The 60,948-nt window shown below is 32.8% G+C and overlaps 2 protein-coding genes, 10 non-coding genes and 3 pseudogenes across 13 annotated transcripts; 2 read left to right on the forward strand and 13 right to left on the reverse strand.

The window, feature by feature from the left end:
- Positions 1-390: 390 nt before the first annotated feature.
- LOC137833742 (U1 spliceosomal RNA) lies at positions 391-549 on the reverse strand. The gene has a single exon (XR_011084808.1). It is a non-coding gene; the product is annotated as a U1 spliceosomal RNA (small nuclear RNA).
- Positions 550-1,874: 1,325 nt separating this feature from the next.
- On the reverse strand, positions 1,875-2,026 carry LOC137833753 (U1 spliceosomal RNA; annotated as a pseudogene).
- Positions 2,027-5,741: 3,715 nt separating this feature from the next.
- On the reverse strand, positions 5,742-5,902 carry LOC137833723 (U1 spliceosomal RNA). The gene has a single exon (XR_011084792.1). It is a non-coding gene; the product is annotated as a U1 spliceosomal RNA (small nuclear RNA).
- Positions 5,903-21,418: 15,516 nt separating this feature from the next.
- Positions 21,419-25,815, forward strand: LOC137831106 (squalene epoxidase 3-like). 2 transcript variants are annotated; one of them, XM_068638643.1, is made up of 8 exons: positions 21,419-21,727; positions 21,890-22,001; positions 22,887-23,061; positions 23,215-23,386; positions 23,557-23,772; positions 23,928-24,203; positions 24,709-24,987; positions 25,416-25,815. In XM_068638643.1, the coding sequence occupies exons 1-8, from the start codon at positions 21,425-21,427 to the stop codon at positions 25,425-25,427; spliced, it is 1,545 nt and encodes a 514-aa protein (XP_068494744.1). In that variant the 5' UTR covers positions 21,419-21,424; the 3' UTR covers positions 25,428-25,815. The 2 variants fall into 2 exon arrangements, with proteins under 2 accessions (XP_068494744.1, XP_068494743.1); XM_068638642.1 differs by having other exon boundaries at positions 21,421-21,727; positions 25,315-25,815.
- Positions 25,816-26,520: 705 nt separating this feature from the next.
- On the forward strand, positions 26,521-26,883 carry LOC137833375 (pentatricopeptide repeat-containing protein At3g49710-like). Its single transcript, XM_068641727.1, has one exon. It carries the CDS (start codon positions 26,521-26,523, stop codon positions 26,881-26,883), a length of 363 nt encoding a protein of 120 aa, XP_068497828.1.
- A 15,880-nt stretch (positions 26,884-42,763) lies between these two features.
- On the reverse strand, positions 42,764-42,923 carry LOC137833727 (U1 spliceosomal RNA). The gene has a single exon (XR_011084795.1). It is a non-coding gene; the product is annotated as a U1 spliceosomal RNA (small nuclear RNA).
- Positions 42,924-44,263: 1,340 nt separating this feature from the next.
- On the reverse strand, positions 44,264-44,424 carry LOC137833730 (U1 spliceosomal RNA). Its single transcript, XR_011084798.1, has one exon. It is a non-coding gene; the product is annotated as a U1 spliceosomal RNA (small nuclear RNA).
- A 431-nt stretch (positions 44,425-44,855) lies between these two features.
- On the reverse strand, positions 44,856-45,016 carry LOC137833737 (U1 spliceosomal RNA). Its single transcript, XR_011084805.1, has one exon. It is a non-coding gene; the product is annotated as a U1 spliceosomal RNA (small nuclear RNA).
- A 431-nt stretch (positions 45,017-45,447) lies between these two features.
- Positions 45,448-45,608, reverse strand: LOC137833746 (U1 spliceosomal RNA). Its single transcript, XR_011084811.1, has one exon. It is a non-coding gene; the product is annotated as a U1 spliceosomal RNA (small nuclear RNA).
- A 425-nt stretch (positions 45,609-46,033) lies between these two features.
- Positions 46,034-46,194, reverse strand: LOC137833732 (U1 spliceosomal RNA). Its single transcript, XR_011084800.1, has one exon. It is a non-coding gene; the product is annotated as a U1 spliceosomal RNA (small nuclear RNA).
- A 5,949-nt stretch (positions 46,195-52,143) lies between these two features.
- LOC137833754 (U1 spliceosomal RNA) lies at positions 52,144-52,294 on the reverse strand (annotated as a pseudogene).
- Positions 52,295-54,375: 2,081 nt separating this feature from the next.
- Positions 54,376-54,536, reverse strand: LOC137833720 (U1 spliceosomal RNA). Its single transcript, XR_011084789.1, has one exon. It is a non-coding gene; the product is annotated as a U1 spliceosomal RNA (small nuclear RNA).
- Positions 54,537-55,594: 1,058 nt separating this feature from the next.
- Positions 55,595-55,745, reverse strand: LOC137833745 (U1 spliceosomal RNA; annotated as a pseudogene).
- Positions 55,746-57,314: 1,569 nt separating this feature from the next.
- On the reverse strand, positions 57,315-57,475 carry LOC137833726 (U1 spliceosomal RNA). The gene has a single exon (XR_011084794.1). It is a non-coding gene; the product is annotated as a U1 spliceosomal RNA (small nuclear RNA).
- A 2,989-nt stretch (positions 57,476-60,464) lies between these two features.
- On the reverse strand, positions 60,465-60,624 carry LOC137833734 (U1 spliceosomal RNA). Its single transcript, XR_011084802.1, has one exon. It is a non-coding gene; the product is annotated as a U1 spliceosomal RNA (small nuclear RNA).
- Positions 60,625-60,948: the final 324 nt, after the last annotated feature.

Consider the following 60,948-nt stretch of genomic DNA (forward strand, 5'->3'; position numbering starts at 1 on the left):
AGAATCGCTTAGAACATGAGTAGTTCTAAGCTTTTTGTTTAATCATTTAAAATGACGAGTCTATTGAATAATTTTACAAGTAAATTTAACATGCAATTTTAATTTATTAAATAATAAAATTAAAAATTTATCCAACTTTTATTTCAAAATCATTTTATATGAGATTGAAATATTTTCTACTACTGAGAGAGTCCACTTGATTTATTCTTTTGTAATATTCTTGTTGTTTATTGTGTGGTAGTATTTGACCTCTTTTACAAAACTAGTACAATCTTCATCAAAATTTAGTTCAAATATGTATAACTAGTAACTACTAAAGACATAAAATACATATAATAAATAAAATAAATATATTATAAAATGTGCATTCAAAGATTCATGATTATTACTATAGGGCTGCGCGAACGCAAACCCTCTCTACCACAAATTATGACATAAGATTTGCCACTTGGACAAACCTTAGAGCAACACCCCTCCCAGGTGCAATGAAAGTCACTACCCTACACCATGAGTCTCTTGATCACTCATTGGTGTCGTCTAGGTAAGCATGTTGCCCCTCACAACCACTTTTCTTTTGTAGTCCAAGTTCCTCACTTCTTACTACTCTTTCAACGATGTGAGACTTGAAATACTTTTTTTGTATCTTAAAAAATAGAGCTTAATCATTATCCCCTTAAGATGCCTATCTTATTCTACCTTTACCACCAAGTGCATTAAGATACTTGCTTTCTGCTCAGAATAATACATTACTTGAAAATATCAACTTGTAACAAAAAATATAGAGAAAAGTAATAATAATGGCTTGCACTTGGTGTCACATAATGATTGTTCATTTAGGAAACATCAACAACAAAGTGCAATCTTATTGTGGGATTACAAACTCCAAAACTAAAGTATTTGAAAGAAAAATGACTGAATTTGTAGTAAAATACTTGATTAATTAATAGAGCATTGTGAAATGAAAATATGAAAGATATATCCATATGTTGTAATAATGTTGTATTCTTCCTTAGAAGCAGTTCTATTCCCTCAAACCAACATAAACAACACATAAAAGTGACAATGTCTCTCTCATTTTCCTAAATTTGAAGGCCACATTTCTAGTTAAATTCAGAATAAGTAAACCAGGTTTTGGTTCAAAAAAGTTGGACTTGCATGTGCTACATGAGAGAAAGAAAACACTTTTTCCGTATTGAATGCATTTATTATTTAAAAACTAAATCAATGTTGAAGACAAAACTATCAAAGCTGACAAGTAAATAATGGAAACAGATAAATATAAAATATAAAATATTCATAACTTGTGAATTTCAATTATAGGTGACCTATATAAGGTCTTTGGTGCTCCACCTAACCAAACCAGAAAGGAACTCTACCAATCAACGTATATTAAAAGAAATATTCTTCATAACTCTAGCTAAAACAAACTAAACACCTCCTTCACACATATACACACTAAACGAGTGAGATCCTAAATATGCAATGGTCAACTACACATCATGTGCACTTTGTCGTGTTTATAATAATAAAAAAAGGTCTTTGTTCTATACTCTACTATTTAAAGTTTACATATATAGGAAGAGATAAAGAACAATAATAAATATGGCTTACTAAAATAATTTTCCTATCAATAAATATCCTATATATATTTCATTAAAAACTGATAACATATGTTAATTTTGTATTTTTCAAAAGGATAAAATTACAGTAATCGTGAAACAATGATAGTTTAATATGTAGACCTAAAAGAAGGCTAAATAAAGTATAAGGAATACATGTATTATAGACAATACAATATCATAAAAAAAGAAAATAAAAATGATGTTTTACTTATATAGTACAAAATCAAGATAAGAAATTTAAAAAACTATACAAAAGGAGTTGCGCGAACGCAAGCCCCACTACCACAAATTATGACGTATGCTCTGCCATTTTTGACAGACCAAGCAATACCCCTCCAATGTGCAATGGAAGTTACTGCCTTAGACCATGGGCCTTCATGATCAACCATAGACCCCGTAAGTATGGAAAATAATCGTACACACTTTCATTTTATATTTTGTAGTTCTCATTAGTTAATCTATACTGAGCAATGCGGGATTATCACATTTGTATACTCTGCACGTGTTTTAACTTAATCATTTTCCTCTACAAATGATTCTCTTCATCAACATTTGTTTGTTTGCATGAGTATGAAGCCCCTTTGATTTCTATAAAGAATAACAAATATTACCAAAACAAATAAGTAAATTGTCATTTCCAAACAAAGTAATAAATGTTGAGTTGCTAAGAAACAAAAAGTAATTGGTAAGATGCTATATAATTTCAAAATTTTGATATGGTAATTTATTGACATTGTCTCATAGAGCCAAAGAGTAATCGAGTAATGTATCTAAACCTTGATGCTTGCATGGTTTCACAGACTGTGAAAATCAAAAGTATTTGAGAGGCTAAAAGTAAGGTACTTTGTGAGAGGAATTGTGTTATTATGTGAAATTTTACTTTCTTTCTACTTGTAGTAAAACAAATCTAGATCTTCTAAAGTGAAAAATTAAACTTAGAGTAAAATAAGTAATCGTAATCATTGATATTGCATACACATATAGATATTTATCATCAATGATTAAAATGGCTTATTTTATTTTACTTACTTTAGATGAATCAGATCCTAGTAAAATATTTTGATCACAAAAGTTATGTGATTGAAACACTATTTTCATTATGTTGGACATATATGGTGATCTATATACTAAAAATAATGTAGCAATTAGTGAAATTCGACGCATGTTAGTCCTATGGGTTATCTCCAATATGTTGTATACATTATAACTTCTTTTAGATTTGTGAACTAGTACTTTTGATGTCATTGTTGATAGGAGTGGCCAATGCATTATCATGGCTAATGAAAATCTCTGCCAATGATCAATATTCATTAATAATGGTAAGAAAAAAAATTGTGTGTTCTTTTTCCTCCCTAAGCTCTTATACACAGGTAAAAGCATGCAATCCAACACATAATACTGGTAGTTTTGCATTTTGAGAATCATGTTAGAAAAGATGAAAAGTTTTACATTTTTGTGTTGTATATTTATAAATTTCAAAAAATCAAGTGCACATGACCCAGAGTGAAGGTGGAAAATGAGATTTTGCTTATATTTTTTATTTTGAAATTGGAACACTGCTACTGTTGTACTGTCAAGTTATTCTTTCAGAACGTCTCCGTATATTTTTTTTTTAATTCTTATGTGAAAATTTTGGATAGTGTTGATTACTTTTCATTTAGTTTGATGTTTGTCTTGTTGGTTGGTCAATTATCCAATTTGAAAAGATATAAAAAAGTGGAAGCTTATATTAGTTTTGTACTCATGGAACTTAAATGAGTTGTACAAATTGATTAAATAAATGAGTTGTACAAATTGATTAAAAGTGTTGTTGCTTGATTTATGGAAGACTAAAAAGATTATGGAAAAAATAAATTTGTTGAATTTAGTGTTGATGAATTGCCACCAAAGAATCTCAAATATAATTCATAGTGCTATGATAACCATGTATTAGTTATACTTTTGCTTATTTGATGAAATTATTAACTTCTTTTTCAATACAGAATTAAGATAAAGATAAAAATAATGTGATCCTTATTTTTAATTTTTATTTACTTTAAATATTTTTCTTTATATTTTATATTGTGATCTTTATTTTTTTATATTTTCGATTAATATGACTTATTGACAAACTTGTGTTTTCCAGGTTATTTCATTTCTTTTTTAATATAAAGATAGTATTGTTCTTTTGCTATTTTTGTTATTTGTTTAAGAAATTATTATTATTATTATTATTATTATTATTATTATTATTATTATATATATATATTTTTTTTTTGGTGTTACCTATTGCTGTACTTAACTCATACTCAATATAATTATATTTTATCGTGTGTATTAGATAAAATATTATTTTTCTTACTTATACCATGAATATTAAAATTTAGTTGTTTTTAACTTTATATGATAAATTTGTAGTACAACTTTCTATACCTGATTTCATTTCCTTCCTCGGGCACTGTGTGGTGTTCTTAAGATACAACCTTGTGCTCTGCAGCACCCTCTAACCCTCTATAAAGCACCAATTTTGATGCTCACAACATTAATTGCACATAATTTTTTAATACAAGAACAATTCGAAAGGAAAAAAAAAAAATATTTCAAGGATTCATAGATTGGGAGAAGAATTATATTGTAGTATTTGTACAGTTTAATGCACAATACTTACTACCATCATTAATATTATATTAGTATACATTATAATCTAGTTTAAACAAAAAAATATATAAAATAATAAATTGTTTAAGGTTGCTTATAATTTCTTCTATCAGAATGAAATAAGTTACTTGAAAATTATATTAAAGACTTTAAAGATAAATCCAGTCTATGTTGAAAGACTTTAAAGATTGGATGTGATATAAATACATAGAGGTAAGATTTAAAGATATTGGATATTTTATGAATACTTTTATATATATATATATATATTATTATTATAGTGTGTTGTGTTGATTACGATCAATTTGTGAGTTTTTCTTTTATGAATATTTAGATATATTAAAATATTAAAAGTACGAGCAATTCTTCATTGAGTGTTCACCTGGTTTATTCTTTTGTAGTATCAAATAACATCAAATAACATACTAAATAAAACAATTAATTATGTAGTGTGCATTCAAATATTTATGATTCTGACTATGTCACTACCATACACCATAATTTTTTTTTTATCACTCATTAATGTCTTCCAGGTAAGTATGTTGTCCATTTACACACATTTCTATTTTGTAGTCCAAGCTCTTCACTTCTTACTAGCCTTTCACCAATGTGGGACTTAGAATACTTCTTTTGTATCTTAAAAAACAAAGCTTAATTATTATTCCCTTAAGATGACTCTCTTCATCTATCTTGGCCACCAAGTGCATTAAGATATTTGCTTTCTGCCCGGAATAATAAATTATTTGAAAATACCAACTTGTAAAAAAATAGAGAAAAGTACTAATGGCTTGCACTTGGTGTCATTGAATGATTGTTAATTTACGACACATCACAACCGTAGAGTGCAATCTTATTGTGGGATTACAGATTCAAAAGCTAGAATTTGTAGTAAGATAATAATTAATTAACAGAGCAATATGAAATGAAAATATGAGAGGTATATCCTTATATTGTAATAATGTTGTCTTCTTCCTTAGAAGCAAACCTATTCCCTCAAACTAACATAAACAACACATAAAAGTGACAATGTCTCTCTCATTTTTCCTGATTTTGAAGGTCATATTTCTAGTTAAATTTAGAATAACTGAATAAGGTTTTGGTTCAAAAAGTTGGACCAACATGTGCTACATGAGAGAAAGAAAACATTTTTTTCATATTGAATACAATTATTATTTAAAAACTAAATCACTATGGAGAATAAAACTATATCAAACCTCACAAGTAAATAATGGAAAAACACACACATATATATATATATATATTTCATTAAAAACTAATAACATGTGTTAATTTTTCTAAAGGATAAAATTATAGTAATCTTAAAACAATGATAGTTTAATATATAGACCTAAAGACGGTTAAATAAACAATAAGAATGTAATATATGTATTATAGACAATACAATATCATAAAAAAAGAAAATAAAAATGATGTTTTAGTTACATAGTACAAAATCAAGATGTGAAATTTAAAAATTGTACAAAAGGAGCTGCGCGAACGCAAGCCCCACTACCACAAATTATGATGTAGGCTCTGCCATTTTTGACAGACCTTAAAGCATTACCCCTCCAATGTGCAATGGAAGTTACTGCCTTAGGCCATGGGCCTTCATGATCAACCATAGACCCCGTCCAGGTAAGTATGAAAAATAATCATACGCACTTTCATTTTATATTCTTTGGTTCTCATTAGTTAATCTATATTGAACAATGTGGGATTAACACATTTGTATACTCTGCACATGTCTTAACTTAATCATTTTTCTCTACAAATGATTCTCTTCATCGACATCTGTTAGTTTGCATGAGTACGAAGCTTATTTAATTTTTATAAAGAATAACAAATAAATAAATCAGGAAATTGTTATGTCTAAACAAAGTAATAAATGTTGAGTTGCTGAGAAACAAGAAGTAATTGGTAAGATGATATATAATTTCTTAATTTTGATATGGTAAATTATTGACATTGTCTCACAAAGTCAAAAGGTATTGTATACTGTTGCATGCATGGTTCCATAGATTGTGAAAACCAGAAGTATTTGAGAGGCTAAAAGCAAGTTACTAGTAGTAACTAGTTTTAGATATCAAGAGTTACCGTGACAGGAATTGTGGTACGTTGAGAAGTTTTACTTTTTTTCTACTTGTTGTAAAATAGATCTAGATCCTATAAAGTAAGCAATTGAACTTAGAAAGTAAAATAAGTAATCGTAATCATTGATATTGCATACACATAGATATTTCTCATTATTGATTGAAATGACTTATTTTATTTTACTCACTTTAGATGAATCAAATCCTAGTAAAATATTTTGATCTCAATAATTGTGTGATTGAAGCACTATTCCATTACGTTGACAGCAATAGTTATCTCCAATGTGTTGTATACATTATAAATTCTTAGATTTGTGCATCAATTCTTTTGATGTGATTGTTGATAACACTGAGGAATGCATTATCTTGGCTAATGAAAATCTCTACCAAGGATCAATATTCATTAATAATGGTACTTGACTTATGCAATGCACAATACTTGTTTAAATATAACAAAATTTAAATTACAACATTAGAAAAAAATAATTAATTTTTTTTTTCTAAAATCATAACTGCCATTACAAAACACAATATAAGTCAAGCAAATAATAAGAAATGAAAATAGTTAGAGAAAATAAAAATTGAACGTGAGAATGATAATTGGAGTTAATAGATATGAAATTGACAAAAGCTAAAAATGAATTTATTATTTTCTAATCATATTTATTATACATCATATTTAATTTATTTTCTATATACCCAAATGAGTATGTGCAAATATATGAGACATTTAAATAAAATAAAAGAAAAAAAAATGCATAAAATTGAAAATTTAACCAAAACTACATGTTTTTCCTCGAATGCCAGGAATATAGAATTGATTTTGAGTTTATTCATTTTAAATATTTGTTTACTGCATGAAAAAATGTATAAAAAATGTCTGAGTTTACACAAGTAATAATAATAATAATAATATATTCAGAAATTTACACAAGTGAAAAATAGAATAATTGTAAAATCGTAAATAAAGTAAAATCAAATATATAAAGAAAGAGTGATTAAGATAGATATAACGCGTATCAAAAGAGACATAAAATAAAGCTGGAATATTATGAAAAAAATTAGGAAATAAAAATATAAAATAAGAGATGTATAAAAAATAATAATTCAAAATCTTTGGCTTACCCTCTTTCTTATTTTCCTAACTAATTTTAATCTCACAAAGAAAATTATATTTTAATATTTATATTCTTCAAAATGAATAATATTTAGTTTTATATTGAAAATTAAATAGATAAAAAACATTTAAAATTGGTTTAAACTATTTTTTTTTTTATTTCTATTTTTAAAAAACCAAAGATTTTATTTGAAGTTAAGAATTTACTTTTCAGGATATTAAGATTTTAATAATTTTTTTCTAACTTCACACTAAATTAATTTTTTTAACAAATTCTGGAAAAAATTGTTGACACTGTTCTTTAGTTTTTAATTATAATAACAACAAAATTATTAATAAACAATGCTGATAAAAAAATTTATCTTATTTTCCACTATTTTCATTCTCTTTACACACTTATGATAATTTTTCTTACCTCAAACTCTTTGGATGATGATAATAAAACATTAAAAAAGTTATTAGATAAAAATTAATTTTAAAGATTAAAAATAATTAATAACTATATTGACTAAATTAAATACTATTTTAAATATTGAAAAATTTATTAGTTTTTAAATTAGTTTTTATTGGTCAATGTGCTTATAAAAATAATTCGAACCTTTGATTACCAAGGCGAGTTGTTCTAAGCCTGGTGCTTTCATTTGAAGAAGAGGCTCATTATATGAGAAATTAAGGGAGGCAAGGTGTGTTCTTCAACAAAATTAATTATCTTCAAGGTTGGAGAAGCAATCAAAATCAAAGTTTTAAGCAAGGTCCATTTCTTCAACAACAACAACCACTATATCCTTCATCCCAAGAGAAAATAAGCAAATTGGAGGATGCTTTGGAGAAATTTATGCAAGCATCATTGTCCAACCAAAAGAACTTTGATGTTGATGTTCAAAGTTTGGAGACACAAATGGGACAGATTGCACAACAGTTGAAGAAGTCCAAGGAGCAATGTAAGTTAGTCACCACTAGAAGTGGAATAATTATAAGAAAGGGGATTGGTGATAATTTGATTGTTGATAAGGAGAAAAAAATTGAAGAAATAAAAATTGAGAGTGAGGGGGAAAAAGAAGAGGAGAAAGAAAAAGAGAGTGTATAGGAAGAAAAGAAAAATGAAAAAAATGAGAATATAAAAGAGTGCTCCAATCCTAGATTTACATTACCCACATGCTCCTTCAAGGAAGAATATAGAAGGACAATTTATCAAATTTTGTGAAATTCTTAAGCAATTAGATATCAATATCCCTTTTATTGAAGCTTTGGAACAAATGTCCACTTATGTCAGGTTTATGAAGGATCTGTTGACAAAGAAGAAATGATTGAAGGAGCAAGAGACTGTGAAATTAGAAGTGGGTTGTAGTGCAATAATTTAGAAATCTTTCTAGAGATCCAAGGAGTTTTACTTTGACAGTCTCGATAGGAAATTTTACAGTGAAAAAAACATTATTAGATCTTGGAGCAAGTATTAATCTCATGCCTCTATCTATATTGAAGAAAATTGGAGATGTTGAAATACTACCTACAAAGATGACATTGCAGTTAACTGACAGATCAATAAAACATCCATATGGCATAATTGAAGATATATTGGTAAAGGTATATAAATTTTATGGGTCCCGATTTTTGGACAACTCTAAATGAGTTGCTCCACCATACAACTGCCAACGTGGCAGAACAAATATTATTTTATTTGAATTGTGGGGTCCAGGCAAAATCTGAAATTTAGTGTTTAGGGTGCGGTAGAATGTGAAATTAGGTTTTAAGAAAGGGGCTAAAATTAGGTTTCTTCTTCTCCACCACATCGTCTTCTCCATCACATCGTCTTCTCCGCAAGCTATTTGTTCCAAGTTCTCCGCAACCTTTATTTGCAGCAGCGTTCGTGGTCGTCATAGGTGCATCTATTTTCAAGGTGGCTTGGTGGTGGTGTCGTCTTCGATATCCTTCTTTCACGGTGGTTGGGCGGTGGTGTCATCTTGGACATCCTGTTTTCACGGTGGTTGGGTGGCGTTCTCCTCTTGCACATCCTGTTTTGAAAGGTAATACATTTATTTTTTTTTCATTTGTTTATTAAGTGAAACCTTGTTGTTGTGTGATTTTTGTTGTTGGGTCATTCCTGTTATTTGTCCTGTGGTGACCCTTGTATGAGCCAAAACTGATTTTTCGCATAGACTGCTAAGATAAATGTATATTCGTATTTGATGTTGGGTTTACTTTGTGGGTCTTTGTGGGTCTGTATTTCACTATTATTGTAGTATTTTTTTTCATAGTAGCATGTTAGGATACACAAAGAAAAGGGATTGGTGGAGCAACTCATTTAGAGTTGTCCAAAAATCGGGACCCATTTTTCTGGAGTATGACTTGATTTTTTGTGGAAAATATTTTGTTGTTGGAAATATGTGTCTTACTGTAAAAATAATGCAGAGTGTTTGTTTGGAATGTTAGGTTGATGAGGTACCACATTTTTTAAGGAAATTTTGTAATGTTGACATGGATAAGAAAGTTAAAAAGAGAGTGTTAGTGTTTGTGTTAGTGTTGATGTTGGTTGGGGAGGGCACTAGGTGGGAAGAAAGTGGGTTAAATCGGTTTTTTATATAGGCCATCAAAGTAGGATAGTGTCAAGTAACCACAATGTTCACTAAATTTAGAGGGTTGCAGTATGTTGTGTCCCTAGTAGGAGTATGTGGTGACCCACATGAGACTTCCTGCACAAACTTAACTGAGGAACTTTTTCTTGAAATGTCAATGGGGAGAAAGTGGATTAAATGAGTTATTTAGAGGCTATGAGAGTAGGACCCTGTGAATTAACCCCAAAATTTAGTAAAGTTAGAGACTAACAGTACATGGTGACCCTTCAGGGAATATGTGGTGACCCACTTCTTACTTCCTGCACAAACCCAATGAAACTTGTTATGGAAATATGAAGTGAGTGTTCATGTTTATGGTTTGGGATGTGCATGATGTGGGAAGAAAGTGTGTTAGATCAAGACTTTAGAGGGCATGAGTGTAAGGCAGTGACAAGTGAGCAGAAATCTAGTAAACTTAGAGGGTTGCAGTATGTGGTGACCCCAGTAGGAGTATGTGGTGACCCACATCACAGTTGCTGCACAGACCTAACAAGGGAACTTTTTCTTGAAATGTCAATTGTGTTAGAATGGATGACTTTAAACTAGAGGGGGAGTGAATTGTTTAAAGAGGATTTTCGTAAACTTTTAAAACAAGAATAAATTTATCTCAGAAAACTATTGATAAGAAATTCAGTTTACCAAAAATAGCAAACAAAATCAGCACAACCAGAAAAACAATCGGTTGTTTCACATAAACAATCAGTTGTTTATACCACCAAACAACTAATAAAACTGAATTTAAAGAGTTAGGGATAGAGAGATTTCACACAGATGTTTATATTGGTTCACTCCAAATCCAGAGCTACATCCAGTCTTCTCAGAACCCTGAGGAAATCCACTAAGCAATCACAACTTGATCACTTACACAACAACCAAGAGAATGACCTTGAACACCTTAAGAAACACACTCTCCTTGGCCAACACACCAACACCAAGATTGCTGATCTTGATCCCCTCAAGAACACACAACCAATCTCAGCAAACACAGAAACGAAACTTGTTTTCATAGAGTACAAGGATTACACTTGTTACAGAAGATAATCTGAAATCAATACAAGCAGAATCCTATTCCACAAACTTTGATCAATCACAAACTTTCAGCAATCTCAGCTCTTTGAAAAACTCAAAAACTCTTTTCCAAAACTTGTTAAAGATTTATTCTCAAATCTGTTTTTTTGAATTTATTCAAAGATGTAGTTTTTTTATCAAATCTTAACAAACTCTTAAATTGCATTTAAAAGATTGGTCAAAGCATTTAATGACTGGAGCGTAAGCAGTTAAATCATTTAAAGCTCAGTCAAAGATAAAACAGTTTTTCTGTTATGGTTCCAAAACAAACAATCGGTTGTTTCCTTGAATCAATCGGTTGTTTTGGTTCTTAACAATTCAACCATTTGAAAAACAGTTTTCAATCTTTTTCTCAAAACACCTAAGTATAAACAATCGGTTGTTTCGACAAAACAATCGGTTGTTTTAACTTAGTTTGAAAACATTTTATCTTCACAAAGATTGAGATGCTTTATGCTTTAGATTCGATCAAGGGGTGGATTACAAAACTCAAACTACCCCAGAACTATACTAAACCAGCACAGCAACAGCAAGCACAGTCAAGGCTTCAACATCCTTCAAAGGGTTTGGATTCTTCAAAGCTTGAACACCACTTGGTTCAACAAATTGTGTTCGTGTTGGTTAGGGAGGAACACGAGGTGGGGAGAAAGTGGATTAAATGAGTTATTTAGAGGCTGTGAGAGTAGGACCCTGTGAATTAACCCCAAAATTTAGTAAAGTTAGAGACTGATAGTATGTGGTGACCCTTCAGGGAATATGTCGTGACCCACTTCTTACTTCCTGCACAAACCCAGTGAAACTTGTTCTGGAAATGGGAAGTGAGTGAGTGTTGGTTGTAGTGGGCGATAAAGTGTGAATTGTTTCATTTTTTAAAGATTGATGTTCTTTCATTGTTGTTTGGTTTTAAATAATGTATTCAATGTTGACGAACATGTGCAGACGTCTTACGTTAATGATAAAGACGAACCCAATGAGCAAGGCATACCTGAAGAGCAAGGCGTACACGAAGAGCAAGGCCTATTTGATGAGCAAGGTGTACCCGAAGAGCAACATGTACCCGAACAGGAAGACGTACCCGAAGAGTAAGATGTACCCCAAGAGCAAGACATACCCGAAGACCAAGATGGGGGAGAAGAAAAAAGTAACATATTCACCCGAGTGAAGCATAGAGCAAGGAAACGTGTGAAGTCGGCTGTGATGAAATCACCATGGACTAGGTATGGAAGGGGAAAAAATGATTTTGTTAGTCATAATTGAAAGGGATCGTACATGACGTGTTTAGTACTTAAGTATGTTTATTACGAAGTAGTTGTTAAGAATGATACATGCTTATTTCATTGGCTGTAATGTGGTTAGAGAATTTAAGACATGTATTTAGCAACTGCGTTGCAATTTTAGTAACTCTAATTTTTATTTAGCAACTGAAGTTTTATTTAATTTTAATTGTCTTCCATTTATGTGGTTGAAGTGAACATATTTTTTAAATTTGAATGTATGGCAGTGTCAACACACATAAACTAAGTTCATAGAAGCTAAGAAGGACAAGTAACCAAAAAATTCACTTAACACATGTAATAAGCATTGTTCAAACATGTGCTTATAAATTATAAATACAATTTTGCATCCTCAATTATACAAAAATAATCTTCATTGTGCATGTAGCCATGTTTGTAAGATGTGGAAGTTTAAACCATCCTTGAACGTCGGATTCTATCTTCCTCCCTCTTATTCAATAACTCCAATTGTTTTGCATCTGAATATATTTTGGATATTGAAATGTGAATTAGAATATTGGATATAGGACATTGTTTTTTAAGTATAGACAATTTTTGAAACTGTACCTAGAGTTGGTGGATCGCGTATTACTGGATGAGAATAACGAACTTCCTCATCAGATGGTGGACATATGTCAAATTTGAAAACCTATAGGCATGAATCAGATGATGTACATATGTTAAATTTTAAAACCTATAGGCATGAATATTTTAACGAAAGGCACAGTTGTTTGTACTATAGTTATAATGAAAGCCACATACCTTAACAATCTTGACGAATGTGAACAATGTATTAAGGATGGAGTTTATGAATGACACATGTACAATTTTGTTATGTAATATTGAACAATTGTGGTACATGTTCAGCCACCCACATGCAATGACTGGTTGTATATGTTTGAATGAAATTTTTTTTACCATATTCAAAATATTTTGTAAGATTACAGTGTACATGGTTATCCCGAAAATGCGGATAATTTATTCTAAATCGATCAATTATGTGAGTAGTATTAGCAGTCATGCATTTTCCCTCAATGGTTCCATTTTAGCTTCTACTAAAAAATTGGATTGGGCCAAAATGGTAAACTGCTCAAGGGGTCCACTTTAGGTTCTACTACAAAAATTGGATTGAGCGAAAACGGGGCAGTGCTGAAGGGGTCCATTTTAGCTTGTACGAAAATAATTTAGATTGACCGAAAATAGGGCAGTGCTAAAGGGATTCATTTTAGCTTGCACAATTTATTTTGGATTGAGTGAAAAGGGGCAGTGCTGAAGGGGTCCATTTTAGCTTGCACGAAAATAATTTGGATTGATCGAAAATAGGACAATGCTGAAGGGGTCCATTTTAGCTTGCACGAAAATTTTTGGATTGAGCGAAAACGGGGCAGTGCTGAAGGGGTCCATTTTAGCTTGCACGAAATTTTTGGGATTGAGCGAAGATAGTCCAGTGCTGAAGAAGGGGTCCATTTTAGTTTGCACGAAATTTTTTGGATTGAGCGAAAATAGTATAGTGCTGAAGGGGTCCATTTTAGCTTGCTCGAAAATTTTTGGATTGAGCGAAAAAGGGCAGTGCTGAAGGGGTCCATTTTAGCTTGCACATAAATAATTTAGATTGATCTAAAATAGGGCACTGCTAAAGGGATCCATTTTAGCTTGCACGAAAATTTTTGGTTTGAGCAAAAATTGTCCAGTGCTGAAGGAGTCCATTTTAGCTTGCACGAAAATTTTTGGATTGAGCGAAAACGGGGCAGTGCTGAAGGGGTCCATTTTAGCTTGCACGAAAATTTTTGGATTGAGCAAAAACGGGGTAGTGCTGAAGGGGTCCATTTTAGCTTGCACGAAAATAATTTGGATTGATCGAAAATAGGACAGTGCTAAAAGGGTCCATTTTAGCTTGCACGAAAAATTTTGGTTTGAGCGAAAATAGTATAGTGCTGAAGGAGTCCATTTTAGCTTGCACGAACATTTTTGGATTGAGCGAAAATGAGGCAGTGCTGAAGGGGTCCATTTTAGCTTGCACGAAAATAATTTGGATTGATCGAAAATAGGACAGTGCTAAAAGAGTCAATTTTAGCTTGCACGAAATTTTTTGGTTTGAGCGAAAATAGTACAATGCTGAAGGAGTCCATTTTAGCTTGCATGAAATTTTTTGGATTGAGCGAAAACGGGGCAGTGCTGAAGGGGTCCATTTAAGCTTGCACGAAAATAATTTGGATTGAGCGAAAATATGATAGTGCTAAAGGGGCCCATTTTAGCTTGCACAAATTTTTTTGAATTGAGCGAAAATAGTCTAGTGCTGAAGGGGTCCATTTTAGCTTACACGAAATTTTTTGGATTGAGCGAAAATAGGCCAGTGCTGAAAGGGGGTCCATTTGAGCTTGCATGAAAATTTTTGGATGAAATGTTACTTAGGCATAGTATCATGAAATTTTGTCCTTCTCGCTTTGATTGTAGTTGTTTATGTTTTACCCAAATACTCGGTAAAAAAGTTGCCAAATTTTGAACTTTAACTTAATATTGTTAACTTTAAACTTATTTTAGTGTAGCAAAATGCACAAATGTAAATATTTAAAACTTTTTTTTTACTGAGTCCAACGAACTAAGAACGAAGTTATACTTAACCACGAACGACCGTTAAATTAACCTTCCACAGTATGTGGCACCTGCTAATGGATCTTTTGGGTTTGAATACAAATAAAATAATTTCTAGAAAAACCTTTCATCATAATTATAAATGATGGAAACTAATTTTAAGTGTAATTAGAAGGTTTGTTGCATCATATGGTACAACAATATTCGTCTTCAATTCTCAGCATTAAAAAGTTCGCACATTGTTCAACTCAATGGAGGTGTATGTAATCCATTATGTTTCTACAGTTATGAATGCTCCTAGGATACACTAAAACATGTAATGAATAACTACACAATTGCAGAACATGCAGCTTCACATGCAACGCACTCTCAACCACCATCATTCTGAAGTTCCACGAAAGTTGAACTACCTCAACACATTTTCTCTTTCTGCATTACGTGCATCAAGGACCCAATTACAAACCATTTCTTGACGGAATGCTTGAAGCTCGTCCTGAAATTAATTTTGAAAATCAATTTCAGTGTAGATAGAATAAAACTTATAACTTGTACTCTACTAGTGAAGGGAACAAATACGTACGCTATTGTATTCAGGCATCGTCTTCCCGTCATAGTCAACCATACCATTCCACAGCTCAATATATTTCAAAACCAATACTCAACAATCATAACTACATAAAGAAAAGCACATAAAAATATTTACATATGAATATGCATAAAAATAACAAAAGTTTTCATTTCAATACTAACATGTTTGGCTGTATAGGAAGTTTTTGTTTGACTACCTTGATGGGGGGACTATCCACCCCAACCAACACACACTTCACATTTCCAGAATAAATTTGCATTGGTGTGTACAGGAAGTCTAATGTGGGTCACCACATGTTACTACTTGGGTCACCACATACTGTAATCCTCTAAGTTGAGTGAATATGTCATTAGTGGACACTGCCCTTCACTCATGGACTCTCAAAACCTGATCTAACTCACTTTCTGCCCGCATCATGCCCACCCCAACCAACACGGACTTCACATTTCCAGAATAAGTTTGCACTGGGTCTGTACAGGAAGTCTAATGTGGGTCACTAGATGTTCCTACTTGGGTAATCACATACTGCAATCCTCTAAGTTGAGTGAATAATTGCTCACTTGACACTGCCTTCCACTCATGCCCTCTAAAGACCTGATCTAACACACTTTCTTCCCACGTAATGCCCACCCCAACCAACACGCACTTCACATTTCCAGAACAAGTTTGCATTGTGTGTGTACAAGAAGTCTAATGCGGGTCACCACATCTTCCTACTTGGGTCACCACATACTGCAATCCTCTAAGTTGAGTGAATTTTTTATCACTGGACGCTACCCTACACTCATGGACTCTCAAAACCTGATATAACACACTTTCTGCCCACATCATGCCCAACCCAACCAACACTAACACGCTCTTCACATTTACATAATAAGTTTGCACAGGGACTGTGCAGGAACTATAATGTGGTCACCACATATTCCTACTAATCATCACATACAACAATGCCCTAAGTTGAGTGAATTTGTGATCACTGGACACTGCCTTACACTCATGGACTCTAAAATCTGATCTAACGCATTTTCTGCCAATATCATGCCCACCCAAACCAACACCAACACGCACTTCACATTTCCAGAATAAGTTTGCAAAGGGATTGTGCAGGAAGTCTAATGTGGTCACCACATATTCCTACTAGGGTCACCACATACAACAAACCCATTGAGTGAATTTGTGATCACTGGATACTGCCCTACACTCATGCTGCATACTGTGATTTCGGTATATAGATGGATAAAAACAACTCTACATACATGGATAACAACAGCTCAACAGAAAGGATATGGTGCAAACTATGTTTCTTCATATTTATTGGGTTTATTGAACGACTATCCAACTGTATATAACCAGGGCCAAAATCACAGGAAAAAAAGTATTGTTGGAAATCATTAACCGTAAAATTGGAAACTAAAAGATCTTATTGTAGTATGACATTTTACCCCATGGGCATGTTTGGTTGCGCTCTGCTGCCCTGCTTCACAGAAATAACATGTTTTATACATACAGAGATGCAAAGTCACACATTCATATTTTTACAAACATGCTAAACAAAATTAAGAGCATCTCATGGTAATTTTTTAAATATAGATTACAAATTCATATTCTCATTCCCTTTTGTCAACCACACTCTATTTTTCAGCATTTTATAACAATGATTGGTTAAAAAGTATCTACTGCTTAGAACAGTTTATGTCACATCTAGGTAACAAACAATTACAATGACACTGGACTCAATCTTCAAAGCTTAATGTAATGTTTATTTTGCATCAGGGTATTGACAGCATGACGCCAGCTTCCACAGATTTTGGAGTTACAATCGCTTAATGACTTGGATTTTTCTGAAACATATGTGAGATGTTTGCAGGTATGGTATTAAATTCTACCTGAAAGTGTATGTGAAATGTTGAGTACTATAAAGAAAACCTTTGATTTGTTATGCTTTGTATTTTTTCAACCAATATATTACATGCTACAATGCTTGACAAATTTCGGAGGTTGTCAACAGCATGAAAGACTTAATACATATCTGTGCACAACACAAAGTTGGGGTAATAAGTAATTTGCGTGTAGTTTTTATGATGAGATTACCCTATCGTGTTCTATTTTCAATTAATCTAGTTGTACGAAGCTATTTTAATTGGGCTTTTGGAATTATATTCTTACATTGGCCATTAGTCTTGCCTGCAAAGTGTTTCAAACAATTATCCTCTGCTAACAACAACCTCAAAGCTCACCATGCAATAGATGTAGGAAATGGAGCACATGCCAAATGTTCATGGTCTCCCAACTTATACAATCACACTCAATAAGATGATGGACTATAAAAATCTTATCTAATGCACTTTCTGCCCACATCATGCCCACCCCAACCACATATTCCTACTAAACCCTAAACCAACAATTACCAAACTCGTTTGTTTAACGATTAGAACATACAATTTATATGCTCTAACTTCATCACTGTGAAATTTTTTTATCAATTTTATATCAATGTGTCTAGTAATAACAACAATACCAATAGTTCAACATTCAAGGAAGAAAAGCTTCAAACTGTTGGGTCTATTAGAGTCTAAGTTCAAGAGGGGAGGGGTGAATTGAGCTTATAAAATTTTCGCAAGAACACACAATTTTACAGTATTCCAGAGGCAAAAAGAACAGATTGTTTTTACATGAAACAGATTGATTCTTCAGAGCAGTCTTGGCACAATTTGAATTTTGTTCAATGTAAAATTGTGATCAACAGAGAATTATGACAGAATCAGATCAGCTTAATATTGTGAGAATGAAGGATACAGCTATGCTTAGAAATCAACCAAAAATTACACAACACAAGATTTCAAGAAGTATGATCCTTTCTTAGGTTTTAATGAATGGTCAGTTTGTTCACGATTCACTTAAACCATTATATGCAGCAACCTTGTTTATGATCAGAAAACTTTAACAAATCAGGAAGAACAGTTTTCACTTAACCCAGAATTAACAGATTCAATTTCAAAAGAACAGATTTAGTTCTTGACAGAATTAAGCAAAAACCAGAAAAGAGTGCAGGGATGAGAATACAAGATACACACGTTTTTATACTGGTTCACTCATACAGAGCTACATCCAGTCTCACCTTACCCCAAGGTGGAATTCACTAAAAATAGTACCAATCACTTACAAAACCAGCAGTTCTTGAACACTACAAGAACAACACACACAATGCTGAAAAACCCTATTTCAGCACACCTTGCACTCCAAGAAACCCTATCAAGGAGTGACTAACACTTACACCTTTACAAAACAGAATAAAGGAAAGATTACACCTGAAAAGAAGATGCAAGAACTCAAAACCAGTAGTTCAATTTTCTGCAGAACTGCACCAGCACCTTCACCAAGATCAAAGGTTTCCTAGAACAAGCACACTTGAAAATCTCTTTGGAAAACCTTTCAAAAACTCTTTTAATCCTTCTTCTCACATGGAAAGTGTTTTATCTCTGTCAAAAACGTAATTTCTCAGCTTGTTTTCATGTGAGAGAGACTTCTCTTTATATAGAAAACAGTTTCTAACTTCTTTTCAAAAAACAGTTGAAAAGCAGTTATGAAAACAACAGATTCATTTTTGAACTTAACAGGTTTATTTTGTAAAAACCGCCAACTCAGCTAACTGAAATAACTGTCTGAGTTGTACCTTTGGTGCCCTAACTAACTTGTAAAAACCCTTTCACCAAACCAAAGAATAAACCTGTTCTTTCACAGTAAAACAGATTAAAGTATAGCAAACAGGCCAGCTCAGCTTTAACTGAAATAACTAACTGAGCTTTACCTGTGGTGCCCTAACAAAATCTTGAAAAAACCTTTTAACAGAGAAGAAATAAACAGATTCTTTCTCCATAAAACAGATTTATTTTTGTACTGTTTTAAAACTTTTAAGAGCACTTTCAAAAGCTTCTCTGAGCAGACGGCGATCGTAGATGGCAATGCTCCACATGATCGTCGGTCGGTGGTCAGCATAGCTACTTGAAAAAGTGGTGCATGATCGCCGGTCGGTGGTCAGCATAGCTACTTGAAAAAACGGTGCATGATCGTCGGTCGGTGGTCAGCATAGAACACTTTCAAAAGCTTTTCAAAAACCATTTAACCACATCATGTGCTTGATCTAGACTTGGTTAGACATCTAGGATAGGTTATACAGCAAAAGGCAATCATACACAATTTACAAGCCTAATTGCAAATGAATCTAAAAACCTATTACAATCTTCAAAGCACTAAAGTCATTTTCTTCATCAAACACATAACAAGCCTTGGTAGGGAAGAAGCTTCCTGCAGCTTCAACACAAACTTCCTTCAACACGAAACTCAAACTAAAATTGAATCAAAATAGGCTCTACAACAACATCAAAATCACACAACAACAATGTTTCACTTCATAATCCATTAAATCAAAAATATATTACCTTTATCACCTAACCACCGTGAAAAGAGATGGAGGGCGTCCACCGAGCAAACACCGGTCGACGACGGCAACGAAGAACAAGACCACGGAACCACGACACAGGAAACCAATACAACAACAAACTGCAAGAGGAAACGGTGCACTGGAGAACCACGAGACCTTTGCGAAGAAGAAATTCAAAGAGGGAACGGTGCACTGGTGAACCACAGGACCAAAAAGAAGAAGAAATTGAAAGAGGGAGAGTTCAGCCACCAAAAGAAGAAGAAATTGAAAGAGGGAAAATATCGTAACCCTAATGAAAATTTGAACCAAAGATTAAACCTTTTCAAAAAAAAAATTGTGGGCCCCGCAACAACAATTTAATATTTGTTTTTTTGCCACCTGGAGAGTTGTACACTAGAGCAATGAGATAAGTGGTTGTTCAACCAACATTTTCCAAATTTTATTTGCCAGTTGACTTCATAATCATGGACATAGAGGAAGATGTTGAAATACCTCTCATTCTTGAACGACCATTCATGAAGACTGCTAGAATTATCATTGATATTGATGAGGGAAAGCTGAAAGTGAGAGCTCAAGATTATGAGGTAGGCTTAACCACCATTCTTCATGTCAAGCCATATAAGTTACGATGGCTAAGTGAAGAAGGAAAAACATTGGTAAATAAACAATATCTTGTGAGTTTTTGCTTAAAAACATACAAATAAAAATAAAAATAGGTGACATTTAAAGTGATTTCCATGAAAGCTTACCACAAGAAGTCCATTTCAAGAAAAAGAAATCTTTTATGAGAAATTCAAAAAAAAAAAAGAGAGCTTCTTAAAATATTTCCAAAGAGGTAATAAAGGTAAAGTGTATCTAACAAATTGTTTTTTTTTCCTCTTACAAACCATAAATAAGAATTGTTAATGTGGGATGTTCACTTTGAGCTTGATTAGTACACATCAAACATAAGACTTCTAACACTCACATTTGAATGAGAATTAAAATATTTTTGAAAGTTTATAGTTTTTTCTTAGTTTTTCTTCTAATTTTTCACTAAGGAATCTTTCTCAAAAAAATAAAATTAGAATTTCTTTTAGAAACTAGAGAGAGTTTAAAATTTTCCAAATTTTCCAAAGATTTTTTTTTTGCTTGAAGAAAAAAATATCTTTTAATCATTATAAAGTTTCTTGAGTTTTAAATATGATTTAAATGAGTAAAATTATATGTTAATTTATAAATTTAATGCGAATGAAAATATACATTGAATTTGAATGGTGAAAATTAAATTAAAATAAGTAAAATTATGGTTATACTGATAAAGAAAATAAGAAAATGTATAACATAATTATACATTTGGTTTTGCTTATTGATCCCCTGTTGCATATAATAAAATGCACATAATGAGTAACGTATCATCTTCTTCTTTCACTTCTTCCAAAATGTTTTCAGTTTTCTCACACTCTCTCACTCACACAACCATGTCTCAATCTGCGTTGTTCAAATTTAGTTACAACAAACCTTGCCATTACACTCCTCTCCTCTTCCCTAACAACCTTCCGATCGCACCGCCGCTTCTTCGCACAACAACCGCTCTCCGCAGCAATGCCGCGCCAGATCCGCCCCTCGCTTTTCCCGGCGCCGCCGATGTCATCGTCGTCGGCGCTGGCGTTGCCGGTTCCGCTCTCGCCTACACCCTCGCCAAGGTGCCTCTTCCTATTTCCATCCTCGCCCCACATCTTGAATTAATGAATTAAGAAGCAGAGATTTCGAAATCGTTCTTTACGTAAGAGTATAAGAAAAATGAATGCTTTGATTGGTTACTATCAAGATGTTCCGTAAGAGTGTATGCGTTACATTTTTTGAAGGATGCACGGCGTGTCCATGTTATTGAGAGAGACTTGAGAGAGCCAGACAGAATCGTTGGTGAGCTTCTCCAGCCAGGAGGATATCTAAAGCTAGTTGAATTAGGGTTAGAAGGTATGTATCAAATTGGCTAGTGAACAAGATTATTCCAACACTGAGGTTGGATATGGTCTGTTTTCTGAACATATATTTTTATACATTGCCACTCCTATTACTGTGAAATGAAACTTATAACTATTACCATGTCTGAAGACTGTTATGCGCCTTTCTCTTTTTGTCTTTGTCTTTTGCTAAATATTCATTTTATTCATATTATTTTACAACCTGTTAAACCAGCCTAGTTTTGCTTTTTTTATTATATTTATTAATTTTTTCATTACCTCTTTGTGCTTGTAATATATGAGTCTTATCCCTTCAAGGGGTTATGTATTCCCTATCACCCAACAATAGCAATCAAATCAACAAGCCCCTTATGGAATTAGGTATTTTCATCTGCATGGATCAATGCCATTAGACTTTATCCGAAGCCAAATGGTAAAACCATTTACGGTAAAGCTTTACTTAATGGTTTGTCTCATTGTTAGTCGTTTTCTACCACAGATTCTCCAGTGGATCCACTTATTTCATTCTCTTGGTCTTTATACATGACTAAACTATATTAAGCATCTCTTTGTTATCTCCCCAATAACTGCTACTTCAATTTCTCTTGGATTCATTCATTCCTCATTTAATCCTAAACTTGTATTGTTTTCCTCTACTCACCCTCCGTGGCATATTCATCCTCTGTACACCAAGTTTTAGCTCATGTTGGCATTTACTAATTGTGCTCGACTCGGAAACCCTGTGCAATTTCATGATGTCACTTAAGCAGGGAAAAGAATATAAAACCATTTTTTATAATATTTGTATTATGCATTGAAATTAGCTTATGCTTAATGGTGGAGTAATTAAGTTTGTTTTGGGATACCATTCACATGAGCTGTATATATCCTTTGTCAGACTGCGTGGATCAAATTGATGCACAAAGGGTGCTAGGCTATGTTCTTTTCATGGATGGGAAAAAAACTAGGCTGCCTTATCCTTTGGAGAAGTTTCATGCTGATGTTGCTGGCAGGAGCTTCCATAATGGACGGTTTATACAGATGATGAGAGAAAAAGCTGCTGCTCTCCACCAGTAGTCCTTAATATATTGTGATTGTTAATTTAATTATCAAACTTATTTGCTTGGCCACAAAATAAGTTTAAATTTCTAATTTTTCATTGTAAATTATTGTTTGCAGTATTCTTTTTTTGCCTGATATTATCGTCTTCTTTGTTTACTGTTCAGTGTACGAATGGAGCAGGGCACTGTAACATCTCTTCTTGAACAGGATAACAAAACTGTTGTAGGGGTTCAGTACAGAACTAAAGATGGTCAAGAACTTAAAGCATATGCTCCCCTCACAGTTATTTGCGATGGCTGTTTCTCAACTCTGCGTCGATCTCTCTGCCACTCCAAGGTTGAAATGCCTTCTAATAGTTGAGTGACAATACTTTCCTTTTAATGACACCAAATATCACGCTTATGATCAATTCGGACACAGTTTGGAGATGTTATAAAATCTGGAGGATTTATCAGTTTTGCACCAGTTTGCTTGGCTCCCCTAATATATTATTAGCTATTTTCCAGGTTGAAGTACCCTCCTTTTTCGTGGGTTTAGTTCTGGAGAATTGTCAACTCCCATTTGAAAATTATGGCCATGTTATTCTAGCTGATCCTTCCCCTATCTTATTTTATCGTATCAGCAGCACCGAGGTTCGCTGCTTAGTTGATATACCAGGTCAAAAAGTCCCTCTTGTTTGGAGTGGAATGGCCAATTACCTGAAGGCTACAGTAGCTTCCCAGGTATCTGTTATGATCCTGCATGTGCTTGACATGTGTGTAGTCCAGCTGTGATTTATCATTATTTGTAATGTACAAGTAGCCAATTTTACTTGCTTCTAAGAAGCAAAAAATTGATTCCTGCTTTCATCTTCCTTTATATCTGGTGTAATTTACAGATTCCACCTGAGCTTCAGGATGCTTTCATATCTGCAATTGATAGAGGAAAGATTAGAATCATGCCTAATAGTAGCATGCCAGCTGATCCATATTCTACTCCGGGAGCTCTGTTAATTGGTGATGCTTTCAACATGCGTCATCCTTTGACTGGTGGAGGAATGACAGTGGCACTGTCTGATATTGTTTTGCTGCGGGATCTTATTAAGACAGTTGGTGACCTGAATGATGCATCCTCACTATGCAAATATCTTGAATCCTTTTACATCTTGCGCAAGGTGAGTAGCTTTTACATGTTGGCTAATATATTATTAATGGCAAACTGGTTATATATCGATTTAATTTGATGTATATAGAATGTTCCTTATGTGCCTAATGATCTCTGTTTAATAATATTTGTGGTGTGGAACACGATTGTGGAAACCTAACCAACCATCACAAACCCATTATCCAGAAGCTCAACCTGATACCTTGCATATTTTGAAATCACCCTTTCACACCAGAGCTTCCGAAACATAGACAATTTGCAAGTCACACCTACCTTTACTGAAATTCAACTTTTTCAGAGCAATTAGGGTGACAAGGGTTTAACTTTATACTACTTAGTCATAGAGGCTTTGATACCACATCATGAATCAACTATTTCGCAGGCTTAAGATGGAAGGTGAAGACTAAAGGCACATCAATGGTTTATATTGCATTTCTATCCTTAAAATCAATGTAAATTTAGAATCTTTAATCTTGAAAGAGATTTTGCCTCATGACTTGGCATGCCGTTTGCAGCCTATGGCATCCACCATAAATACATTGGCAGGTGCTCTTTACGAGGTCTTTTCAGTTTCACCCGATGATGCCAGAAAGGAACTACGCCAAGCATGTTTTGACTACTTGAGCCTTGGAAAAATATTTTCTGGTGGACCCATCGGTCTACTCTCAGGTCTAAACCCTTACCCGTTGAGTTTAATTCTTCATTTTTTTGCTGTTGCACTCTATGGGGTTGGCCGTCTGGTCATACCATTCCCTTCATTTGAACGCATGTGGATTGGAGCTCGAATAGTTTTGGTGAGTTCTTCCTTCCACCCATCTCCCATTCATTTAATTTAGTCATGAAATTTGGCTTTTGGCGCCTTACAGTGATACTGTTATTTATTGCCAAGTTTCACCATAACATGTTTTCCTTATCTTCTACAAGTTTGAATAAGAAAACAGTTCACTAATTTGATCATTCTGCAACATAGTCCACAAAAAATTTCATCATTGTTGTTTCAACGTTCTCCATATTTACAGAAATGAGGGTTTCTTCAGCAGTGCCCATAACCATTATCGTGTACTATATGTTGACAGTGACAGTCTCTGTTTTGTAACTCGTAACCAATTAATATCTTTCAGTGTGCGTTTTGCATAATATTTCCAATCATCAAGGCCGAGGGAATACGACAAATGTTTTTCCCCAAATCCATACCAGCTTTTTATAGAGCTCCTCCTGACAGGTGATGCATTGAGGATTAAGGGAATACTTACGCTGCTCTCTCTATTAAGCATTTTCAAATTGTTTGTCTTCAAGTTAAGGGAATTTTGATGGAGGACGCAAAGACAATTGTTATGCCTGCCACTTAGATGGAATTATGGGTGAGGAGTTTCGAAAGGTTGTAGCAGTTAATTGATCAATCCCCTTGGCTGGCTGTCATTGTACCAAAAGAAACAGAGGCAGTGGGATGTGTTTTTTTTTCCTTGAACCAAAGAAAAAAATACATATATTCTGGTTCTTAACTCTAAATTAGATAGGATCATTATGTATAAACATTGGCTTGTAAACAAAAGGAAAGAATACCATATGTTGAAGAAGATTGTGTGGAAAGAAAATAATGTTACTTGTGGTACTTTGATATACCTCTAGAATTGTTGTACACTAGCATGAGCATTAAACTCTTAAAACAAAATCATTTCAAAATAAAATTTCTTCTTTTTTGGAATCGAAAGTAAAATGATATTTTGGTACAGTATTTGAGCATTAAACGTATATCAACTTATAAGTAACCATTATGCAAAACATTAGTTTTTTTTTTAAAATATTTTTACTTTAATACTTTATTTTTGTTTTTGTAATACCAGTTGTAGTACTTTCTTAACAGTCCAACGAAGGTGTAACGAAACAAACAAAATCGAAGCCTCAACTTTTCCCTTTCCAGAAAGTTGTATGTTTAAAATACTTGCCTGGCATCAATTTTTCCTTTTATAGAAAGATTTTGCACACCCTAAGAAGGTTTATTAAGTTACTGGATTTCAATAATTGAACAAATTTTGCCTACTAGATTACAGAATAAATAAAAACTAAAAGTAGTGAAACTAAAAAAAACTTAATGTAAGACTAAAAAAACATTTTTCCTAGATGATAGATCTTTTGGGTGGGGCTGGTAAACTCGGGGGCTGAGAGGATTATGGAAACAATGCCATTTAATCCTGGTTCTATTCAATGGGCTTTTTTGCTTGGTGCGTGTAAGAAGCATGAAAATGTAGACCTAGCGGTGAAAAACAGTCAATGAGTTCCTCAGGCTGGAACCTTATCATGCTGCTCCATATGTAATGCTTTCAAATATGTATGCCAGTGCTTCCAGATGGGACGAGGCTACAAATATTAAAAGGATGATGAGGGGAAGAGGAGTGAAGAAGAAACCAGGTTGTAGTTGGATAGAGATAGATAAGAAGGTGCATGCCTTTGTGGCTGAAGACACTTCACATCCAATGATAAAAGAGATTCATATGTACATGGAGGAATTGTTAAGGAAAATGAAGCAAGCAGGGCATGTACTTGATATAAGATGGGCATTGGTGAAAGCTGAAGAGGTAGAGAGAAATGAGAAAGAAAGAAGGTTATTGAATCACATTGAGAAGCTGGCAGTTGCATTTGGCCTGATCTCCACTGAAGAAAGAGTGCCTATATTGACTTTGAGAACCTAAGAATTAGTGGTTGCCATCAAACATATTTCAGCCATCACTGGCAGGGAAATCACTGTTAGAGATATTCACAGGTTTCATTACTTTAAGGAAGGGCAATGTTCCTGCAGGGACTATTGGTAATGAAAAACAATCAATATTTTTTATTTCAGTGGGAAATGTTATACTACTACCTTATTAATACACACCTGAGTGAAGTTTGGGTAAACACTTTTTTAGTAGAAGTTTATCACACAAGAACTTAATTTAATTCATTAGCCTGACTTTTAAGATTACTGAAAAAAGTTAGAAAGAACTTATTTTACTAAAAATCACTGTGTTTCTATTTCTTTTCCTTTTAAAAAACTAAAACATTGCTTTCCGTAATATAATACCCAATTGCATATACATGCTCTTAAATTATTTAAACTACAGGGTCTATAACATCCAATCAAGTTTTTTCTTTTGTATTTTCTTCATTAAAATTAGTCTGATGATGGAATTGATTTTCCATAAATTAGAGAGAAGTATATGCACTTTGCTGGCAGGTTGATTTTTATTTACTGAAAATTGTGGTTCATTTATAAATAAGTTAAGAGTCACATTTTACAAGTTTAGAGTTAATAAAGACACTAAGATGAACACAACACCGTCAAAACACATGTGCACTTTTTTTTTATTGCAAGAGAAGTGAGGAATCAAAAAGAAGGAATGTCCTAGTAAAGAAATTTCAACAGTACGACTAATAAATGAGAATCTTCATGGAAGTACTGCCATAAAAATTTTCCATGATCTAGAAAATAATAATAATAAAAAAAAATAGGAAATCCCTGCTCTACCCATGCTTTACAAGGGAAAGAACCAAAGGACTGTAAGTAGGGGAAGGTCAAATCTTTATCCTCAATATGATTTTCCACAATCTGTCAAGCTTCTTCAGTCATTATGGGACGTTTGTTTGTAATAGATATAATTAAAAGGTCGAAGGCTTATTTGTAAAGGATTAGTACACTATTATCCAACCACAAACAAGTATTTATGGTAAGTTTGTTTATTTGTACAATAACTACCTTAATAACTACCTTGAAAGTCATATTACTGATGATTTCTGATTGATTGTATAAGATTTACAATGGATGTGTATAGAAATTTGCTCTAAGTTAGATTTTTTACTATAAACATTTATTCCGTGTAATCACAACTAACAAAAGAAAAACATATAATGCGTTTTCCATCTTAACACTATATGTATGAATACATACAAAATTTAAAAGTGTCACGAGTATGAAAAATGTATTATAACAGAAGGAAAACCAAAATAAAGCTCCAAAAAAATATTATTCTTGAAGTTCAAGAAAAGACCACAAGACATACCTTATACCTAAAAGATTAAACAATGATGTTCTAAAACTTTTCCATGTGAGTAAATTAGATCTAATAGACAACCAAAATGATCCTATCCTATAATTGCATTTGACTATAACATTACAACAGTTAATACAAGTTTACACAACCCCTTGGCTGAAAATTTCCATTACTGATGAATTTATCCACACATCATAGTCAATACATTATATAGAAAGTATATTAATAATTTGTCTTCTTAGTTTTAAGAAATAATATTATTCTATTTTAATTTCCTACTTCTCAAAACAATGTGTGTGAAGAGGCATAAACAAACTTTGATACTAATAAAATCACATCAAATGCATTCAACTATGCAGAAACCAGGGGAAACAGACATATTGGCAATACCAAAAAAAATATGTACAAATCATAGAAAACATAAACATTTGGTTATATAACTTCATTTTATTTCTCATTTTTAAAAAGTTTGCACAGAAACCACTATGAGAAATAAAGTAAAAAACAAGGAAACATTTTTGTAAAAAAAAAATAGAAAAAACCCATTGCCCAAATATTTTCTAATATTTCCTGAAAACGAAAAAAACCCTTCAATTCCATATAAACACAACCATCATCAGCACCAAGGATACAACACATGAAGCTTTAACAACACTCATCCAAACTAAACAGACACTCATAGAAGAACAAGGCTTTCTAATAAAACCATGCAATTAAACCATCAAACTTCATTTTATTTCAAAGCAAATCTAAAACAAACCAAAGAAGTTAAAAGGTAGAAGCTACAACGAGAAACGCTAGAAACATATAAAATAAATTTAACAAACATGGAATATAAATAAAGTTTAAGATAATTGTAGAGAGTGAAGAAAAGAAATATGTGTGACTAATGGATGGTGCTGCCGATACCAACGCCCAAACCCACTCTATCGGTAACACAACAAGCGAGGCAACCGTCTCTTGCCATTTGAAGTCAGTGCAGAGGGGTTTTGATAGAAAAAAACCTTTGAAAGTGAAATTACAAATTGATGTGGTGTTTTTTTGGTTTTCTTATAAGAGTCTCAATATATTGACACCGTCTAACAGTAACACACATTTGAAGCTGTAGATGTGACAATGACGTGGCAGAGTAAGATTGTGTTTGGTAACGTGACAAATTCAAAACGAAAATGTTTTGTTAACACCATTTGTCCACTAACACAGACTTGACGCCGCAGACGTGAGATTGAGTGAGGATGTGGCAATGGGGTTTTTGTAATTCTGAAGGGAGTCATGTGGCAGTTTTGTAAGAGTGTAAGGGTTTAACGTTTGAGTGTGGGTGCGAAAGTGGGAGAGTTTCGAACGAAAGGGGGGAAAGAAACAACAACCTCGTCGGAGGGAGTGAGAAGGAAGCAGCGGGAAGCATGGATCAAGCAATAGAACAAGCGAAACACAAACCATAAACATCTTTCTTGTGCGGTCGCCGCTGCTTCTTTGTTTGTTGTTCAAGTGTTCAGCGTCATTGGGTCATATATTACACCAGTTAGATGACTTGACTAGTGTAATATGGGTCATATATTACACCCATGACAAAATTTGACACCCACTCATGGAGGAGGGCCAAGCTCACCACACTATGGAAGCCAAGATCCAAGACTAGACCGTCTAGAGCCATGTGGGGAGCGTTTAGACTCAAGTAGGGAGCGTCTAGCACAAGATGAGGGGCGACTACAAAAGGAGAGCCTAGGAGGAAGCATAGACCGTCTAGGACCTATCACTAGGTCCATGGCCAAGCATCTTCACGCACAATTGGGTCAAGCAACGGATGGGAGGGAGAAGAACTTGTACATGCTACATGGAGGCCCATTAGGGGTGGCTTAGTAGTTAGTGTAGTGTTAGAAAGCATAAACTTGTCTCCTTTTGATTTTAACCTAGCTAGCTCACGTTTTCTAGAAGATTATCCACTAGGAATGACCATGTGCTCCATGTGCCATGTGCCTCCACATTTCCATTTCATTTTTCTTGCATTTCATCTTCTTTTAGCTTAACATTTACGGCCTCCTTAGCCTATAAAAGGAGAAGCCCATCACTTGTATTTTCAAGATTAATGAGAGTAATGTTATGTTGCCAATTTAGTGCCATACATTGCCTTTGCCTAGTTTCTAGGACCTAATCTTCTCTTCACCATCTATCAAAGGGCTGGCCGAACCTCCCTTCTTCCATACTCTTCATGCAACTTCAAGGTCACCACAACTCCTAGGAGGACCTTGCCCATTTCATCCATAAGTTTCCGCACCATTTTCACCAACATCCAAGAAGAGCTCCTTGAGAATGCCATCATTTGGTATCATGAGCATAGGTTCTTCAAAGATGAGTATTTCTTGGTCATTTTCTTTTTGAGTTCTTCTTTAATCCGTGTTGTTCTTTACATTCCATATTGTCTTGCTGTTTTTTTAAATTTTTGCTTTGAATTGGTGTGTTGTTTGGAAATTCCAATCGCTGCATCTTGTTCAATTGTTCTTGAGCAATCTTTGTGCAATTTTTGGTAGGATTCCATACACTTTGTGTTGCTGTTTTTATTTTAGGTATTTGAGTCCTTATTGCAATTTTATTTGGTTCATTTTATGTTCATTTGAGTCTTTTAATTTCCGAATCTATATGTGTTTTGTCTAGTCATGTTTTTCCAAAATGTCATCAAATCATAACTTTGTTTGGCTTATTTGTTTCTTGATTTTGGTCTAAATGTTTGATTTCAATCTGCTGTGTTTTTTATCCTTTGGTTCCTTTTATTTTTAGCTTGAGTTCATATTTATGTTTAGATCTACACAAATTCCTTTTCATCAATTCCATTGTGTTTTTCTTTTGGTATATCTTGCTTTTTTTTTTTTCAGATTTACAGAATCCCCTGTTTTGCATAACTCTGTGCTGGCTGTTTTGCTTAAGAAAATTATTTTCCCACATAGGAAATTTCTGATCCTCTGGATTATACAAGATTGAGGTGTTACAGAAAAGACAAAAAAAGAATCAGTTCAAAAAAGTCAATAGAAAAAAAATGATAAATATTATAAAAACAGTGTGCAAATCTGGCGCTACAACTGGCGTAACTGAACACTGATTTTAGAAAATTTATTAAACAAAAATGGTTCATGCGTTTGGAGTGAAACCAACGCCAGAATTTAGTTGAGATCTTGAATTATTTGCATATAAATTTTCAGAAGCAAATCTTAAAAGGGCAGCTCAACATAAATCGGGGAAAATCACGTTCTCTGGCCCACACCAATTATTTCAGTGGTGCTGTTTTTGATTTTGAAATCAATTCTAGTGTTATTCTTAGGATCCATTTTGTGTGCCTACCTTTCTTTGAGTACCTTTATTTGCTTGTCTAATATTTCTTTGGAACTCTTTCTAGTTGTCACATTTTAACTCCATTTGTGTGGTACTGTTTTTCCAATTAATTTGTTTCTTGCTTTAATTCTTTGACCTCTAATTTTGGTGGTGGATTGATTCTCAATTGGTGCTTATTTGAGTGGAAATTTGACTTGAGTGAGGTCTAGCTTGCTTGATAGGTGCTGGATTGGAGAATTAATTCCCTAATTCTAAGAGGAACAAAGGCAAGGGCAAAAACAAATACCTACCAAAAACACCATAAACATTGGAAGGCCCAACAAAGAAAAGACAACCAAGGAAGTGCCAATAGCAAAAAAAAAAAGATCAACAAAGGGAGTTTCCTTTATTTCTCTTTGCAACTTAACTTTTGTTAATTACTTCTTTAATTACGTGATTAGACGGTGAGTGTGTCTTCAAGGGATCCAAGTGTCAAAGAAGCCTCACCTAGGGCCGACTAGTGTAGAACTATCTAGTTTAGCAATTGTTAATTGTTTTAATTGCATCTCTTTGCTTTAGATAGTTACGTTTTTAATTATCTTGTATTGCTTAAAGCTTTGTTAATTTTTGCTTGGTTAATTAGATAGTTTGTATTGTTTTCTTGCATTAAAATCTGATTTCTCCAACCTAATTGTGTTTTAAGTGGTTTACTAAGAGAAAGCTTTGTGTGAAGACATTGAGGGATAGTTTTTGGCTAAGGCAAAGGCTTGGTATTTAAGTAGTCCACTGTGACTCACCTCCCTTACCTGGAAGACTACCTTCTTTGACTTCCCTAAATTTCCTCAAAGTAAAATACTTCTACACACAAAGCTCTAGTCATGTCTTCTTCTTCTCATTCTGCAAAGTCTATTGAAAGTGAAGTAAAATCTTTGAAAACTCTTTTGAAAGAAGTTTCACAAGTTGTGCAATTGATTTCATCTAAACAATTGGAGAATGAGACCAAAACTAATAAATTGACTAAAGCAAAGGATGAGAAGTCTCAATTTTCAAAAAAATTACATTCTCATGCATCTAGCTCTAAACATCATGATTATCTTGGGGAAGAAAGTCTTAGGACAAATGAATATCATCAACCATCCCCTAGGAGAGCTAGAAAAGAGAGACAAGAAAACCTAAAGGAAGTTAAGGTAGAGCTACCTCATTTCTATGGAAAAGAAGATGTAGAAACATATCTATATTGGGAGATGAGGGTAGAGCATTTGTTTGCTTACAACCATGTGAGTGAAGAAAAGAAAGTACCCTTAGCTACCTTAAGTTTTCAATGTGATGCTATGTATTGGTGGAATGCCCTAAAAAGAGAGAGACATCTCCACAAGGACCCTCCAATTACATCTTGGAATGACCTTAGGGGAGCCTTGAGATGTCGCCATATTCCCTCACATTACAATAGGAAGTTGATGGACAAGCTCCAAAGACTTCATCAAAAAGATATGAGTGTAGAAGAATATTGGCAAAAGATGATATCATATATTGAGAGGGCAAGGATTAACGAGGACAGCCATACCACCATAGCTAGGTTTCTAAGTGGTCTTAAACTTGAGATAAGAAACAAAGTTGAACTTTTACCTTATAGAGATTTAAATGACTTGATTCAACTTAGATTAAAGTTGAAAAACAAATTTTGAGAAAACAATCAAGTCAAAAACAAAGTTCATACCATGTATCTTATGATAAGGATGAGTTCCATAGAGGGGAAGAACATATACAAGAACCATCTCTAGAACTTTCCCAAAACCTAACCAAGCATATCTCTCACACTCAAGCTAGAGAAATTCCATGTTTAGAATACCTTGGCAATGATCAATTAGCATCTCAATTTTCCAATGAAAGATCTATGAACTTAAGGGACAAAGATGAGAATAGTAGCCAAGAAAAAGAAGATTAATGAGAGTAATGTTATGCTGCCAATTTAGTGCCATACATTGCCTTTGCCTAGTTTCTAGGACCTAATCTTCTCTTCACCATCTATCAAAGGGTTGGCCGAACCTCCCTTCTTCCATACTCTTCATGCACCTTCAAGGTCACCACAACTCCTAGGAGGACCTTGCCCATTTCATCCATAAGCTTCCGCACCATTTTCACCAACATCCAAGAAGAGCTCCTTGAGAATGCCATCATTTGGTATCAGAGCTAGAATTGGTGCATTGGTGAGTTGAGCCTTTAGCCTTTGGAAGGCTTGCTCATGCTTATCATTCGAACAAAATGCAACATCTTTTTTTACAAGTTCATTCAAAGGAGAAGCTAGGCTTGAAAAATTAGGCACAAACCTTCTATAGAAGCTAGCTAACCCATGAAAACTCCTTACATCACTTACATTTTGTGGAGTGGGCCACTCTCGGATGGTTTTGATTTTCTCGGGGTCAACATGCACCCCCCCTTTGGTTAACTATGAAACCTAAGAAAACTACACTATCTACACAAAAGGTGCACTTATCCCTATTGGCAAAAAGACTATTTTTCCTAAGCACTAGAAGAACTTCCCTAAGGTGACTTAGATGGTCTTCTAGGGTTTTGCTATATACTAGGATATCATCAAAATAAACTACTACATATTTACCTATGCAATCTCTCAAGGTATGATTCATGAGCCTCATGAATGTACTAGGGGCATTAGTGAGCCCAAAGGGCATCACCAACCACTCATATAATCCAAACTTGGTCTTAAAAGTGGTTTTCCATTCATCACCCTCTTTGATTCTAATTTGGTGATACCCACTTTTAAGGTCAATTTTAGAGAATATGGTTGACCCATGTAGTTCATCAAGCATGTCATCAAGCCTTGGGATTGGATGCCTATACTTGATGGTGATGTTGTTAATTGCTCTACAATCACAACACATGCGCCATTTTCCATCTTTTTTGGGCACCAACAAGACAGGTACAGCACAAGGGCTTAGGCTCTTTTGAACCCATCCCTTCTCCAACAAGTCTTGAACTTGTGACTCTATCTCCTTGGTTTCCTCGGGGTTTGTTCTATAAGCGGGCCTATTTGGTAGGCTTGCCCCCGGAATGAAGTCAATTTGATGTTCTATACCTCTAATGGGAGGGAGTCCAATGGGTCCCTCATTAGAGAATATATCTTCAAATTCACTTAAAAGTTTTTCTACTTGAGGAGGTAGACTCATGAGTTCATTACTTGTGGCAGTGCATGCAAGTGTTCCTTTACAAAAGACTAGGCTTGGTTGTTCAACAAGAAACAAATTTTCCAAAACGTTTTCAAAAGGCTTTTCTTGTTGAGCAACCTTATGGGAAGGAATACTCTTCTCCCACGCCTTTCTATCCCTAAGGATTTTCTCTTTTTCTAGCACTTTTTTTTTTTTTTCCTCATCCCTCTTATGTTTCATTTGTATTTGGTCTTTCACCACTTGAGAATGTGGTAAAGGACTAAGTACAAATTTCCTATGCTTATGGGTGAAGGAAATCTCGTTAGTGAGACCATCATGCAAGGTTTTCTTGTCAAATTGCCATGGCCTCCCTAATAAGATGTGGCAAGCTTCCATGGGTACTACATCACATAAAACTTTGTCTTTGTAGTTCCCTATGGAAAACTTGATTTCCACTTGCTTATCTACACTTAGTTCCCCATTTTCGTTAATCCATTGTAGTTTGTAAGGTTTTGGGTGAGGAACTACTTGTAGATTAAGCTTATCAACCATTCTAGCACTACAACAATTACAACTAGATCCACTATCCACAATGAGGGAACATATATTTTCTAAAACATTGCATCTTGTATGAAATATGTTCTCCCTTTGTGTTTCCATGGATGTGCTAGGGTGATTGTTGAGGGATCTCCTAATCATTAGCAATTCTCCCTCTAATGGAGCTACCCTCTCATCCTCTCCCCCTTCCTCTCTCTCACTAGGCTCATCCTCGCCACTAGTGTATTCATCTACAGCCTTTAAAAACAAAGTCCTTTGGTTTGGGCATTGTGCTTGCACATGCCCTCTTCCATAGCACTTAAAGCACTTAACATCTCTAGCTTGGATGGGTGGGGTGGAGGTTTCTTTTGCTAAGGGTTTGGTAGTTTCTTTTGGTTTTTCTCTTGATGTGCTACCCTCCCTTCTATATTCTTTCTTGGGATAAAAGCTAGAGTAGGAACTCACCCTTTGACTTGAAGTTTTGCGCAAAATTTGTTGTTCAACTTTAATGCCAAGTTGAACCAAGTCATTCAAGTCTTGGTAGGGAAGGAGTTCTACCCTATCTCTTATCTCAAGAGAAAGGCCACTAAGGAACCTAGCTATGGTGGTGTCCTCCTCTTCCCTAATGGATGCTCTTATCATGTAGAGCTCCATTTTCTGCCTATACTCCTCTACACTCATATTTTTTTTGTTGGAGTCTTTGGAGCTTGTCCATTAACTCCCTATGGTAGTATGAGGGTATATGTCGACGTCTTAGGGCTCCCCTAAGGTCATTCCAATACGTAATGGGAGGTTCCCTATGAAGACGTCTTTCTCTTTCGAGAGAGGTCCACCAATACATGGCATTCCCTTGGAAGCTAAGGGCGGCTAGGGGTACCTTGCGTTCTTCACTCACCCTATGGCAAACAAAGAGTTGCTCTACTTTCATCTCCCAATCTAGGTAGATTTCTACATTCTCCTTACCATGGAAGTGAGGTAGGTCTACTCTAACCTCCCTTGGGCCCTCTTGCTCCCTTTGCCTATTTCTTCTAGGGGGTGGTTGGTAATAGTCATTGATTCTAAGGCTTCCCTCCCCTAGAGACTCATTACTTTTAGAATGAGATGTATGAGTATGAGTTTTTATTTTTATTTTTGACACTTCTCTTCCTTGGCTTTAGTCAACTCATTGATTTTAGTCTCATTCTCCAATTGTCTAAATGAAATCATTTGCACAGCTTGTGAAACTTCTTTCAAAAGAGTTTTCAAAGATTTTACTTCACTTTCAATAGACTTTGCAGAATGAGAAGAAGAAGACATGACTAGAGCTTTGTGTGTAGAAGTATTTTACTTTGAGAAAATTTAGGGAAGTCAAAGAAGGTAGTCTTCCAGGTAAGGGAGGTGAGTCACAATGGACTACTTAAATACCAAGTCTTGCCTTAGCCAAAGACTATCCCTCAATGTCTTCACACAAAGCTTTCTCTTAGTAAACCACTTAAAACACAATTAGGTTGGAGAAATCAGATTTTAATGCAAGAAAACAATGCAAACTAACTAATTAACCAAGCAAAAAAATTAACAAAGCTTTAAACAATACAAGACAATTAAAAACGTAACTAGCTAAAGCAAAGAGATGCAATTAAAACAATTAACAATTGCTAAACTAGATAGTTCTACACTAGTCGGCCCTAGGTGAGGCTTCTTGGACACTTGGAGCCCTTGAAGACACACTCACCGTCTAATCACGTAATTAAAGAAGTAATTAACAAAAGTTAAGTTGCAAAGAAAAATAAAGAAAACTCCCTTTGTTGATCTTTTTTTTGCTATTGACACTTCCTTGGTTGTCTTTTCTTTGTTGGGCCTTCCAAATGTTTGTGGTGTTTTTTGTAGGTATTTGTTTCTGCCCTTGCCTTTGTTCCTCTTAGAAATAGGGAAATAATTCTCCAATCCAGCACCTATCAAGCAAGCTAGACCTCACTCAAGTCAAATTTCCACTCAAATAAGCACCAATTGAGAATCAATCCACCACCAAATTTATAGGTCAAAGAATTAAAGCAAGAAACAAATTAATTGGAAAAACAGTACCACACAAATGGAGTTAAAATGTGACAGCTAGAAAGAGTTCCAAAGAAATATTAGACAAGAAAATAAAGGTACTCAAAGAAAGGTAGGCACACAAAATGGATCCTAAGAATAGCACTAGAATTGATTTCAAAATCAAAAACAACACCACTGAAATAATTGTTGTGGGCCAGAGAACGTGATTTTCCCCGATTTATGTTGAGCTGCCCTTTTAAGATTTGCTTCTGAAAATTTATATGCAAATAATTCAAGATCTCAACTAAATTCTGGCGTTGGTTTCACTCGTAACGCATGAACCATTTTTGTTTAATAAATTTTCTAAAATCAGTGTTCAGTTACGCCAGTTGTAGCACCAGATTTGCACACTGTTTTTATAATATTTATCATTTTTTTTCTATTGACTTTTTTGAACTGATTCTTTTTTTGTCTTTTCTGTAACACCTCAATCTTGTATAATCCAGAGGATCAGAAATTTCCTATGTGGAAAAATAATTTTCTTAAGCAAAACAGCCAGCACAGAGTTATGCAAAACAGGGGATTCTGTAAATCTGGAAAAAAAAAAGCAAGATATACCAAAAGAAAAACACAATGGAATTGATGAAAAAGAAATTTGTGTAGATCTAAACACAAATATGAACTCAAGCTAAAAATAAAAGGCACCAAAGGATAAAAAACACAGCAGATTGAAATCAAACATTTAGACCAAAATCAAGAAACAAATAAGCCAAACAAAGTTATGATTTGATGACATTTTGGAAAAACATGACTATACAAAACACATATAGATTCAGAAATTAAAAGACTCAAATGAACATAAAATGAACCAAATAAAATTGCAATAAGGACTCAAATACCTAAAATAAAAACAGCAACACAAAGTGTATGGAATCCTACCAAAAATTGCACAAAGATTGCTCAAGAACAATTGAACAAGATGCACCGATTGGAATTTCCAAACAGCACACCAATTCAAAGCAAAAAATTTTAAAACAGCAAGACAATATGGAATGTAAAGAACAACACGGATTAAAGAAGAACTCAAAAAGAAAATGACCAAGAAATACTCATCTTTGAAGAACCTATGCTCATGATACCAAATGATGGCATTCTCAAGGAGCTCTTCTTGGATGTTGGTGAAAATGGTGCGGAAGCTTATGGATGAAATGGGCAAGGTCCTCCTAGGAGTTGTGGTGACCTTGAAGGTGCATGAAGAGTATGGAAGAAGGGAGGTTCGGCCAGCCCTTTGATAGATGGTGAAGAGAAGATTAGGTCCTAGAAACTAGGCAAAGGCTATGTATGACACTAAATTGGCAGCATAACATTACTCTCATTAATCTTGAAAATACAAGTGATGGGCTTCTCCTTTTATAGGCTAAGGAGGTCGTAAATGTTAAGCTAAGAGAAGATGAAATGCAAGAAAAATGAAATGGAAATGTGGAGGCACATGGCACATGGAGCACATGGTCGTTCCTAGTGGAGAATCTTCTAGAAAACGTGAGCTAGCTTGGTTAAAATCAAAAGGAGACAAGTTTATGCTTTCTAACACTACACTAACTACTAAGCCACCCCTAATGGGCCTCCATGTAGCATGTACAAGTTCTTCTCCCTCCCATCCGTTGCTTGACCCAATTGTGCGTGAAGATGCTTGGCCATGGACCTAGTGATAGGTCCTAGACGGTCTAGGCTTCCTCCTAGACGCTCCTTTTGTAGTCGCCCCTCATCTTGTGCTAGACGCTCCCTACTTGAGTCTAGACGCTCCCCACATGGCTCTAGACGGTCTAGTCTTGGATCTTGGCTTCCATAGTGTGGTGAGCTTGGCCTTCCTCCATCACCCACCCTACCAGAACTGGTTACCCAGCCACAGGTTCCTCTTCCTCTACTGGCAGACGCAAAACTGGTTACCTGTGTTTCTGTAAGTGGTTACTTATGTGACGTTTATGGCCACCCACTTTTCATGAAAAAAAATTCAAAAAGTTTTTGAATATGGGTCATATATTACTGATTGGATGACTTAACTAGTGTAATATGGAACATATATTACACCCAAGGAAGAACTGAACACCCACCTACTGGAATTGGTGTACCAACCACAGGTTCCTCCACATATACTGGCACACGCAAAACTGGTTACCCGTGTGCCTGCCTCTAAGTGGTTACTTATGTGAGGTTTATGGCCACCCACTCTTCATGAAAATATTCAAAAAAAATTGAATATGGGTCATATATTACACCTGTTAGATGGTTTAACCAGTGTAATATGAGCAATTTTGAGTAAAAAAATAATATACTACCGCAGTTGTTACTAAGAACTGGTGTAATATATTCTTTTTTACTGGTACACGCAAAAATGGATACATGTGTGTTTGTAAGTGGTTACTTATGTGACGTTTATGGCCACCCACTCTTCATGGAAATATTCAAAATGTTTTTTGATATGGGCCATATATTACACCGGTTAGATGGTTTAACCAGTGTAATATGAGCAATTTTGAGTAAAAAAATAATATATTACACCAGTTGTTATTGTGTAATATATTCTTTTTTACTGGTACACGCAAAACTGGATACCTGTGTGTTTGTAAGTGGTTACTTATGTGACATTTATGGTCACCCACTCTTCATGAAAATATTCAAAAAGTTTTTGAATATGGGTCATATATTACACTAGTTAGATGGTTTAACCGATGTAATATTGGCCATTATGAGTAAAAAATTAATATATTACATCGATTGTTACTAAAAACCGGTGGAATATATTTTTTTTACTGTCACATGCAAAACTGGTTACCCGTGTGCCTGTAAGTGGTTACTTATATGACGTTTATGGTCACCCACTCTTCATGAAAATATTCAAAAAGTTTTTGAATATGGGCTATATATTACACCAGTTAGATGGTTTAACCAGTGTAATATGGATCATTTTGAGTAAAAAAAAATATTACAGCGGTTGTTACTAAGAACTGGTGTAATATATTATTTTTTACCTTATTTTGAAGCTCGTGCCTCAATGCTCATTCACGTTACTACCCTATTTTGAATTTTTCACCTCACCAAACACAATCTCACTCTACCACGTCATTGTCATGTTTGCAGCGTGAAATGTGTGTTACTGTCAAACGGTGTCAATATACAGGACTCAATTCAAAATAGGATAGTAAAGCGAATAAGCTGTGAGGCGCGAGCTTCAAAATAGAGTAAAAAAAGAATATATTACACTGGTTCTTAGTAACAATCAGTGTAATATATTATTTTATTTTACTCAGAATGACCCATATTACACCGATTAAACCATCTAACCAGTGTAATATATGACTCATATTAAAAAAAAATTATTTTATTTTATGAAGAGTGGGTGGCCATAAACGTCACAGAAGTGACAACATACAAACACACGGGTAACCAGTTTTGCGTGTGTTTGTACATGTGGAGGAACCTGTGGCTGGGTAACCAGTTCTGGTAGGGTGGGTGTCCAGTTTTGTCATGGGTGTAATATATGGCCCATATTACACCGGTTAAGCCATCTAACCGGTGTAATATATGACCCACATTCAAAAACTTTTTGAATTTCTTTTCATGAAGAGTGGGTGGCCATAAACATCACATAAGTAACCACTTACAGGCACAGGGTAACCAGTTTTACGTGTGCTAGTACATGTGGGGGAACCTCTGGCTAGGTAACCAGTTCTAGTAGGGTGGGTGTTCAGTTCTGTCATGGGTCTAATATATGACCCTATTACACTGGTTAAGCCATCAAACCGGTGTAATATATGACCTATATTAAAAAACTTTGTGAATTTTTTTTCATGAAAAGTGGGTGGCCATAAACGTCACATAAGTAACCACTTACAAGCACACGAGTAACCAGTTTTGCGTGAGCAGGTACATGTGGAGGAACATGTGGCTGGGTAACCAGTTCTGATAGGGTGGGTGTCCAGTTTTGCCATGAATGTAATATATGACCCATATTACACCAACTAAACCATCTAACCGGTGTAATATATGGTCCAATGACACTGAACACTTGAACAATAAACAAAGAAGCAACAACAATTGCACAAGAAAGATGTTTAATGTCTATGCTTCGCTTGTTCTACTACTTGGTCCCTGCTTCCCATTGCTTCTTTCTCCCTCCCTCTAACAAGGTCGTAGCTTATTTCTCCCTTTTGTTCGAAACTCTCCCGCTTTCACACCCGCACTCAAACGCTAAATTCTTACACTCTTACAAAACTATCCTTAGTGCCACAACACTCGCATCAGAATTACAAAAAACCCCAGTATCACATCCTCGCCCAATGCCACGTCTGCGATGTCAAGTCTGCGTTAGTGGACAAAGGTTGTTAAAAAAATATTTTCGTTATAAAATCCCATGTTTAAGGAATGCATCAATTAAATTTTAGATTTAAGTTTCTTGTATTATTTTAAATTTAACCTTTTAGAATGTCCTTAAATTATTATGTTTAATTAAAATTTATTATAATAAGAGCACACATTTATTTCTTAAATTTGTAGTAAAAACTTGTAATAATATTAATCACTAAAATTAATAAAATAATTCTTATAATTATATATTTTTAATTAATTTTTTTCAAATTATAATCACGATAAACAAATTAATTTATAAAATAAATCAAATAATAGAATGACTATAAATTATGCAAGGGACTACAATGACACCTTTTTAACTAACATAGTAAAATATATTTTTTCGTAACTTCTCTTCATATCTTCTCTTCATATGTTGTATGTTTTTAAGGCTTTATATAAATGAGATCATTTATTGAAATTAAAATGAGTCTTAAGATTGTTTTTTCTTTGATGTTTGATTTTATTATTGTTGTATTTGTTGGAGTGTGGTGTATTTGATAAATCCAATACCTATATTAAAGACTTTAAAGATTGGATATGTTATGAATACTTAGATGTATTCTTAAAATGTTGTGTTGATTAGGTTTGTTGTGTTGATTAGAATCAATTGTGAGTTTCTCTTTTATGATTTGACTTAAAATCTCCATTAGAAAATTTCTCAAAATGCATTAGAGTTTACCTTGATGATAAGATTTTTTTTAATTGATTAAAAAGTATTTTTAGTATATTAAAATATTCTTATATATGTATGGAATGATTAGAAAAAAAATGCAATCAATTAGATAATTATTTAGGGTTTAGGGTTTAGAGTTTTTTTTTGATATAATCGCTTAGAACCATGAGTAGTTATTATAAGTTTTTTGTTTAATCATTTAATATGACGATTTTATTGAATAATTTTACAAGTAAAATTATCATACAATTTTAATTCATTAAAACAATAAAATTTAAAATATATAAAACTCTTATTTCAAAATCATTTTATATGAGATTGAAATATTTTCTACTAAAGGTCTTTTTGTAATATTCTTGTTGGTTATGAAAGACATCAAATACAAATACTATATAAAACAAATATATTATAAAGTGTGCATTCAAATATTCATGACTATTACTATAGGATTGTGCGAACACAAACCCCCTCTACCACAAATTATGACATAGGCTCTATTACTTGGAAAGACCTTAGAGCGACACCCTCCCAAGTGCAATGAAAATCACTGCCCTACACCATGAGCCTTCTTGATCACTCATTAGTGTCGTCCAGGTAAGTATGTTGCCCTTGAGAGACACTTTTCTTTTGTATTCCAAGTTCCTCACTTCTTATTACTCTTTCAACTATGTGTGGCTTGAAATACTTCTTTTGTATCTTCAAAAATAGAGCTTAATCATTATCCCCTTAAGATGCCTCTCTTAGTCTACCTCGCCACCAAGTGCATTAAGATACTTGGTTTCTATTCAGAACAATAAATTATTTGAAAATACCAACTTCTAACAAAAAATATAGAGAAAAGTAATAATAATGGCTTACACTGTGTGTCACATAATGATTGTTCATTTAGGAAACAACAACAACAAAGTGCAATCTTATTGTGGGATTACAAACTCCAAAACTAAAATATTTGAAAGAAAAAAGGATTGAATTTGTAGTAAAATACTTAATTAATTAATAGAGCATTATAAAATGAAAATATGAAAGGTATATACATATGTTGTGATAATGTTGTCTTCTTCCTTAGAAGTCGGTCTATTCCCTTAAACCAACATAAACAACATATAAAAGTGATAATATCTCTCTCATTTTCCCAAATTTGAAGGTCAAATTTCTAGTTAAATTCGGAATAACTAAAGCAGGTTTTGGTTCAAAAAAGTTGGGCTTGCATGTGCTACATGATAGAAAGAAAACACTTTTTCCGTGTTGAATGCATTTATTATTTAAAAACAAAATCGATGTTGAAGAAAAAACTATCAAAGTTGACAAATAAATAATGGAAGCACATAAATATAAAACCTAAAATCTTCATAACTTGTGGATTTCAATTATAGGTGACCTATATAAGGTCTTTGGTGCTCCATCCGACCAAACCAGAAAGGAACTCTACAAAGCAACATATATTAAATTAAATATTCTTCACAACTCTGGCTAACACAAACTAAACACCTCCTTCACAAAAATACACACACCAAATGAGTGAGATCCTCAATATGAAATGAGTGTGCACATTGTCATGTTTATAATAATAAAAAAAAGTCTTTGGTCCATACTCTACTATTTAAAGTTTACATACATAGGAAGAGATAAAGACCAATGATAAATATGGATTACTAAAATAATCTTGCTATCAATAAATACACAATAACTATATATATATATATATATATATATTCCATTAAAAATTGATAACATATGTTAATTTAGTATTTTTCTAAAGGATAAAATTACAGTGATCTTGAAACAATGATAGTTTAATATATAGACCTAAAGAAGGCTACATAAAAAATAAGAAAGTAATATATGTATTATAGACAATAAAATGTCATAAAAGAAGAAAATAAAAAAGATATATTTGGTTACATAGTACAAAATCAAGATGAGAAATTTAGAATACTGTATAAAAGGAGCTGCGCGAACGCAAGCCCCACTGTCACAAATTATGACGTAGGCTCTGCCATGTTTGACAGACCTTAAAGTAGTACCCCTCCAATGTGCAATGGAAGTTACTGCCTTAGGCCATGGGCCTTCATGATCAACAATAGACCCCGTCCAGGTAAGTATGGAAAATAAACTTACACTCTTTCATTTTATATTCTTTGGTTGTCATTAGTTAATCTATACTGAGCAATGTGGGATTATCACATTTGTATACTTTGCACGTGTTTTAGCTTAATCATTTTTCTATACAAATGATTCTCTTCATCGACATCTGTTTATCTACATAGTAAAATAAACCCATTATTAATAAATACACTCTATATATATAATTAAAAACTGATAACATATGTTAATTTAGTATTTTTCTAAAGGATAAAATTACAGTGATCTTGAAACATTGATAGTTTAATATATAGACCTAAAGAAGGCTAAATAAACAATAAGAAAGTAATATATGTATTATAGACCATACAATGTCATAAAAGAAGAAAATAAAAATGATATTGTTGGTTACATAGTACAAAATCAAGATGGGAAATTTAAAATACTGTATAGAAGGAGCTGCGCGAACGCAAGCCCCACTGCCACAAATTATGACATAGGCTTTGCCATGTATAACAGACCTTAAAGCAGTACCCCTCAAATGTGCAATGGAAGTTACTGCCTTAGGCCATGGTCCTTCATGATCAACCATAGACCCCATCCAGGTAAGTATGGAAAATAACCTTACACTCTTTCATTTTATATTCTTTGGTTGTCATTAGTTAATCTATACTGAGCAAGGGGGGATTATCACATTTGTATACTCTGCACGTGTTTTAGCTTAATCATTTTTCTCTAAAAATTATTCTCTTCACTGAAATATGTTTATTCGTATAGTAAAATAAACATGCTATCAATAAATACACTATATATATATCATTAAAAACTGATAACATATGTTAATTTAGTATTTTTCTAAAGGATAAAATTACAATAATCTTGAAACAAGGATAGTTTAATATATAGACCTAAAGAAGGCTAAATAAACAATAAGAAAGTGATATATGTATCATAGACAATACAATATCATAAAATAAGAAAATAAAAATGATATTGTTGATTACATAGTACAACTTCAAGATGAGAAATTTAAAATATTGTATAGAAGAACTTGCGCGAACGCAAGTCCCACTACCACAAATTATGACGTAGGCTCTGCCATGTTTGACAGACCTTAAAGTAGTATCCCTCCAATGTGTAATGGAAGTTATTGCCAAAGGCCATGTGTCTTCATGATCAACAATAGACCTCGTCCAGGTAAGTATGAAAAATAACCTTACACTCTTTCATTTTATATTCTTTGGTTGTCATTAGTTAATCTGTTAATCTGTAGTGAGCAATGTGTGATTATCACATTTGTATACTCTGTACGTGTTTTAGCTTAATCATTTTTCACTACAAATGATTCTCTTCACTGACATATGTTTATTTGTATAGTAAAATAACTTGCTATAAATAAATACACTTAAAAACTGATAACATATGTTAATTTAGTATTTATCTAAAGGATAAAATTACAGTAATCTTGAAACAAGGATAGTTTAATATATAGACCTAAAGAAGGCTAAATAAACAATAAGAAAGTAATATATGTATTACAGACAATACAATATCATAAAAGAAGAAAATAAAAATGATATTGTTGGTTACATTGTACAAATTCAAGATGAGAAATTTAAGATATTGTATAGAAGGAGCTGCGCGAACGCAAGACCCACTGCCACAAATTATGACGTAGGCTCTGCCATGTTTGACAGACCTTAAAGCAGTACCCCTCCAATGTGCAATGGAAGTTACTGCCTTAGATCATGGTCCTTCATGATCAACCATAGACCCTGTCCAGGTAAGTATGGAAAATAACCTTACACTCTTTCATTTTATATTCTTTGGTTGTCATTAGTTAATCTATACTGAGCAATGTGTGATTATCACATTTGGATACTCTGCACATGTTTTAGCTTAATCATTTTTCTCTACAAATGATTCTCTTCATCGACATCTATTTATTTGCATGAGTATGAAGCTCCTTTTATTTCTATAAAGAATAACAAATATTACCAAAACAAATAAGGAAATTGTTTTCCAAACAAATTAATTAATGTTAAGTTTATGAGAAACAAGTTGTAATTGGTAAGATGATATGTAATTTCAAACTTTTGATATTGTAGGTTATTCTCGTCTCATAAAGCCAAAGAGTAATCTGGTAGTGTATTTGAACCTTGATGTTTGCATGGTTTCACATACTGTGAAAATCAAAATCAAAAGTATTTGAGAGGCTAAAAGTAAGGTACTCAATGACAGGAATTGTGGTATCATGTGAAAGTTTACTTTCTTTCTACTTGTAGTAAAACAAATCTAGATCCTCAAAAGTGAGCAATTGAACTTAGAGAGTAAAATAGGTAATCATAATCATTGATATTGCATAAACATATAGATGTTTTTTTATCAATGATTGAAATGACTTATTTTATTTTACTCACTTTAGATAAATCAGATCCTAGTAAAATATTATTTCTCTCAAAAGTTATGTGATTGAAGCACTATTTTCATTCTGTTTGACAAATATGGTGATCTATATACTACAAATAAAGTAGCAATTAGTGGAATTGAGACGCATGCTAGTCCTATGGGATATCTCCAATATGTTGTATACATTATAACTTCGTTTAGATTTGTGAACCAGTTCTTTTGATGTCATTATTGATAGCACTGACAAATGCATTATTCTGGCTAATGAAAATCTCTATCAATTCTTTAATAGAGGTAAGAGAAAAAAATTGAATGCTCTTTTTCCATAAGCTCTTATACACAGGTACAAACATGCAATCCAACATATAATACTTTCATACGAGTTTATTTTTGACAACTGGTAGTTTTGCATTTTGAAAATCATGTAAGAAAAGATGAAAAGTTTTTACATTTTGTATTGTATGTTTATAAATTTCAAAAAATCAAGTATACATGACCCTCAGATGAAAAATTAGATTTTGCTTATACTTTTGGAATTGGAACACTGCTACTACTGTTACACTGTCAAGTTATTCTTTCAAGACCTCTTTATAAATCTTATTTTAAATTCTTATGTGTAAATTTTGGATAGTGTTGATTACTTTTCATTGAGTTACATGTTTGTCTTGTTGATTGGTCAAATATCCAATTTGAAAAGATATAAGAAAGTGAAAGCTTAGATTAGTTTTCTACTCATAGAACTTAAATAGTTGTACAAACTGATTAAAAGTGTTGTTGCTTGATTTATGAAAGAGTAAAAAGATTATGGAATAATGAATTTTGTTGTATTTAATGTTGATGAATTGTCTCAAAGAATCTCAAATATAATTCATAGTACTTATGATAACCATATATTAGTTATACTTTTTCTTTTTAGAAGTATTTTGTAACTTCTTTTCCATTACAGAATTAAGATACAAAATAAAAGTAATGTGATCCTTATTTTTTATTTTTATTTACTTTGAATATTTTTCTTTATATTTTAAATTATTGGTAGTAGCAAATCATCAACATGATTATAGGTTAATTTTATAATTGATATGCACTTTAGGTTGAGAAAATACTCTGTACTCATTCTATTAAAGAAGAAAATGAAGAGATTATAAAACAATCTAAGTGTTAATGATAGAACAAGTTGTTTAACCACCTATTTCTAAATTGAGGATTGAACAGAAAGAATTAATGTTTTAGAAAATGTTCACCAATTTAAAAATTTGTAAAGCCTAGTGTACCGCGTTCTAGTAATATGGTTAGAGATCATCAATTGAAAATATCTCATAAACATTTATCCTATTATTAAGATATTTTACTCTTTAATTCTTTTCCCAAGACACGTTAAATTGGAATATGCATTGTTTTGTCGATAGATTAATACTATTTGTTTTGATTTTTCTAGTATCAACTACTCCAACAAAATGTTTTTTTAGTTATTAAAATTAAAAAAATAATGTAACATATTTTTTTAATATTATAGTTATATCTTTTTATCCACCTTTTTAAAATTTCTTTGAAAGTTAGCTAACATTATTGAAAGATAAATAACTGATTGATGAACTTGTTATTTCATTTATTTCTAATATAAATACCGTACTTTTTTTTTTTTGCTATTTTTGTTTTTTTTTAGAAGATTATTGTTATTACATTACAAGGAAAACATATTTTAACGAAGATTTATTTTTATATTATCCAAGGAAAACATATTTTAACGAAGATTTATTTTTATATTATCCAAGGTTAAAATCTCCGTTAAGTTATTTATTCAGGATTGTAATTTTTTCTTGGAATTTTTTTAAGTTTCAGGAAAAGTCTTTCAAAATCCCCATTAAATACCATGGGTTTAAGAATCTCCATAAAATACTATGAGTTTCAAAACACATGTAAAATAACACAATGGTTTCAAAACCTCTGTAAAATATCATGGGTTTCAAAATTCCTGTGAAATACCATGGGTTTCAAAATCTTCATAAAATACCATGGTTTTCAAAACTCCCGTAAAATATAATGAATTTCAAAACCTCGTAAAATATCATAGGTTTTAAGATCCCGTAAAATATCACGGGTTTCAAAAACTTCGTAAAATACCATGATTTTCAAAATTTTCATAAAATACCATGGGTTCACTACAAAAAAAACTTTTATTAAAAAGGGCCAAAGGCGGACACTAATCACAAAAAGCCCACGCAAAGGTGCAATTAACGTGGGCTTTGCCTTCACACAACTTTGAAGCTAATATCCTTTGGCTTGCGTGGGCTTTGCCCACAAGTTGCCAACACAAAAAATTACAAATGTTAACCTAAGCGGGGGCTTAGCCTTGGACAGAAAGTGAGGGCTTAGGCTTAGCTAGGGGGACAATAAAATTAGCGTGGGCTTAACCTTGGATAAGGGGACAATAAAATTAAAAATAAAGCGTGAGCTTAGCCTTGGATAGCGGGACAACAACACACCACCATTTTCAATTCTGTATCAGAAACACCAATTTCAGTAGTTTTGTAATTTTAGCAAACACTTTATCTGCTTCAATTCATAGAACATTCTTCAAATTACATCACCACACCAATTCACAGAATGCTTCAATCATACTACATCACAACACCATGAGCAATTCATCAAACAGTTTATCTGCAGTTTTAACAAGTACACAAATTATTGATCCAATTTGTTTGGCAATTCCAGCAACCAATGCATTACCAACCAGCAACAAATCACATAATTTTGTTTCCGACAACATCTTCTGTTTTCAGTTTCGCACCAAACTGCTTTGCACAAAGGAATCAGTTCTTCACCGAGCCAACAAATTCACTCGCGAATCATCAACTAAGCTTGAGAAATTATCTCGTGCATCAATGAGCTCTTATTCTCCGTTAAGCTTCTCCAATATCGCTCTAGAAAACGAAGAACAGTGAACGCAAAAGGCAGAACCAAAAATCGTCGGAATCGGAAGTGAAAGCGGAAGAAGAACATACATAAACCAATTTCGACTAAGAGCAAAAGGAATCGAAGCTTTTGATTCTGTTTTTGGACTTCCAATTCCAGTTTCGAATTCTCCTCCACAACCACCGCAAAAAACACTCCAAAATCGCCTTCGCCGAAAATCTAACACTTTCGTTCGCGATTCTTCACTGCTTCGAGTATTAGCGTTCTCCAATCAACTTCTGACGAAGCTCCGAGACATGAACAGATTCATATGGAGTGAAAGAGGATTTGATGAATGAATAATCCACGAACAACACCGTCAGAGGCAAACGAAAACTGAAATTCTGCTTCAACAATGCTTGAATGCTCAACAGAGAGAATGCTCAACAGAGAGAGTACTCCGGTGGCAATGCTTGAATGCTCAACAGAGAGAGAGAGAGAGATTCGAATGGAGAGAAGTTGTGAGAATGTGAGTATTGCTGAGGAAAAGTGGAGTGAAGTGAGTATTGCTTCAGAATTGAAAAATGAAAGAAGAAAAAGAAAAGAAAAATAAAAGAAGAAAAAGAAAAGAAGGGATTAAAGTAAAGCAAAAATAAAAATTAATTATTTGTGTGTAATTTGCGAGGGCTTAACCTTCATATTATTTAAATTTAATTTTAAAACTTTTAGCGTGGGCTTAACCTTCAAATATTTAAATTTTAATTATTTTTATAATTTTAATAACTGTCATTTCAGCAACGCAACCATTATTTTTATTATTTTTTTTTTTTTTAACTTTACGTGAGAATAACTCACGCTTTCCTCACACCTTATTTAATTTATTTTAATAATGAAGGTTTAGTGAAGGTTTAATGGACACTATTTAGTGTCCACTTATGATCTTCAATATTTGTTTGCAACTAAATTAAGATTTCCTTGTAGTGGTTTCAAAACTCCGTAAAATACTATAGGTTTTGAAACTAAGAACATTTGGTTTTTTACTCATTTTATCATTTAAACATTAATGATATTTTTCAACCACAATTATTTCTATCTATTGTGTTTATTTATCTATGTTTGGTAATTAATTTTTCAATAAATAAAATAAATCAATCAATATACAAATAAATTACACATATATATAAATATATCTTATTCACTACTTTTATTCCTACTTCTACTATATTTAACCACTTTTATATATATAAGATAAAAATTACTAATAATTTTTTTTTCCACATATCCAAAGAGAACCCGATTATCCTTAATCGTCCTTGTTTCCAATCACTTCATTTGAAAAAAAAAATTATTATGGTTAAGGAAATGAGGGGAATAAGAAATTTGGTTTCTCACGGTGGAACACAAACCCTGAACATTCTGTGGTTCACCTGTGATTTTTAAAAATACTCACAATTTTATTTTTATATTTATGTTTTTTTTTTGGGTGCCCTTCTGCGGTACTTATCTCATAATCAATATAATCATATATTTATCGTGTGTATTAGAAAAAAATATTAATTTTCTTACTTATACCATGAATACTAAAATTTAGTTGTTTTTAACTTTATGATAAAAAACATACTATATATATTCAGGTGGAGAAAACAAATTAAAATAATGACAATGCATTTATGAAGGCTATTTTGCACCTAAGTTGCATGCATGGTGCACCATGTTTTGTAGCCGATAGATTAATTTGTTGTGCAACTTTCTACACCTGATTTCATCTCTTTCCTCACGGGCACTGTGTGGTGTTTAAGATAATGTCATCTCATCACCAACCTTGTCCTCTATAAAGCATCAATTTTGATGCTAACAACATTAATTGCACATAATTTCTTAATACAAGAACAATTCTAAAGGAAAAATAAAGTAATATTTCAAGGATTCATAGATTGGGAGAAGAATTATATTGTACTATTTGTATTACTACAAAAAAGTATAAAATAATAAATTGTTTAAGGTTGCTTAAAATTTCTTCTATCGGAACGAAATAAGTTACTTGAAAATGAGATTAAAGACTTTAAAGATAAATCCAATGTCTATATTAAAGACTTTAAATATTGGATATTTAATGAATATAGATGTTAGACTTTAAAGATATTGGATATGTTATGAATACTTATATGGTGTGTTGTGGATTAGACCTTATGACTTTCTTTTAATGATTTGAGTTAAAATCTATATTAGAAAACTTCTCAAAATACATTACAGTTTATTTTGATGATAAGATTTTTTTAATTAAAATATATTTTTAATATATTAAAATATTAGAAGCATGAGCAATTCTCAATTGAGAGTTCACCTAGTTTATTCTTTTTTTAGTAGCAACTACAAAAAACAACCAAATAATTATGTAGTGTGTATTTAAAGATTCATGACTATGATATAGGAGGGCTGCGCAAACCTATGTTTTCTCTACCATAAATTATGACATAGACTTTGTTACTTGGAAAAACCTTAGAGCAACACTCCTTTCAAGTGCAATGACGGACACTACCCTACACCATAAGCTTTCTTGATCACTCATTGGTGTCATCTAGGTAAGTATGTTATCCAATCACACACACTTCTATTTTGTAGTCCAAGTTCTTCACTTCTTACTAGCCTTTTAGCAATGTGGGACTTGCATCACTTCTTTTGTGATGGTGTAGCCTTCATTCCGAATTGGTTTCTTGGAATTTTGGTGAACTTGTGCGGAAGCTTGATTGAGGAAGCGGACAAGGATGTCTCCAATGGAGCTATGGTTTCCTTGAAGGTGCATGAGAAGTAGGGAGAGTGATTGGTTAGGTCATATCACTTGAAAAAGGTGAATAAGATCAAGGTGTCTATCCTGAAGAGTATAGACAAGGGAGTGAGAAAGCATGCAAACTTGGCAGCAATTCACTCATATATTTGATCTTAGAAAAATAAAAGCCAAGCACCACAATTTATAGGACAGATGGCTGAACATTTTGGAGCCAAAATTTAAAAATTCAAAATAAAATTCTCCAATGAGAAAGAGTCATGTAAGTCATGCTTTCCATGTTTAGCTCACACCTTCCATGCTAAATCCTCTCCACTTCTAAGCTGCCATGTGGACGTTCATGTGCTCTGCCAAGGTAATTTTCGTCCTCTAACATACCCTAGACATTTTAGGGTTACATTGGACTCAAAGAAGCTCGATTGTTACCCTAACTAGTCACTTTTAACCCTAAATAGACCTATTTTACTATTGGCCCAAATACAAGCCCAAAAACCTATGCTACTTGGTTCAACTATTTTATGCTACTAGGCCCAATACATGGCCCATGAAATTCTAAATAACTTTATACAATTTATTTAAGCTAAAGCTTGACCCAAACATAATGTTGACTAGTTAGCCAAAACTCAGTCTTTGTGTTCTTTTGACCAAAACTCTAGTTTATGTTTTGATGAGTTAGAGGTCTTCTTGGATAGGTTTGTACATTCCTTCATCCTAGAGTTGCCTCTTGATTAGGCTTACAAAAATAAACAAAAGCCCAATTAGACTCATATTTGCAAATAAATCCATAAACAACCTCTAGGTCTTCATCCTCCTTATTATGTGATTGTGTGTAGTTGGGGGCTCTGCCATCATTTTGTATTTTAGAAAACAAAGTTGAATTATTATGCCCTTAAGATGACTCTCTTTGTATACCTCTGCCACCAAGTGAATTAAGATATTTGCTTCGCCTAAAATAATAAATTATTTGAAAATACCAACTTATAAAAAAATAGAGAAAAGTAATAATAATGGCTTCCACTTGGCGTCACTGAAATATTGTTCATTTACGACACATCACGACTGCAAAGTGCAATCTTATTGTGGGATTATAAATTCAAAAACTATAATTTGTAGTAAGATACTAATTAATTAACAAAGCAATATGAAATGAAAATATGAGAGGTATATTTTTATGTCATAATAATGTTGTCTTCTTCCTTAGAAGCAGACTTATTCCCTCCAACTAACATAAACAACACATAAAAGTGACAATGTCTCTCTCCTTTTTCCGGATTTTGAAGGTCATATTTCCAAAAAAAATCAAAATAACTGAATCAAGTTTTGGTTCAAAAAAGTTGGACCAACTTGTGCTACATGAGAGAAAGAAAACATTTTTTTTTCATGTTGAATGCAATTATTATTTAAAAATTAAATCACTATTGAATAATAAAACTATATCAAAGCTCACAAATAAATAATGGAAACACTTAAATATAAAACCTAAAATCTTTATAACTTGTGGAATTTCAATTATAGGTGGCCTAATATAAGGTCTTTGGTGCTCCACCCAATCAAACTAGAAAGGAAACTGTACCAAGAAACATATAGTAAGAGAAAGATTATTCACAACTCCTAACACAAACTAAACACCTCCTTTAAACTCACACACGTAAAGTTTACATATATAGGAAGAGATAAAGACAAACAAAAAATATGGCTTATTAAAATAATCTTGCTAACGGTAAATTAGTACACTATATATTTTATTGAATTAATGAGAGAATAATATATAACATATAGACACAAAATCTAAATGAAAAATAAGAGAAGAATATACATATTATAAATAATATAATGTCACAAAAAATTATATAAAAAGCAAGATTATAAATTTAAAAAACTGTTTATAAGGAGCTGCGCGAACGCAAGCCCCACTACCACAAATTATGACGTAGGCTCTGCCATTTTTGACAGACCTTAAAGCATTACCCCTCCAATGTGCAATGGAAGTTATTGCCTTAGGCCATGGGCCTTCATGATCAACCATAGACCCCGTCCAGGTAAGTATGGAAAATAATAATACACACTTTCATTTTGTATTCTTTGGTTCTCATTACTTAATCTATATTGAGCAATGTGGGATTAACACATTTGTATACTCTGCACGTGTCTTAACTTAATCATTTTCCTCTACAAATATTCTCTTCATGGACATCTGTTAGTTTTCATATGTATGAAGCTCTTTTAATTTCTATAAAGAATAACAAATAAGTAAATCAAGAAATTGTTATTTCCAAACAAGGTAATAAATGTTGAGTTGCTGATAAACAAGAAGTAATTGGTAAAATGATATATAATTTCATAATTTTGATATGGTAAATTATTGACATTGTCTAACAAAGCCAAAACGAATCTGGGTGGTATATATTGTTGCATGCATGGTCCATAGATTGTGAAGATCAGAAGTATTTGAGAGGCTAAAAGTAAGGTGCTAGTAGTGACTAGTTTTAGATATCAAGAATTAACGTGACAGGAATTGTGGTATGTTGAGAAGTTTTACTTTCTTTCTACTTGTTGTAAAATAGATCTAGATCCTATAAAGTGAGCAATTCAACTTAGAGAGTAAAATAAGTAATCTTAATCATTGATATTGCATACACATATAGATATTTCTCATCATTGATTGAAATAACTTATTTTGTTTTACTCACTTTAGATGAATGAGATCCTAGTAAAATATTTTTATCTCAATAATTATGTGATTGAAGCACTATTTCATTCTGTTTAAGAGATATGGTTATCTCCAATGTGTTGTGTACATTATAACTTCTTTTAGATTTGTGCATCAATTTGTTTGATGTCATTGTTGATAGCATTAACGAATGCATTAACCTTGTGTTTATTCTAGGCAACTGATAGTTTTGCTTTAAATAAATCTTTTGTTGACATACTTTTAAGAAATATTTTGTTGAATTAGACCTTGTTGCAATATTTTTAATCAACGTCAACTTTAATATTAGAAATTTAAAAAGCTATATAGAAAGAGCTACGCAAACGAAAGCCCCACTACCATAAATTATGACGTAGGCTCTAACTTCAATATTAGAAATTTAAAAAACTATATAGAAGGAGTTGCGCGAACGCAAGCTCCACTACCATAAATTATGACGTAGGCTCTGTCATTTTTGACAGACATACCCCTCCAATGTGCAATGGAAGTTACTACCTTAGGCCATGGGCCTTCATGATCAACCATTGACCCCGTCCAGGTAAGTAAGAAATATAACCATAAACACTTTTATTTTATATTCGTTGGTCCTCATTAGTTAATCTATATTGATCAATATGGGATTAACACATTTGTATACTATGCACATGTTTTAACTTAATCATTTTCCTCTACAAATGATTCTCTTCATCAACAACTTTTAGTTTGTATGAGTATGAAGCTACTTTATGAAGAATAACAAATATTACCAAAATAAATAAGAAAATTATTACTTCAAAACAAAGTAAGAAATGTTGAGAATTAAGAAGCAATTTGTAAGATGATATATAATTTCAAACTTTTGATATGGTAAGTTACTAACATGGTCTCACATAATTTCAAACTTTTGATATGGTAAGTTACTAACATGGTCTCACATAGTCAAAAGGTAAGTGGGTAGTGTATGTGGTGAACCTTGATGCTTGCATGATTTAACAAACTGTGAAAGTAAGAAGTATTTGAGAGACTAAAAGTAAGGTACTAACAATGTTTAGTTTCAGATATTAAGAGTAACTTTGACAAGAATTGTGTTATCTTGAGAAATTTTACTTTCTTTCTACTTGTAGTGAAACGACTCTAGATCCTTTGAAAGTGAAAACACAAAATGGTGTGGTGCTTCTTGATTTTATAATAATCATTTACTCTTGTTTAAGGGATGCGTTAGTTTAAATTTTAGATTTAAGTGTATGTGTTATTTTATATTTAACTTTTCATAATGTCCTTAAATTACTAGTTTTAATTAAAATTATTATAATTAGACCGCACATTTATTCCTTATATTTGTAGTAAAAACTTGTAATATTATTAATCACTAAAATTAATAAAATAATTCTTATAATTATATATTTTAATTATTATTATTTTCAAATTATAATCACGATAAACAAATTAATCTATAAAATAAATATAATAATAAAATAACTATAAATTATGCAATGAAATTATAGTGACACTTTTCTATCTGACAAAGTAAAGTATATTTTTCTATAACTTCTCTCTTCCATATGTTCTATGTTTTTTTAGGGTTTTTTATAAATGAGATCATTAATTGAAATTGAAATGAGTGTTAAAGTTGTTTTTTCTTTTATGTTTGATTTTATTACTGTTGTATTTTTTGGAATGTGGTGTATTTGATAAATCCAATGTCTATATTAAAGACTTAAAGATTGGATATGTTATGAATATTTGGATGCATTATTAAGATGTGTTGTGTTGATTAGAATCAATTGTGATTTTTTTTTCTTTTATGATTTGACTTAAAATCTCCATTAGAAAACTTCTCAAAATGCATTAGAGTTTATCTTGATGAAAATATTTTTATAATTCATTAAAATATATTTTTAATATATTAAAATATTCTTATGTATACATGGATTAACTAGAAAAAATGCAATTAATTAATTTTTTTAAAAGGATAAAATTTTAGTAATATTTAAATAATGACAGTATAATATACATACAAAAATACAATAAAAAAACTAAATTAAAAATAAGAGAGGAATATACGTATTACATATAATTTAATGTCAAAAGGAAAATGATATTAAAAATCAATATTAAAATTTTTAAAACTATGTAGAAGGAGCTGCGCGAACGCAAGCCCCACTACCACAAATTATGACGTAGGCTCTGCCATTTTTGACAGACCTTAAAGCATTACCCCTCCAATGTGCAATGGAAGTTATTACCTTAGGCCATGAGCCTTTATGATCAACCATAGACCCCGTCCAGGTAAGTATGAAAATAATCATACGCACTTTCATTTTATATTCTTTGGTTCTCATTACTTAATCTATACTAAACAATGTGGGATTAACGCATTTGTATACTCTACACGTGTATTAACTTAAATGATTTTCTTCTACAAATGATTCTCTTCATCAACATTCCTTAGTTTGTATAAGTATGAAACTCCTTTGATTTCTATAAAGAATAAAAAATATTACCAAAATAAATCCGGAAATTGTTATTTACAAACAAAATATTAAATGAAGAGGTGTTGAGAAACAAGAAGTAATTGGTAAGATGATACATAATTTCAAAAATTTTATATGGTAAGTTATTAACATTGGCTCACATAGTCAAAGGGTAACCAGGTAGTGTATATTGATGCATACATGGTTTCATAGAATGTGAAAATCAAAAGTATTTAAGAGGATAAAAGTAAGGAACTAGCAGTTGTTCTAGATATCAAGAGTTAGTAGTTGTTCTATATATCAAGAGTTAATGTGACAAGAATTGCGATATCTTGAGAAATTTTACTTTCTTTCTACTTGTACTAAAACAGATCAAGACTCTCTAAAGTGAGCAATTCAACTTAAAACTTTAATGAATTTAATAATGTTACAAAATACAACCCCTTTCTACACATTTTGGTTTCTCCCTTCATTCACAACCATTTGAGTCCTTCACTTGGGTTGATTCCTCAAATCCTTGTTGGGATTCAAGATGTGGTAATGGGAATATGGTACATAAGGCATTTGTGAGTTGAATTGAAGTCATATCCAGAATGAAAAATAAGAGATGAATTTTCATTGTAGATACCCTAAAAAATGTTTTAAAGAACATATATTGCTTTAAGCATTGCAAACAGAAATTGTGCACAAATAAAAAGTGATGACAAATTCTCACAGGTGATCCAATTTCTAATCCTACTGAATTGACATGTGAAGAATATTCATCCCATTCATAATTTTCATTGTCAAAACCTGTAAAACTTTGCACAACAAAGCACACTGAGCACCATAAGACAACTGGGATAGTCAAGATCCACTTTGCAATTTGAAAATTATCTGATAAAATTGATCTAAAATCTCACACTTTTTGCAAAACAGCCAATAAAATTTACTTCCCTTCTTATGGGTAGATGTCCCTTTACAACAGTACATTCTTTTTCTATCAGATTCTTATTAATTAAATTGACTGAAAATACAAATTCTTACTTGAATGTTGCGTCTATCAAATAAATTGAGTCTTCAGATTAATATCATGACATTGTTGAGATGCAATTCATGCTGTGAACTTAAACTTTAGTTATTCTGCTTTGTCATTTGCTCTGTCAATTCTATTCTCTTCAATACTACACTCAATTTAGGTTTCTTCCCTGGTGTCATATCCGTACACTATAGAGTTAACTATGTTAGCTTTAACATTGCATCATGTCCTTCTTTTTGTGCAAGTATTTCTAAAATCAATATATCTGTGGACCAATAACTGTTCACCACAGTTCTTACCAATCTGAAAGATCATTGATTGTTTCTTCAATATCACCTATGATATGGCCAAGGATTTTGACTTACAATATCTAACACAATGGTGTCAAAGCAATACAGATCAGCATTGTGTGTCAGCTTTTTCCCTTGAACAAATTCTGGTGACCTCCTTATGGCTAGTTTTCTGCATTCTGTTTGGCTGGGAGTAGTGGCAAGAAACCATAGTCTGTGAGCTTGGAATGGTACCCTTAACTCTCTTATGGATTAGGACATTGGATGAGTTGAGCTTGGCATGAGGCACCTTTTGAGAAGGCAAGGAATGATGAAGGAAAAGAAGACCCCTTGCTATGTCTTTGATAATAGAAAATCTTGTGGTCCAATCAAGTGACATTCTTCCAACTCCTCTGCACTCTAGCACCAGCAGATTATGAATGTTAGAGTATCAACTTTTAAGTTGGTTATTTTGTTTTAAGGAAGGAAAGAATCAAAACTAACTATATATGATTTCAAACAAAGTGACATAAGAAGTAAATTCTATATGACCAAATTTTCTTCCTCTGTTGGATGGAGTACAGTGTTTCATTCAATGAGGCATATATTTGTGAACTTTACATTACTCCATGTGATATTTTTCTGATGCAAGACTGACAACATATGCATAACACTATTTTTGGGACAAAGGGAGAAAATCAAGATGAGAAAAAAAGAAAAAAATACTTCTATCAATGTATTAAATAATACTGAATGAAGTAGGTGGTGTTTTACCGAAAACATTGAAAAATGTAAAAACAAAAACCATCTACTGAATCTACACAAAGTTGTCCTCATCTTCGAATTTATTCTGATGGCATAATTATAAATCTGTTGCACAAATTTAACAAAAAATAATGAGTAAGGCACATGCTTCCCAAAAAATCAAAGACAAACAACAAATGGTATGAGCAAGCAACAATTTCTACAAAGTTGCAATAAAGAAAAAAGAACCTTGACAGTAAAGTCATAAAATTCATTTTACAATAAATATCAAATTGATAATGAAAAAAAGTAACACATGCAATATGCTCAAAACCTCTATATAGTTGAGTTTTCCATATCTTACAGAAATATTTTACTTCCTTGTAAAATAATATTTGGAAAGGTTAAAACACTATAGTAGGAAACATCAAAGACCTATAAATATTGTAATTTTGAAAACCTATTCCTTCAACAAACAATCTTTAAACAAACGTGAGATAAAGAACCTTTTGCACATATGAACATTGAAAGTTGCTGGACATGCAAAAATAAACAAAAATCTTCCATACTCTACTGGTAAATACATGCGACCAGTAAATACACTAGGTTACATTAAAACTGAGAACATATGTTAATTTTTTAAAGAATAAAATTGTAGAAATCTTGAAACAATGATAATATAACACAGAGAAAAAAAAACAAAAAAGAGTGGAATATGCATATTATAGATAATATAATATCAAAAAGAAAATGATACTAAAAAATTTCAAAAATTGTATTGAAGGAGCTGCGCGAACGCAAGCTCCACTATCACAAATTATGACGTAGGCTCTGTCATTTTTGACAGACCTTAAAGCAGTACCCCTCAAACGTGCAATGGAAGTCACTGCCTTAAGCCATGGGTCTTCATGATCAACCATAGACCCCGTCCAGGTAAGTATGGAATATAACCATAAGCACTTTTATTTTATAATCTTTGGTTCTCATTAGTTAATTTATGCTAAGCAATGTGGGATTAAGACATTTGTATACTTTGCATGTGTTTTAACTTAATCATTTTCCTTCACAAATGATTCTCTTCATCGACATATGTTAGTTTGTAGGAATATGAAGCTTCTTTGATTTCTATAAAGAATAAGAAATATTACAAAATTTGGAGGTGAAGTGTTTTGTATGTTGACAAAAAAAATCAAATACATTAGAGCATTCTATACCTGAAGCGAACTGTTTTAAGATCTATTACACAAATTTATAATGAAGGAAAT

The sequence above is a fragment of the Phaseolus vulgaris genome, chromosome 6 (genome assembly GCF_000499845.2).
Source record: "Phaseolus vulgaris cultivar G19833 chromosome 6, P. vulgaris v2.0, whole genome shotgun sequence".
Taxonomy (NCBI): domain Eukaryota; kingdom Viridiplantae; phylum Streptophyta; class Magnoliopsida; order Fabales; family Fabaceae; genus Phaseolus; species Phaseolus vulgaris.

What these genes read in the sequence shown, in the direction of transcription:
- LOC137831106 (XM_068638642.1), top strand. Translation starts at nt 21,425, where the DNA reads ATGAGTAACGTATCATCTTCTTCTTTCACTTCTTCCAAAATGTTTTCA. An exon ending in TCGCCTACACCCTCGCCAAG is followed by an intron (nt 21,728 to 21,889) that starts GTGCCTCTTCCT and finishes CATTTTTTGAAG; the next exon opens with GATGCACGGCGTGTCCATGT. An exon ending in AAAGCTGCTGCTCTCCACCA is followed by an intron (nt 23,062 to 23,214) that starts GTAGTCCTTAAT and finishes TTTACTGTTCAG; the next exon opens with TGTACGAATGGAGCAGGGCA.
- LOC137833375 (XM_068641727.1), top strand. Translation starts at nt 26,521, where the DNA reads ATGTATGCCAGTGCTTCCAGATGGGACGAGGCTACAAATATTAAAAGG.